Genomic DNA, 72,089 nt, shown 5'->3' on the forward strand with positions numbered 1-72,089 from the left:
GATTTCCATGACAGGTATCGTTAGAAAGGTAAGTTGATCAGTACAGAATTAAATAAGGTTTCTTCCAGTTATTCTGAAATGAAAGTTTGGCACCAACACAGTCGTCTTGACTTTGCATATACTTTTGCTTGTAGTCAGATCTTTCCAAATTTACATCTCCAGTTTCCCTTGCAATTCTCTTCTCTTTTTTTAAAATTCTGGTCAGGCATTAATCCATGGTTTCATCTTGATATGGATTAATGAACTATCCTTGTGATCAGTTTCTTGTTTTTGTCTGCCTATATTCTAGCTGCCACAATCACATTTTTCTACTATAATCTCCCTCTTTTTATCCATATGTCTCCTGTGAGCAAATCAAGCCAAGTTTCTTACAATATGAGAGATTTTCACTTCCCTCCTATATACTTATTTTTTTCATAGTCATCCTTCCACTTAGAAAGTCTGTTCTCTCACAAACTGAGGCTTGCTAAAGGGGAGGTGGGTGGGAGATGGGCTAAATGGGTGATGGGTATTAAAGAGAGCACCTTAGGGCGCCTGGGTGGCTCAGTGGGTTAAGCTTCTGTCTTCAGCTCAGGTCATGATCCCGGGATCCTGGGATCGAGCCCTGCATCGGGGTCTCTGTTCAGCAGGGAGCCTGCTTCCTCCTCTCTCTCTCTGCCTGCCTCTCTGCCTACTTGTGATCTGTCTGTCAAATAAATAAATAAAATCTTTAAAAAAAAAAAAAAGAGCACGTGTTAGATGAGCACTAGGCGCTGTATGTAAGTGATCAATCACTAAATTCCACTTCTGAAATGAATACACATTGTATGTTAAATAGCTTGAATTTAAATTAAAAAAAAAGAAAGAAAGAAAAACACTCTCAAGTTTACCTATGACAGTTCCTCTCAATCATCAAGGTGATCATAAATAACTTCCTTGAGTAGCTCATTTTGTCCTCCAGCCCAAAGTAATCTTTTTCTTCTATACATAGCCATAGCACCCTATAGCTCATTTATGCTATATTTTACCAATTACTGTATATTTGTGCTGTTTTACTTCTTTTTCAGGAGAGAAGTTCTTTCATTTCATTGTGTGAACATGTCATAACTTACTTCACATAGTACTTTGCATGCGGTGTTTATTAGCCATTACCTGGCAATAAACAAAGGGGGAATGGGAAACATCTTATGGAATTCTAAAAAAATAAGATAATATCACTCATTCAAATAAGCCTAATCTATGCTGGGAGGCCATATGTTTCAGGGAGCATATAAGCCTTGGAAAGTCACTTGAAAAGGAATGGCTCAAAGCAAAAGGCATAACAATTATTATTAAATGTTTATTAATCATTAACTATGTACCAAGTAATTCTAAAAACTTAAGATACATTAAATGATCTAATGATAATAAGAAAATGTTGTTATCAATATCACCTTGTTAAGTATGCCTAATTTTAGAGAGGATTAGTAACTTGCCTAAGCTCACACAACTAGCAAATAGCAAAGACAAGGACTGCTTTGATATAACTACTTTTTTAATGCTTCCAACAATAAAATCTTAAAATCTCATTTATTATTCAAGCGTGATGACTCTTTCCCTCTTTTTGTTTTCTCAGTCTCCTCAAAAATGACTGTCTTCCCTCATCTACCATTAACTCCATGATCATTTGTCCTAGGGAGAACTCATCAGTATTACCAATACCTTTGTTATTACAGGGACACCACCTCAGGGCTCTATCTGGACATTTTAGCAGGTGTATGCTCTGCTGTTGTCTTTATGCAGGTCTTGTTGCAAATTCATGCACTTTCTATTTTTGGATGTTTATTTTTCTACAGGGATCTTTGTGGTTTATAGGATCTGCTTAGAGATAATTGAAATCAGTAGGAAAAGCAGTAGTAGCACAAAGTCTAATTTGCTCATTGTTAGCTAAAAAATTTTCTGGGAATTTATAACAATCTGTATCTTCCTGTACCTCTGTTTAATGGAATTTATATGGGTTGAAAGTAACACATATTTTCAGGACATACTGACTGGTAACAGTTAAGAAAAATAAAGCAACCATTTAATTTTCATCAGTGTTGCATTTTCTATACCAAATCCATAGGTAAACTGAAAGACATTTTTAGTATTGCTAATTTTATCACTCTTTGTGCAAAGTGATCTTTATGTTATAAAGACTGTTATTTTATCACTCTATGTGCAAAGTGATGTTTATGTTATAAAGACTGTTCTTTAGCCATATCAGATACATATGGAGTACAGAGAATGAAAATTACTTATTTTGGAGTAAACACTGCCTTGCCTAGTCCATTATAACTCTAACACTTGAAAAAAGTTCAACGGGTTTCAAATGTTTGGCATTACATAGATTCTATAGCATTGCTGAATTAATTTTTTGTAGCTCGCTAACAACAGTGGATTCAATCTCATTTGAAATATAAGGTATAACTCTGGAAGAAGCAGCGGCATTATCAAAACATCCAGGATCTGAGAAGAATATTGCAAAGTTGTTCCTAGACCTTGCTTGACTCAGGTTTACATTCAAGTCCTCAGATTGTCGAAGCTGCCGCCATGAGGTCTATGTGAATGCAAAATAACTGAAAGTCATAAGCTCTCTCAGTGAGGAGGCCACCCCACGTGCCTTTAGAAAAGACATGGCTATTTTTCATTCCTCTTTAGAGGGGGGAATGTGTAGACAAGCTAAATCACTGACTTTGAAGGTGACTCATACTGAAGCATCCCTGATTATCAAAATATTTTAAAAGTAATGAGGATCCTTTTATAAGAGACTAGTTTAAATTGTCCCTACAATGAGAGTGAAAATAATTTATTCTTCTCTCTATGGGTTCATGCAGTTGTTTATTTATGCCACAAATGTTGAGTGAATACTTAACCATGTGCTAGCCACTATTCTAGAAACTGGAGATGTAGTGACAAGGCAGGAAGGGTAACTAATCCCATGAAATTTATTTCCTATCCACTTTATAATTAATGATTTCTAAGTAGTCTTATAATGTTTAAGGACCAGAAGATAGATATATTGGTTTATTTCCACAGTCATAAGGGAAAGGCATGTATCTGTTACAAATCAAAATAAATCAAAGAACATCAATTAAATAGTACAAATTGTAGTATCTTATTTGAGATTCAATTTAAAATGACATTTATCAGAGGAGAAAAGATTCCAGATGAGATATCGAAAAATGTTATTATCTGGAAATGTTATTTAATTCCGAAAAACAACTAGCATCATAAAATAGGTTGTTAGGAAAGATGGTTACCTGTAACACAAATACTTTATTACTGGCAACAGCCAAGAGAAACAATGAAAAGAGGAGAGTTATATGAGCCAAAATTTTGATTCTTTTTTCTAACTTAAAATCACCACTTATTTGACATTAGAATTTAATAGTTTTATCAGTGTTTTCATTAATGTTTCTCTTTGGAAAGAATAATGTATACCTTACTTTGTATTTATATAAATACGTATTTATAATTTCAGCAGAAATTTATAATTTCAATTTATAATTTGAAACGACTTTTTCTTAGCTGGTAAAATAAGCCGTATGATTAAAGGCATGGAGTAGATATCTGTGAAGATTTGAAGAATTCAGCATCAGACCTTTTGATCCAGTGTCAAGAAAACTTTATAATTATTTTCTCTGCTTAAAAGAAAATCAATATCAATATTGCAATATCAACATTTATCTCTTGCTTTTGGATCAACTACAGTGCCTTTTAAGCTGAAACTTTTGAGTAGCAAGATAAACAGTTTTAAGGGGAAATACGCTAAAATACCAAATGTTGCCAAGAAAAATTATGTTGTTCTTGTTCTTGTCATATTTAAAATTTACCGTTCCACCCACAAGTCTTTTTTGCCTCCTTCCTAACTGATAATGACTTTCTGATCTTTCATAGTTTTTATCATGGGTAATATATCTTTTACTCATACTTCAGCCAATTTGGCTATTACTCCTGCTATACTTGAGAGAATAGTCTATGATCAAGCTACTGTCTGATGAGAATTGTATTTAGGTTACATATTGTTTTACATATTTTGTATATAAAAATATGAAAGCTCTTTCAATAAGAAGGAAGAGTGAGGAAGGGTCTGTGACAAATATAAGATATTGAGAGGTTATTACTAAGTTGAGGGTCCCAGAAACTGCAAGCCTTTGCTCTATTTCACTGTCCTTAATGACAAATAGATTTTGATGAGTTTCAAACTAGATTTACTTAATAAAAATAGTACAGAAATGTGGCTCAGTAATTAATGAAAATTGCTGTGTAGCCATAAAACTATCGCAGTCCATTCATTCAGCAATATTGAACCTGTTAAGGCCATCTTTTATGTTAGACACTAAGAAAGCAAAGATAAATAAGACAGGGCCCTTAATTTCCACGGCACAAAGCCTAGCAAAGAGTACAAATAATTGAAATACTTTATAAAAATTGCTACTAATACAGTAGGTATACATGGGTATGAATTTTTCCCTTATGCTTCCCATGGAGAATATGGTATGTGATTTGGGTATTGATGACAAGTTCGAGTACCTGATGAGTGGAAAAAAAAAAGAAAAGATAAGTAATCTAGGCAGCAGAGTAACATTTATAGAGGCACTGAGGTAGAATATAGAGTCTTAAAGAGTTTTTTGAATAACTGAATTTGATTTTTGTATCGGTTGTATGGAGGGATTGATCTTGCTGGATAGATAGACAAATGGGTATATAAAATGTATGAAAGTATTGAAGGGCTTTGTATGCCATGCCAATTTATTTGGATTTTGAAAATAAAATGCCAACCTGATAAGATTAGAGCATCTGGAGAAAAATGGAGACATTTACCAACAAAATGCAATGTGAGTCTGTATTTGTAAGATGTAAACTTCTAAGTGATTTCCCATTCAATCTTCCAAACTTTGAATACAAATGTATTTATATGTTTGAAAAATAAAACTAACCAACATAGCCAAAATACTAAACTTAATTTTTTTAAAGTGAAATTAAATATACATATTTTTGATGTATGTTTTCTAGTTGTGGTTTTTAATATCAGAGATGCAACAATTTGGTAGTTTATCAATTGATCAATTGAGAGAAGTTGACATTTTTAGGGAAGTACAATTAAATAAAGGAGACCAAAACTTACTCCCTCCAAAGGAGAAAAAAGAATTACAAAAATAAGAAAAAGCAACAAAGCATTTACTAATACTGCTCAAGGTGTGAAGCCCAATCCAATCCAATACATTTTTAACCATTGTGTATAGATTGATTTTATTGTAGGTTCTGTGGTCCCCCTCACTTCAATATACTACACAAAATTCTATACAGAAAAATATTACAACTAACAATTTAATAGTATATATCATTAAATTACTAAAATATGTAACTCAATCATCGTATGGAAATTGGAGAAAATACAAGTATTCAAATAGAAAAAGAAAAAAGCTGGTTAATATATGCGTGTTAGGTGGTGTTTTTTGGCTTTCCCTCTACCCCAATAACATTCACTGTCAAAAAGAATGGAGTGATTTCTGCAATATATTAAGTTTTGAGCATGTAATAAATCAGAGACATTTTGCCTATACATTCTTCTAAAAAATAATTAACTTTGTTTCCAGCTAAACATTATTCCAGCTAACCATGGGGAACTTCAAAATCAATCTAGTAATGAGAAGCCACATTACAAAAACGTAGTAATGATTACTAGATTTATTAAAATATCAAAGGCTAAAACAGCTTTAAGGTAATATTAAATAACATGACTATTACAAAGTTTTAAATAGATAGTATGTAATAAAATAATGTTAAATACCATATACAGCTTAGTACAACTATTTCTAAGGCTGTATAATAAAGCTTTGGGAGTTTGAAATATTAGGGGAAGGTATGTGAAATGAAACTATTTCTAAAAGTGGTAAATGACAAATATACATTTGGTTATGATAATAGTAGAAAAAATAAAAACAATGTATGTATTTTTCAAGATTCCAAGTAAGACAAATAAGCCAAATAGCAAAGCATACAGAAAGATATGGAAAACCAGGAAAAACAATATATATGAAAATACCACTTTCCATTAGGATCTCTATAAAGTATCAAGGTCTCTTAAGAGATAATCACTCAAACTACTAAAACACACCAGAGAATTTTTTTTTTCTTTTTAACATGCTTGCAGGTCTCATGGTCAGAATAGCTTCCTCAATAGGTCTCTTGCCCTATTGCAATAGTATTTTCCATCAACCTTACAATAATTCCTTTAAATAAGTTCTCACCTTGTGTGCCTGGGTGGCTCAGGTGGTTAAGCGACTGCCTTCAGCTCCCAGAATCAAGTGCTGCATCAGGCTCCCAGCTCCATGGGGAGTCTGCTTCTCCCTCTGAACTTCTCCCCCCATGCTCTTTCACTCTCTCTCTCTCTCAAATAAATAAATAGAATCTTAAAAAAAAAGTTCTCGCCTTACTAAAACCAAAACAACAATGAGAATAAAAAATACAAACAAATGCTAGAAAGCTGAAAATATAGAACTTACATGAACTAAATTTCAGAAGGTGACTAGCTCTTCATAGGAGAGAGAGAAGAGACTCATGTGATTCTTATCCCAGGAGGAGCAGCAGAAAAAGGGGGAATTTACTATAAATGGGATAAGAACAAAACAAGCCAGTTTTTTATCAATAGTTTTCTTTTTGTTTAGAAAAAAAAAATTAGCTTAAAGAATGGGCACAAGAATAGTCTAAGTCCTTATAAAGAACTATGTTGAAGCCATTTTACTCCATACTTTAAAAATTAGCACAGGATGCTGCACAGAGATAAAAACAAAAGCCTAGGCCATAAATCTTCTAGAAGAAAACAGGTTAATATCTCTGCAATCTTAGGATATGTTTAGATGTGCTGGATACGATATAAAAAACAGTAACCATAAAAGGAAAAGCATAAATTTGTCTCCAAAGTTAAACTTTACTGTTGGTCAAAAGTAACCATGAAAATGAATAGACAACATATTGATTAGAAAAACTATTTCTAATACATGTATCTAACAAATTACGTTGATTAAAAAAAAAAAACTTAAGGAAGAATTTCCATAAATCAACAATATAAAGCTATTCAAAATTAAAAAGAACTACTCAAAAATAGATAAACTGAAGAGATAAGTAACATAATAAAAAGCTAAGTAAATGGCAAATAAGAATATGAAAAGGTGTTCCATGTTACTATTCTTCAAGAAAAAGCAATCAAAACCAGAGTAAACACCATCTCATACCCTCTAGAATGACCCAAATAAAAAGTCTGACACCAAACATCAGCAGGAATATAGAATAACTGGAGCTTTCATGCATTATTGATGGAAGTGTAAAATTATACAACCATTTTGGAGAAAAGTCTGGCAATTTTTTTTTAATTAGACATAAATCCAATTATTCCACTCCAAGGTAGTCACTCAAGAGAAAAGAAAACATATGTCAAAAAAAAAAAAAAGAAAAGAAAAGAAAAGAAAAAAAAAAGACGTCAATATGTTCACAGCAGCTTGATCCATGTATTAGTTTGCTAGGACTACATAAACAAAATACCACAGACTGAGTGACCTAAACAAAATTCAATTATTTTCTTCTAGTTCTGGATACCAAAAGTCCAAGATCAAGGTGTCAGCAGATTTGGTTTCTTCTGAGGCCTCTCTCCTTGGCTTGTGGATGGCTGAATGTCTTCTCGCAATGGCCCCATAACGGTGTTTCCTCAGTGCACATGCACCTGAGCCATTTCTGGTATGTCCATAGTTCTCATAAAATAGCAATCAGAATGGAGTAAGGCCCACTCAGGTGACCTCATTTTAACTTAATCATCTCTTCAAAGGCCTATCTTCAAGTACAGTTACATTCTGAAGTAGAAGTGATTAAGGCTTCATTTGGAGAGACAAAATTCAGCCCATAAAAATTCATAATAGCCCCATATTGGACACAACCAAATGCCTATCAACAGGAGAAAGGACAAATTTAGGTATATTTATGTAGCACAACACTATTCAGCTACTAAATGAAGCAATCTACTCATACATATAATAATCTGGATGCATTTCAAAAACATTATGCAGAATAAAACAGTATAGCAAAAAATGCATAGAATGTGGTTCCATACTTATGCCATAAGAACAGGACTTGATGTTACAAGTCAGAATGTGGTTGCTTTTGCAGGTTTGGAAATTTGACTGGAAAAGTGTATGGAATAATTTCTATCTCTGCTTTTGAGTTGTGGATATATGGATGCATACAATTTTCCTCAAAACTCATTGAAGCAGGAAATTAGGATATTTTATTTTGCTGTATGTAGAATTATATTCAATCAATTCCATAAAATGACGTGGCAGATTTTAGACCAAACATTCTTATGATAATAAACATCAGCATATCTAAACAAAAGTCACTCAGATTTAAAATACAGGTATTTGCATAACAGACATTTGTTTAAAAGTAATTGACTCAAAGTTCTCAAGTAAAAAGAACAATATCAAACACTAACTAATGCAAACAAGAGACAAAGGTGAAAGTTAGAAAGATTTATTATTTTGTTTCATTTGTTTATGTGTGTTTTTTCTAAAAACAACTATAATAGAGGTTTAAAAATGGGAAGAATACATGTTTTCTAAAAGGAGAAGTTAATGAATTTAAAAGATGAAAAATACAGTTAAGGAATAATGATAAGTGACAGATTAAAGACATTAACACAAGAAAATGGAAATATTCAAAGATAAAGAGAAAACTAATTAGGCTTTTGAGGTATAATTTCATATCAAGCAATATAAACATACTTGAAAATGAATGCAATGGAAAAGTTTTGGGAATATATAAATTATTAATTCAAGAAAAGTTATTAAAACCTTAACTAGATTAATCATCATTAAAAACAAAGAGAGGATGTTGAAAAAAAATGTTTTCCTCTAAAATGTCATAATCAACATGATTTCTCAAGTGAACTATTTCAAATTAATTGAACAAATAATCCTGGTACAATTTAATTCAGAAAGAAAATGAAAGATCCCAAATTCCCCTCACAAAGTCAGCATAATCATAAGAAAACTGTGTAGAGACAAATCGTACATACCTCCTCAGATTCTGAACTGCACTACTTCTACAGTGTTTCTGATACTTTTATTGGTTTAGAATACAAATTGAAGCCCAAGGTTTTCTGGCCAGAGGGCTCCACATTCTAAATCTATTCCCGTGACTGCCCTCCTCTTGCTTTTTCTATGAAAGACTACAATTTGGGAGAGGTAGGTTGTTATGGGATGAATTTTTGTCAATGAAAAATTAGGGGGACTTAATTTTTTAATTAATTAAAATGCTTTCACCATTTTTCCTTCTGTGGATTCTCTAGATGAAGTATCCTTTGTATGGTGTTATGGACTGAACTGTGTTCCACCAAATTCCTATGCTGAAGCCCTAAACCCCAGCATCTCCCTCAGAAAGAATGTGACTGTATTTGGAAATAGGGTGGACCCTCATCCAGTCTGACTGGTGTCCTTATAAGAGGTAATCTGGACAGACACAAAGACATTAGGGATGAGCATATATAGAGGAGAGATCATTTGAGGACACAGTAAAGAGGTGACTACCTTCAAGCCAAAGAAAGAGCCCATAGAAGAGACTAAATCTTCCAACATCTCAAATGACTATCCTCCGGAACTGAGAGAAAATGTTTCTGTTGTTTGAACCACCCAATCTGAGCTATTTTGTTATGGTAACCCTAGCAAACTAATGCACATGACCAAGCACACTTTCTGAGCTACCTGTCATATCTCTTCCTGGCTTGTCATAACAAGTGGCCAACAATAATCTGTGACATCATGTTACATCTTTTTTGCCTATTTATCTTTGCCTCTTCACTCCTACTGGATATCTAATTCCTGTATATACTTTTAATCCTTGTTTCAGACTGTGCTACGTTAAGCCAGCAAACTGGTAAAGGTCTGATTTTAAAAAAACAAAACAAAACAAAACGGGGCACCTGGGTGGCTCAGTGGATTAAGCCTCTGCCTTCGGCTCAGGACATGATCTCAGGGTTCTGGGATCGAACCCCGCATCGGGCTCTCTGCTCAGCAGGGAGCCTGCTTCCTCCTCTCTCTCTGCCTGCCTGTCTGCCTACTTATGATCTCTATCTGTCAAATAAATGAATAAAATCTTAAAAAAAAAAAACAAAAAACAAAACAAAACAAAAAAACAGAAAACATTATAGGAATACAAAAAATCAGAAATAAATACCAATAAACAGAATCCTTGGACATTAAAATAATACACAGAACAAAATATGATTGAACATTAAGTAATTTATATTAGCAATTGAATATTTAAATAAAATTATTTGAGGCCAGATATTTTGAATCCAAAATATCTTTGAGTCTAAATCAACCTGAAATCTATCATGAATACATTTATACACATATAAAAGCACACAAACAATTACATATAAGTAAAAGGTTTTTCTTTTTTTAATAGTAAAGTGCTTGACACATTCCTATTAAAATCGATGAGGCAAAAGAGGCAGAGAAGAAGAGGAGGAGGAAAAGAAAGATGAGATGTCATGCAATTGATATTTGTATTGCTCTGAAGGAATTCATTAATTAATTAGACAAAAAATTATAAATACTAGAAAGCAAAAGGCAAAGTTTTCACTATCTCCTAAGAATTTGATTTTTTCATTTGAAAAATTCAAATGACTCAACTAAAAAAAGCATGAAATATAAGATATTTTGATAAACTTGCAGGTAGCAATGGTAATTCAGATATATATAAATATAAAACAATTATTAAAACATTTATATATATAATAACAATTTAGAAAATACAAGAGAAGGAAATAAGCACAGGATCAGAGGAATAGCAAAAAAAACAAACATAAAATATCTAGAAATAAATGTGAAAATAACTCTACTGCACTTACGTGAGGAAAATATTAGAACTCTACCATGAAGTATATTAGAAGACTTAATTAATTAGAAAGATATTTCATAAATTTAGTCTCACTATTTCAAAGACATAATTTAAACAATTACAAAGCTATAGTAAAGAACACAATATCTAGGAAATGACTATCTTAACAATGATTTAGAAGTGGAATCCCAAAAACCAAAATGATATTTAATATATATTAAAGTATTTATTATAATCAGTGGAGAAAATACAAGGTATTAATAAACTACACTGGGAAAAATTAAATAGCTTCTTAAAAAAATTCTCCTTAGAATTAAATAAATTCAAATGAATAAAATATCTACATTATAATTTTTATGAGTGCTAAAATGAGGAAATTAAAGTCATGTAGAGAGAAAAGAATTTCAAGATATAACAAAATTCAGAATCATAAAAATATGATAAATTTTATTATATAAAAATTTAAACTTAATGTTCAGCACAATATGGTAAAAAATAAATTTAAAAGTGTATGAAAGGAGAGAAGGTCAGCACTCCCCTTGACAAGGACAGAAGAGGCCCTTAGGCCTGACAACATGCAATTAAGGCATTTCCATGTACATGGCATCTAACCAACATTTTAGCCCCTGCATGGGGCTCTGGACTTAGCTACCAGTCTGCTTGTCCTTCTCCCCCAACCCTGCTGACCTCACCCCACTCAAGAGCATGTTCTCTCTCTCCCAAGTAACTAAATAAATAAATAAATATATAAGATCTTAAAAAAAAAGGAATTAATAAAATAAGGAATTATTTACCACACTGATTTATTTAACTGATAGGGATTTAGCTGATAGGGAACTGCAATTGCTTCCCAGTCAAGAATAAAGCCTATGTCCCTTTGTGTCTGTCCCACCCACCCCTTAAATGACATTTAAGGGCTGATATTCCTTTTATACATAGAACATTTGACAGCACAATATAAAGCAAATGAATAAATGATACCACAGTTTTTTGATACCATATTTTTTCAAATGTCAAATACACATGTGGAAAATTGTTCTTTCTGTCTCACAGCACAGTCGTACTGATATGCCATTGTTAAAAGCTTAGCAGATGAGTAATGGATTGAGAGAAAGGGGGCAGCAGGGAAACAGCCTCCCTCCCAGTTTTTTGGCCATGACATTAGCCATGTGTGTATCCATGTGGATCTAGTGGACATTACAGAATGCACGTAGGCTTGAAATGTTTGCTGATATCTCAAGTAAAAGGTTTCTTGGCCAGCCGAGCATATCGCAGCAGTACTGATTTTATAGAAGCAACTGTGTTGGCAGGAACTAAAAGAAGTCAGGCTGAAGCTTGCTAACAGATTATAACACACATCAGTGAACTCTGCAGTAGGGCATAACACAGAGTATCCTGCCCCCTTGGAGAAAGCAAACCAAAATCAAAATCAAAAACAAAGCAAAACAAAGAAAACAAAACAGAACTTCACTCATGAGCCCCAAGAGGACTGCTACCTAGAAGCATCCATGATGAGTAAGTGTTAGCCAGAGGGCAGCAGCAACTGATAGGGAACAATTGCTTCCCAGTCAAGAATAAAGCCTATGTGCCTTTGTGTATGTCCCACCCACCCCTTAACCCAGAAAGAAAGAAAGAAAGAAAGAAAGAAAGAAAGAAAAGAAAAGAAAGAGCGAAGTGAAGAGGAAAGAAAGAGAAATAAGAAAGTGATCTGTAGAGCTTGTCTCCTTCCCTAGTGTAGATCCCCAGTCAAGGGTTAAGTCTGAGGCAGGGTAAGGGAAGAGATGTGTTAAGAGTTGATTTGGGGCTTCTTTAACAATCAGAAGTGACTAGAAAGCTATTGGGTTTGCCTAATCTATGCTAGAGGGATGGAAACTGAGTTGTCTTATATTTTCTTTACATCTTAATAACTCCACATTCATTTCATCTTCACATTCTTCTTATAATTCCAGAGTTAGGTTTTGAATTGTGGGACTCAGGTAGTTCAGTGGCATGTGACCTGCTTGAGTATGCCAATCACACTTGAGAATTCAGTAATTATGTGCAAACAGAAATTAAGGATAGTTAGTAGTGGTTCATCTAATGGCAGTCAACTACAGAGACAACCTTATACTCCTATTGAGACTCTTGTTTGATATTCAATCTTTTGTTTGCTTCTAATTATGAAGAAGTCTAAGTGATTCAGGTATAGTCTTACAATTATTTTGGTCATTATATTCTCTCAGTGACATGGTGTATTAAAAAAATGATTATTAGGTCAAGATGTGGTGAAAGAATGATTTGCATTCCACATAATTAAGTAAGCCATGTTTAGTGAGGAAGCAACCAATCCAGATGCCAAAGCACCTGGAACAACGTGCCCACTGATGGAGAAACTCAGGTGATTGGGGAAATTTTGTCTTACTCTTTAATAGCAGATAAATTATGTATAAACTACAGAGAAGTTTTCAAGACAAGAAAATGTTAATCAAGAGAAAAATAAGCTAATAAAGGTAATTATGTAATTATAATGGACACTGTTATTGCATATTTTCTGCTTTTTATCTTAGCTGATTTATAAAGCAATTGTATAAAATATCATATACAGTATTGTGATATATGTAATATACATATTATGATATATGTAATATATTTTTCAATAATAGCACAGAGCAATGGGTGGGAGCAAAGCCATAATGGGAAAAATAATAGATGGGAACACAATAATTATATAATATTGTGGAGTTTAATGATAGATATGTATAATAAAATTACACAAAATGGCACTAGTTTGGACAGAATTCAAAAATTAAACCCGTAATAATCGCTGATTATGAAGAGATACTTAATACTTGGAGACTCTTAGGCCATTAAATATCAAACACTCAGGATGCTCACGATATCTTTCTAGACTGAAGAAGCTATGACTCTGTAGTAACCATCATTCAAACTCAAACTTGCAGGGAGTGCTGAAGTAAGCAGGGTGTGGAGAGACGATAGCAGCAGAACAATACAATGTTTAGAATAGTTTTGGAATATACCTTGGTTCCAGCCAAACTGATCAAGAATTGTGTCTCCACAAAACATGCATTTGATGTTCTCACTGAGGGAGCTAGCCATTATAAAACATTTTATTAATTAATGTCAATTTATACTGAATAGCACCTAAATGCTTGATGTTTCTTGGCATAATCGTCATGAAAGTATGGAAAGAAGTTTCGATAAATCACTGGATAAATTGTATATACAGCCCATCTAGCCACTCATTATGGCTTTATAAGGATCAGAGGACTTTGTATCTCTTGCCAGGGAATAATTTTTCTTTTTAGACTAAAAACACTGAAGAAAAAGTTTCATTTCCTCATCTAATTGGCACAGAGAAACTCAGCATGATAGAGGTCATAGGATCCTGTTCCCCTGACCATCCATGTGCTAATACTTCTCAAACTAGGCTAGCATGGAAAATTAAAATTGAATTGACACCACAGGAAGGGGAAGACATTGGAGCTGAGGGATTGGATGAGGTTGTCCCAGGAAATACCAAAAGACCACATCTTAAGAAAACATACCAAGATCTTAGGTTCTTATATTTTTCTAAGCTTGATAATTCCATTTCCACTTTGATTATATGATCTAACTATTTCTTTTTTGCTGGAGTTTGGCAGAGTTGGTTTCTTCTGCTTTCTTTCAAAAAGCACTTTGATAACTAATTTCAGTACAAACATATTATGTATAATTGCTATGCTTTTTTCCCCCAATAGAATACAATAAGGAAAACAAATAAGCCTGTAGTGATAAGTATATAATATCTACCTTTCTGTAATTGTAATAATTTGCACTTCACCAAGGTCAGAATGTATGCGATAAATGTGTCTCCCGAAATTGTCTTTGTCTTTGATTTTTATGTTGGCTTTGAGTGGTAGTTCCCCATTTATTCTCTGCATGGGATTGTCAATGAGAAAGGAAAAAAAAAAAAAAAGGCTGAACCATTTAGACACAGAAGTGGCTATTTAATTAATCTTGAGTAGTCTCCTGAAAGAATGAAGACTTATAATTTAGTATTTTGAAAAACCAATAAATCCTACACTTATCTTAGTTTAAGTTAAACCCAAAATCTGATATAAACACATGTTAAGGAATGAAATTCATAGTGTTTGCAAAGTATACCATGATCTAATTTCTGAGGATAACTAATGAGTTACATAAGTATAAAATAATGTCCAGTCACAAAAGGAGTAACTTAAATTTTTCATAAGTATTTGGTCACTTATTTATGAAATAGCATATTCCAGGAAGGTATTAAAGAATTAGGAATTTTAACATTAGATGGTGAAAAACACATCTAATAATTTTATGCAATTCTGAATAAAACTGAAGAGAACTTTCATGAGTCTATTTTAATCCTGTCTTGGTGTTGCCTATTTGGGAAACATGTATCAAGCAGATTATTTTACTTTAAGATTCTTAATTTGTAAAATGCTGAGCTTAATGCTTGTCTTATTTCGCTTTTTTGTGGTTATATAATATGTGAAAGTGTTCTCTTTTTAAAAAGATTTTATTTATTTGAGAACAAGAGAGTGAGTGAGAGAGCACAAGCAGAGGGAGTGCCAGAAAGAGAGGGAGAAGCAGGCTCTCCACCGCCAAGGAGGGACCCCAATGCTGGGCTCCATCCCAGGACCTTGGGATCACAACATGAGCCAAAGGCAGATTCTTAGCCGACTAAGCCACCCAGGCCCCCCAAAAGTGTTTTTTAAAATGAAACAATCATGGAGAATCACCTTTGGAACAAGAACTGCCAAAAAAACAAAACAAAGCAAAAGAACTGTCTTTCTATAAATGCAAAGAGAACACTGATAAAATTAGTCCAAATCAACATCTAAAGGATTCCAGAAATTGACCAAAAACTTGTAAAAAAAGAAACATTTATTCATGAATAAATAAATAAATAGCTGGATCCCAGTAGAAACAAAAAGCTTTAGAGTGTTTTGACATAAACTATTTCCACCCTCATTTCTCTCACTCCATAACCTTATAACCAACAACCTAACACTAAATCAGTGTCTTAGAAGCCACTGAAGGGTTTAGAATGAGTTGGGATCTCCCCAAGTTCCATCCCAGGGAATTACTACTGTTGGATCCATCTGGACTCATCTGGTAAAAGCCTGATAATTCCACTTCAGGGCCTGTCTTTATGTGACTTCGGAGTTCTCTCTGCATAAAAGTTCTATCCCTAAGGCATTTGTCTAAAATAATCAGCAGCAATTGTTTCACAACAGTGACTGGAGTGGCAGTAATTGTTGGGGCTAACAGGAAGCTAATCAAAATACTTAAAGGAAAAAATGAGCATGAGGGGTCTTTGAAATGTTCCAACCTATTTGTGGAAATCTAGAAAGCTATGATATATTCACAGCTATATGTATTTCTAGAAGATCAGAGAAGGCCTTAATCTTTCACCTCTTACTGACCTTGAGGTTTCTGCACAAGCAAGTAGTGAAACTTAAGGCAAAAATGTGGACTGTCTGCTAAAGCACTGTGGACCTACCCCTAAAACAGAATCCTTCAGCAAAGGCTGGGAGACTTATTAGTTCAAGACAATTAATGCAGTATCTGTCCAATAATTAGCTGACTACTAGGCTAATTGAGTAGATTTCAGAGGCCATACATGAGAAAGAATGCAGAATTCAGAGAATTAAACCAGGAAATTGACTAATAAAAATTACAACAGAGTAACTGTATTACATTATTTAAAACCTAATTTTCAACAAAAACATGAAAATGCAAAGAAATAGAAAAATATGGCCTATACAGTTATTAAATAGTAAATAAATAAGATAGCAAACAATAAGTAAATAATAAAATAGTAAATAAGAAAATAATTCAAATAAATAAATAATAAAATAGTAAATGAATAAACAATAGTCATCAAGAACTGTTTCTAATGAAGCCCAGATATTGGACTTACTAGACAAAGGTTTTAAATTAGCAATTCTAAGTATGTTCAAGGGATTATAGAATACCATATCTAAGAATTAAAGAAAAATTATAAATATATCTTGCCAAATAGGGAGTATCAATAAAAAGATGGAAACTATCTTAAAAAATAGAAATTATGGAGTTAAAATAACTGAAATTAAAAAAAAATTAATGTGGTTCAATAGAAGATTTGAACTAGCAAAATTTTTAAAAAGTTGTTAATTTTAATGCCCAAAGCAATTACTAAGAAATTAATTCTTGAAACATTATGAAAAAGAACAGGAAAATTATCTAGCATATTTAAAAAAAATATCTAACTTAAAGACAGAAATCAAAGAATAGAAACAAAAAACTGATAGTTGAAACGGAAGAAATACATAATTCAATAATAGAAGTAATAGTGTTAATATTCTGCTTTCCATAATGCATAGAACAAGTGGGCAGAAGACCAATAAGAAAACAGAAGACTTAACAATAGTATAAAGCAATTTGTTAACATTTATAGTATACTCCTCTGAAGGAAATATATACATTTTTCCCCAATTACATATGAATATTCTCCAAAATAGACCATATACTAGGCCATAAAATAAGCCTTGATAAAGATAAAAGTACTGAAATCATATAAATTATTCTCAGACTAATATGAGATAAAGTTTAAAATCACTGATGGGGTGCCTGCATGACTCAAGTCAGTTGAGCAACTGACTCTTGATTTCAGCTTAGGTCCTGATCTCAGGGTTCAGAGATAGAGATAGAGCCTGCAACAGCGTGGCATTTGCTTATGAGCTTAAGATTTTCCTCTCCCTCTCCATCTGTCCCCCCTACCCCCCACTCACCCTTTCTCTTTCTTTCAAAATAAATAAATAAAATCTTTTAAAAAATCAATAACATACATTAACAGAAATGAGTAACAGTTTTTGAGAAATATACAAATACATGGAAATTAATAAAATAATCAATGAGTCAAACAAGAAATAAAAAACGAAATAGGAGAGTACTTCCTAGATGAATAAAAATGAACACACAAAACTCTCAACAAAATTGGTTTAGAGGGAACATCCCTCAACATAATAAAGGCTGCACATGAAAAACACACAGCTAATATCATGATCAGTGGTGAAAAACTGAGAGCTTTTCCTGTAAGATCAGGAATAAGACTAGGAAGCTCACTCTTGCCACTTTTATTCAGCATAATACCAGAAGTCCTAGCCACAGAAATCAGACCCCCCCAAAAAAGGAAAGGAAAGGAAAAGAAAGGAAAGGAAAGGAAGGAAGAGAAAGAAAGAAGAGGCAAATTATTTTTATGGAAGAAGTTAAATTGTCTCTATTTGTATATGATATGATACTATACATAGAAAACCCTAAGACTAAACCAAAAAACTGTTAGAAGCAAAAAATGAATTCAGTAAAACTGCAGGATATAAACACTAATACCAAGAAATCATAGCATTACTATACACTAATAACAAGGTAGCAGGAAGAGCAATTAAGAAAATAGTTCCATTTATTATTTTACCTAAACGAATAAAATACTTAGAAATAAACTTACCAGGGAAATAGAAGACCTGTACTCTGAAAACTATAAAACACTGATGAAAGAAATTAAAGACACAAATAAATAGGTATTCCATGCTCATGGATTAGAAAAATATTGTTAAAATATCCATACTACTTGGAGCAATCTACAGATTCAATGCAATCCCTATCAAAACACCAAAAGCATTTTTCACAGAACTAGAACAAATAATACTAAAGTTCGTAAGAAACCATGAGAGACCCTGAATAGCCAAAGCAATCTTGAGAAAAAAAGAACAAAGCTTGGGGTATCCCAATTCCAGATTTTCAAAGCTGTAGTAATCAAAATAATGTGGTACTGGCACAAAAATAGACACATAGATAAATAGAACAGAATAGAAAAGCCAGAAATAGACCCATAATTATATGATCAATTAATCTGTGACAAAAGAGGCAAGAATATACAATGGGGAAAAGACAAGTCTAACTGGACCACTTTCTAACACCATACACAAAAATAAACTCAAAATGGATTAAAGGCCTAAATGTAAGACATAAGATGATAAATATCCTAAAAGAGAAAACAGGCAGTGATTTCTTTGAAATTGGCCAAAGCAACATTTTTCTAGATATGGCTCCTAAGGGAGAGAAAACACAAGCAAAAATAAACTACTGCAACTGCATCAAAATAAAACACTTTTGCACAGTGAAGGAAACCATCAATAAAATGAAAATGCAGTCTACTGAATGGGAGAAGATATTTGCAAAGTTACATCTGGTAAGGAGTTAACATCCAAACTAGATAAAGAACTTATATAACTCAACACCAAAACAAACAAACAATTGATTAAAAAATAGGCAGAGGACCTGAGAAGATATTTTTCTAGAGAAGACATACAGATGACTGATAGACACATGAGAAGATGCTCAACATCACTATCAGAGAAATGCAGATCAAAACCACAATGAGACATCACCACATACAAGTCAGCATGGCTAGTATCAAAGAGACAGGAAATAACACGTGTTGTCAAGGACGTGGAGAAAAGGGAACCCTCATGCACTGTTGCTGGGAATGTAAATTGGTACAGCCAGTATGGAAAACATTGTGGAGGTTTCTCAAAAAATGAAAATAGAACTACCAAATGATCCAGTAATTCCACTACTGGGTATTTATCCAAAGACTGTGAAGACCTAATTCTAAAAGATGTCTGTACCCTTCTGTTTATTCAGGCATTATTTTCCACAGCTTTTTCTCCCTTAAATCTCAGAATATTTTGAAATTTATTTTCTGCATTTTTATAGATTAGACATATTAGTTAGGTTAAATATTTCTTTCAAGATCTTACAGTTCATAAATGGCATCACCAAGACAGGAACCCAAATCAATTAATTGTAAAGCAAATAGTCTTACCCACTAACCTATATTTTTTTTATTAAAGATTAAATAAATAATAAATTGTGAATGAGAAACATTTACTCAACCAATGGTATTTTTACAGCTGTCTTATAAATGTTCCAAGAGATTTATCATTTGAAGTAGGGTTTAATTGACCATACATTCCTATATCAAAGAAATGTTGAGGAAGTAAATTTTCAGGATTTACTGCCATGAGCACTCTTCAATTCATTCTTTGTATGCTAACTGAAGTCACGTATCTTGAGGTGTTGTCTTATTTTATTATGTGTCTGAGTATAATGGAGAGTATTTAGAGGACACAATAATAATCATTCAAATGATAAATAGGAAATCCTCAAGTACACATTCAGAAGAAAATAGCTAAACAAATAAATGCAATTACAAATGGGAAGATGGCATTTTTATAGTAAGTCAAGATTAGGTAGAGTTTATCTGGAATCTAAATTGTTTACAGTGGCTTTCCCCAAGTTAGTGATTAGAATCAGGTTTTGATGTTCTGTTCAAAAGCCTTTTACCTGAATTTTGGACAATCTTAGCTTTCATGTGGTCTATTTGATCTACTTCTTTGTTGCCCTTGGAATAATTTACCTGGGGTTATTTGTAAAGGCTCTCTTACTGATGATCATAAAATCTCCAGAATTTTAGAACTAAATCTTAGTAGCAATCTAAGTCCAACTTTATCATTTTACAGAAGAGGAATTTGCAGTCAAGATAGGTCAGGACCGACCCAAATATTTTTCCTTTAAAATATGAGAGACTTTCTTCAATTGGCTTCTTTAGGGAAAAGACTATCCAGCTTGATTATGAACCTATTTCAAATAATATGCTTGAATTGTTTAAACTAAATTTTACTATTATTTTCCCTAAGATTGTACTCATTAAATTTAATATTATTTTCTTCTTTTCAATGTGAGCTATTGAAATAGATCACATGTTCTCTTTATTCTCATTCCTAAGTGACAAATATGTATGCAAACCAGTTAACTGTCAGAACACAGGGTGCAGGGTTCCTTTTAGCCTCTCTCACTGTATCGGTCAGTAATGAAAGATTCCATCCCTCTAATCTTTAGAAATCTTTGAAATCTCCACATTAAAGAGTTTTTATTGTGTTGCTGTGCTGGAATAAGAATGGATATCCACTGCTGCCTTCTCCATCTGGCTAGTTATACACAAAGAGCATAATTTATCCCCAGAAATTTGAAGCAGTCTGAGATTCTCTGAAGGTCAGAGAAAGTACAAACAAGGCTACACCTACAATTTACAATGTATATTGTAAAAATTTCTCAATACACTATAACTTTGCTGTCATTATTTGTCCTAAATTTGACTCAGCACAGTTTCTAAGCAGGGCTGTCATTGTTCAATAGGAATTGCACATAAATAAGAGATCTGGCTTCTTCACCCATTTTGTGCATGCATAAGCTAAAATTATGTTATAACCTACATATGAAGGATTTGAAAAAGCTAAAATAACAATTTTTACCAGGATTCAGATAAAAAACCTCAACAGCATCCGTGAAAGCCAAGAAAGTATTATAGGCATTCCATAAACATTTGTTCAATTGAATTACAGAACTTTACTTAGTCTTACTTTGTTTCTTTTCTTTCCTTCCTTCTTTCTTTCTCTTTCTTTTCTCTCTTTCTCTCTCTCTAGCTTCCTTCTTTCCTTGCTTCCATCCTCCCTTCCTTCCTTTCTTTCTTTCTCTTTCTCTCTTTCTGTTCCTCTTATCTAAACCAGTGAGTTCTATTCTAGTATATAAGCTCATTCATAAGCATTCTATACTCTGTGGTTTCTAAGGTGCATAGATTTAGATAAAAACAGTTAATTGTCTCTTCCAGGTTGCTAGAAGCACATACTTACCAGGCTGATTTAGAAGCCATTAGAGCCAGAGTAGGAGGGTTCCCACAAACAGTGACTGGACTTTATTTTCAGGATGAAATCCAGAGTTACAGACAGAAACTACATGAATTAAAAGCACACCCTAGAAGAGGAAGAGCTCCTTAGGGAGCCATAGAAAAATAGTATTCTCCTCTTATTAGGAGTTAGCAGTCTTTAAAGAACAGGGTAATAATTATAGACATAAACAAAGAAATTGGATGTGGATTAAATGTGGTGAATATGGGCATTTTAAAAATAATTTACTAATTATATTTTTACTACTATAATGATTGTTATTAAACTTATATCAAGCACTGATCATTGAACTAAGTACAAATTTTCTTAAGCCAATAAAAATACCCTTGAATAAGAAGGAGGCCATAAAGTGAATTATTTGAATGACATTATTTACTTCATTTCTGTCACTTCCTTGTTTAAATTCCCTCATTTCAAAGCCGTAATTCCTGCTTTCCACTGTATTTCAACCTTCCTCCTTATAGTACTTATCTCTCAGATGTCCTACATCCTAGGGTGAACACACTGCCTGCCTACCATAATACACCCTGATTTTTATCAAGGCCTTGCTATGGCTTTGATAACCTGCAAGCAAAATGGGTATAGTTATTTCCATAATGTGTGCTTAGTCCTCCTTAGCTCAGACATTTTCATCCTAACAAAATGTAATATTAAAATAACCTATTGAAGTGCTATTAGGGAGAGGGACTGTAAACTATCACTTTTCCTTAATTTTTCTGAAATTGCAATGAAAAAACCGAATGAGCATGCTTTCAAATTTTAGATCAGCCAGGACTTTGGTTGTGGCAAGTGATTTAGTAAATCTGCATATGTCATTATTTGGAAGAAAGATTGATTTGAATTTTATTTTCTATTGAAACATCCATCATCTAATTACTTTGGAATCATACAAATATATTCATAATGGATTAACACTGTAGGTAAGTCTCTAGGACCACATACAGAAAGTTTAATTTTCTTCGGCTTTTGAGATGCTGAGTGTTTAAAAACATGGGTTTGTAATCTAATGCCAAATCTTGAACTCTACTATTTGCAGGTTATATAATCTTGGGCAAGCTATTCACATGAGAAAGGAGAATAGAGGTGGAGGGAGGCAAAAAACTACTAAAAAGGTCCTTATTGTGTAAAGGAGACACATTTGCTCAAAGTATAGCAGTATGATGTTAACATGTTGTTTTCTTTAAAGAAAAACAAACAACTTCAGCAAAAAATATTTAATTCTCTTTAATTTATTACTCAAATGGGTTTGTTTAAGACATATCAATAAGGTAAAATTAGCACAGAAAGATATAAATATCAGTTTACAGGAAATTCCCTTTTGTGGAATATCTCATTCCTTAAAAGAGTGAAATGTGACTTTACATCAATACTGTGATATGAAAATATTTGATGAGTTGGGATGTACTTATTACGTGTTAATGTGTAGTTCACTGCATCTGATACTTCATAACCACGTGTATTCTTGGTTGATGGAATAAAAGTTCTCTAAATTCTATGTGTTAGTAATTTCTAAGCTGATTTTAATTATATTTGAATTTATGGATAAAGCATTTCTTAACGGGTTTATGAAGGAGATAAGTTTATGCTTCTAAGCCAGATATTTATGGCTTTGCAAATAACCATGATAAAGATATCTTGCTAGAAATATATCCAGTTTAAAGGAAAGAAAAGAAAAACAAACCTATTCTTGACTCAACTAAATCTGATCTAATTCTACTACTAAAAATGTTATCAGCCCTATATATTGATACATTTTTTACCAGTAAAGAAAGTTACTGTGACTAATATTTGATTGAAAAGGATGTTGCAGCTGTTAGGGGAAAAAAAGGAAAGAGAAAGACACGAGATGCTTGTTCCTCAGGCTAATTTGCTGCCTCTAACCTTGTATTTGTTGACCCTCACCTTTTGTCCACATTTTCCTTTCACCACAAGTACGCTCTCATAAATTTCAGTTCCCAACCTTATTACATTTGAGATTGTAAAATGCCAGAAGCTATGGTGCTAAAAGTGCTGCCTCTCAAACAATTTTCTCCAATGATATTAACCTTGAATGCAAGAGATGTAAGTGATGGAGAGTTTACAACACCAAATAAGTTATAGTCTATTTAGTCTAAACCCTTCATTTAAAGGAAAATGACTAGATTTGGAGGTCAGCGGAACTCTATAATCACACTGACATTCTTGGCCCTTTGATGACTGTATTTAACTACCACAACAAAACCAACAAAATCACTGTGATTTTAGATGTATTCTCATTTAAGAAGTTGCTGTTAAAATTTAAGGAAAAAAGTTGACCCAGTTGGCTTACTAATATCAGATGACTCAATAAGGAGACATCCATGAACATGATGGTAATTCACATGAGGTAAGTATGGGAGATGTACACTTTTGGTCTGTATACATTGACTACATCAAGTGTGGTTCAATTAAATCCCATTGTTCTAATAATTATGAATAATGTCTAAAACCATGTGAAGTAAATATTTTGAGGTTTTAATGCTTTCGTGAAAGGTGTGATTTTTTTTTTAAGTAATCTCTACACCCAACATGGGGCTCCAACTCACAGCCTGAGATCAAGAGCTTCATGCTCCATAGTCTGAGCCAGCCAAGTGCTCCAATGGTGAATTTTAATATTATGGTGTTATAGCAAAAGTGTGAAAGTCAACCAGTTCTGTTATAAAATATTTTTGAAATCTAGTAATTTTTACAATCCATAAAATTCAGTTTGAAGATTATGAAATTTATAAATGTGTTTAGTGCTAAACTTTTGAATGTAATTGAATATCCCCTTGCTTAGACTCTTCCCATGAGGGTCAGTACCAAGACTCTCTCCCTACCTGTCAAAAGTGTTGGCTGCTAATGGCTAACAGCTAAACCTTAACTTGGGAACTGGCCTTGGTCAAAGGGACTGACTACCTTGCTCAGGGTTGTGTACCCTCACAAGAGAGGTTTGCATCCAGTTCCTGGCTGACTTGGGAGTACATATAATCGGGGCTTTTGTCACAATTCAGGATAACTGAATGTCATCCTAGCTTCAGAGTTTCCTATGGAATTGACAGAGATCTTTGTTCACTACATTGCCCTTCAATTTTTCTCTCTGCCTATCCTGTATGACTCATTCAAGTGTTGTGCTCTAAAGTACTTTTGAATAAACAAACATACCACTTTCCATCTCAGAGTGTTTTCCCAAGGAATCCATCCTAAGAAAGATGGTATTAAAAAGACAGACCAAGAAAGCAAGCTTTAAAATGTGATTTTGGAGCCAGATCACCTCTTAGGCAGCTGATAATTAGGACCTCATAGATAGTGTTAGTCCTTGGTATGCCATAACAGAATAATCATTAAATAAAACTTTAATGGGTATGCACTATCCCTGGCTGCTGCAATATTCCAGGGTTCTCAGAAGTTCTCAGAAAGTAGAGATTATGAAGACAGTAGCATTAAATAAGGTGTTGAATACAATAATTTGCAACAACAAAGGTAAAGACAATGAAGGACACTGGAATAAGATAAAACCGGAGGATGATTAATAAAAATTTTAGTGCAGAGTTGAAATATGTTCCTGAGGAACATATTTAGTTTATTTTCTCCATTAGCCACATTAGAAAAGCTACTTTTAGTATAAAGATTAGTCCCCAAACTTAAAGGATTGCAGTGGCCTAGAGTGTCATCTGTGACAAGGATGAGGGCCTTAACTGGAAAGAAGAAGGATCCTAAGAATTAGAATTGGTGACATTTTGGTTGGATTTCCCTAAAACATGGAAATCTCAGATCTTCCTGAACTCTAAGAGCCTGCAGAAGTGTCATGTTCCTCCCTCTCAACTAGTACTCCCATGCTGTTTGAAGGTGACACAGAGGCCTCTATCTTATGAAATAACATCAGCCCACCTCTCAGGATATACTCTCATCTCACCTCCTAGTCGCCAACTGATGTCAGGTTGCAACCTAACCCAGCTACATAGGTACTGGACCTGCTAGGGAAGGAAATGGACTATATCCTAAGGTTGATACAAAATCTAAGCACCATGTAAAGATAGGCAATGGGAGAGTACATTGGAACTGCGTTCTGAAGGTAAAAGATAATGGAAGGAGGGTAGCATATAAAGTTGGATTGGAATAGACATAGGCATACACTTTTAACTTAGCAAAAATCCCAGGAGATGGTGCTAGCACCGTAGTACCTTGGCTCAGTGGCTGCTGTATAGTTTCCTGAAATGCAGTAGGTGAAATCTTCCCAATTAGCACCACTCTAGTCAGTGCATGAGCGATTCAATTTAGTGTGGAAAATAAATAGTACAAGTCTGTAATACAGATTCATGGGCAGTGAGAAAGACTGTGGCAAGAAGGTCTAGGGATAATAGAGAAAGACTGTGGCAAGAAGGTCTAGGGAAGATGCATGTGGAAACATTTATGATTGCAGACAAGTTAAGAGCTTTTTACCACTCATTAATGCCTTCCTGTGAGCATCCACAGGGCTGTAAAACCAAGTATTCATAACGGTTTAGCCATTTGTTATCAACCAGCCTCAGTCTTGAGCTTTCCCAGAACTGAGATAATGAGAGCATGAACAAAGTGACTTTTGGAGCAATAGTGAAGAACATGCATTACTAGCAAGAAGCACCAGCATGGGTTGCCAATTCAATGATCATTGCATGGCCTGTATCTCCAAAATTTCAAATAAAATAGCCTAGAAACTTGTGGGTGAAAGTTGGAGCAGCCCTGTGTATTAGTTATTGTTATTACATATTGTTATGAAAATACTGTAAACCTAGTGGTTTAAAATAACACAAATATTTTAACATAGTTTTGTGGGTCAGAAATCTGAAATGGACCTTGCCAAGCTAAATTAAGTTGTTGACAAATTGTGTTCCTTTCTGAATGATCTGGACTCTCACTTTCCTTGCTTATTTAGGGAAGTAGCAGAAGAAGATCATGGGGCACAAAATCCTACCTACAACATTTTAGCTTACCATCATTTCCAATGACCCCTTTGTATGTCCTGCCCTTGGTCTCTGTGGATTTAGATATGCTGGTTTCCAGAGGGGCAGTGGGGGTGGGGGGAACACTATCACCAGAGGATGAAGCAAGTTTCCTATAATATTTTAGACTAATATATTAGTTACTTCAGACTCCCATAAAAAAGGACAAAGAAAAGGAGTCACCATCCTGGCAGGAGTAATTGGCCTTAATTATCATGATGTAGTAGACATGTTGATATATAGCAAAGTTATGGATGAATGTTTGGCACCTAGGTACTTATGGGGGGTATATTCTTCTACTTCATTCCTAGTACTTATAATACACAGATAAGTAAAGCAGCTATAAGCTGAGAATGTCATTGGGTTGTACCCTTGAGGGATAAGGGTCTGGGTCACACTACTCAGCAGATAAAAGAGAAGAGGCATGATAAGTATCAGCTGCAGTTGTGAGACCACTTGCAGTTGTGAGGCTATTGGTCATTTACCAGCATTCTTTTTATAGATTTCTCCACAAAATAAATCAACCAGAATTCTAGAGGAGCTATTTCCAATGAGGTGAACCTATCAAGTGGAGCAAGTGGATCTAAGCCATGCAATATGGTAGACTCTTAGTATGTGCTGTGGTACACTAACAAGATGAACTCACTCTTCTGCAACATTGGTGATATTATCTCATAAGAATTGCCCTCAGATAAAGGGAACCTGACTCACACAAAGTTATCCATGCTTCCTGGGGGCAGTCCATATCTAATGATGGTTCAACTGGAGTTACAAAAAGCTAGCCACTCTACCTCATTTGGGGACATCTCTTGGTACTTTTCCAGCTTCAGATCTCCTCATAGGATTGATCAAGGCTTTTATGGTGACTGAATCTGTCTTCAACTGTCCAATTCTATTTTTTCTTACAGTTGTTGTGTTCATGGCTACTACCCCAAAATATCTCAGAAATCCAGTGCGATTTCTGAGAAATCTCTGCTAAGATACTTTGTTTGCTCATTGAAATGCTTTCTTCGTAGACCTTCTTCAAATAGCAACTTTAAAAAAAATCGATTTTATTTGCTTTGAGATGGTACTTTCGAAAATGATCTAAGTGAGTTATTTTAACACTAATAAACTACATAAGCCACGTCAAGGAATCACAGTGAATACCAAAATATCATGCTTTTAAAAATAATGTTTCCATTGGCCATAGATTTTGGCAATGTCTACTTCATAGTGTTATTAAAGATTATTTTCCAGTGAATTCTCCTTTGAAATAGATAGGGTTATCTATAGCAGCAGAATCATTCCTAATAAACTCTCATGCTCAATCCATTTGTTAATATTATTACTAAATAAACAGAATAACCATTTAAAATTCAGTTCTGGAAATGAGCTCGGTAAAAATAATAACATTTAAGAAATGGGAAACTATAATATGACTGGAACCACACTGTGAAACTGGCAAAAGGATTCCCACTGGTTCTAAGTGCAATAATTAGTGAGAAAGTCAGATAATTTAATCAGATACAGTGATAGGCATTTGAGTATGAGTGCTTTACTAAAAGACATTTTTCTTAAGTTCATAGAATTTTCTTGATATGCCTGCATATTTCTCAAGTTTCTTATACAGACAGTGCTTTGATCATTTGAATCTGTGTGACCTAGGAACAATAATCTACTATTAGTTCTGCAATACTCTTAAATAAATAAGAGGACAAATTTTTTGAGAAGATAAAATATAACTTGGAAAATATTTATTTTAGTTCATGACACATGGGAATCAATGAATATTGGTTGCTGCAATTACCACTTTTTTTTTTTTAAAGTTTAAACCATTTCTTCAACAAATAGGTCAGTGTATAAATTCATGGTGTTTTTGTTTGTTTATTTGGTTGGTTGGTTTATCCTTTTAAAGATTTTACTTATTTATTTGACAGAGAGAGAAACAGGGAGAGAGGGAACACAAGCCAGGGAAGAGGGAGGGGAAAAGCTGGCTTCCCCCTGAACAGGGAGCCCAATGTGGGGCTTGATCCCAGGACCCTATGATCATGACCTCAGCCAAAGGTAGATGCTTAATGACTGAGTCACCCAGGTACCCCAACACATGGTATTTGGCCAATAAAAATAATATTTATTTTTGTATGATTCTTACTATGTGTCAGGCTTCTAATCATCTTTTCTGTACTATCTCATTTACCTTTGACAATAATCATACTGGGGAGCTCTCTATTATTGACATCATTATTTCCATGGCTTTATAGAGGACTAAATGACAACCCTCTGTGTTGTCACATTCCCAACATGCACACAATGAGTGAGTAGCAAAATTTAGGATTTGAATCTAAGCCATCTAATTTTAAAATTTCATGCTCTGGAGCTCTATCCATATTGTCTCCTACATTACTGGATTAGAGTTGCAGGTAAAGATTAGAGTCAGAGAGAACCATCTACTTGGAGAGCCGATTTAAGACCTAGACACTCAGATCAGATTTCTGCATTTTCTAGCCATTTAAAGGTGCTGTCTTGGAAACAGATTCTCCAGGCCCAGTCTAGTCATCAGATGACTAGCTGATCAGTAGACTCAGCTGAATGAAATCTCATGAGAAACACAGGACAGACTCATCCATGTGCACAGCTCCCAAAGTCCCAAGCCACAGAAACTGAGATAATAAATACTGTTAAAGTGATAAATTTGGAGATAATCTGTCATGCAGAAATAAGTAACAAACATAGAAGAGTTACTAATAATCTCTGAGCTATGAAAAAAAAAAATAGCCAGCTAAAATATTGGAAGAGGGATATTTTCCAAGAGCTCTGTGAGCAGCAGCAACAGCAGCAGCAGCAGTAGCAGAAACAGAAGCAGCAACAAAGACACATCTTTTCAACTCCTGCATCCTAATTACCTATATCCTTCTGATATTAAAGTTGGAGACACAAAAACTTTCAAGTTCCTATTTACCTTCTTGTCCTCCCATTTTATTCTCTCTCTATATTTCATTTAATATTTATTGATTTGGATAGGCAGATAATTAAAAGGACACAGATAAATTCATCTTAAAACCCTACATAACTTAAATAGAGAAAAATACCTTTTAGAACCACTTATTTAGAAAACTACCTTATCATAGACAATGATGTGTGGAATTTTCCACTGGTTTTCACTGAAAACCACTAGAAACCACTAGAGAGTATGCATTACTCAGGACCAACCACTTCAACAATATTAGAAAATAGTGGAAAAGTTCAGGTCCTACTTTGGATGTTGTGAACATTATTACTTTCATACACAGATGAAAATGTGTGAATTAAAAACATGTCTATGAAATTAGAAAATTTATCATGAATGAGAAAAAGTTTCATTTACTTTTTCAAGTTCTCCTTTGTGAACCAAAACACAGTTTAAATTATTAGGAAGAGTTGTAGGTATATTGATATAGTTTGCATTAAAATATCATTAACTTGCTTTTATGGTTATTAATTCTAAATAACTGTTTGATAGTATGCATTTATAGTACATTTTCAGTAAAATAAGATAAGCCATTTTTCCAATATGTAATGTGCAAGAAATGACCACTGGCTTTCTGTAAGATCAACCACAGTATATATGTATAGACCCATTTGGAGGTAGAGGTGGCAAAACAAAGGGCAAGAGAATAAGTGAGAAGCAAACTGTGTTCTAGTCCTTCTTCTATCAAAAATGAGACTTGCCGCAACTATTGACCCATCAGTTAATATTGTGCTTGTGTAATAATAAAGTGGTAATAAGAGTCAAGGAAATGATATACCTGTACTTAAATAAAAATTACAAAACCAAGCTCATGTTCACTTGTTACATTTTTAAGCAGTTAGATACAGGAAGTCAATTAACTTAAATATAAGAATTCAAATGCAATAAAAAATAAATGAAATTAAATTATAACAACTAATGGTGGAGACAGTCCAAGATGGTGGAGAAGGACCCCTTAGTTTCATCTGGCCCCAGGAATTCAGATACATAGCTATCAAAGCATTCTGAATACCTGTGAACTCAACAGGAGTTCCAAGAAAAGAATAGCTGCAGATCTACAAATAGAAGAGCTACAATTTTCTGCTAGGTAGGAGGTGTGAAGTGAATCTGAGGGGATATATGGGAAGATAAACCACAGAGGAAGGGGGCCTCCCATCAACCAGCATCAGAAAGTGATATAGCAGCAGAGCACAAAATCAGAACTTTGTTTTTTAAATTTTTTATTTCTTTTCAGTGTAACAGTATTCATTGTTTTTGCACTGCATCCAGTGCTCCACGCAATCCGTGCCCTCTCTAATACCCACCACCTGGTTCCCCCAACCTCCCAACCCCTGCCCCTTCAAAACCCTCAGATTGTTTTTCAGAGTCCATAGTCTCTCATGGTTCACCTCCCGTTCCAATTTCCCTCAACTCCCTTCTCCTCTCCATCTCCCTTTGTCCTCCATGCTATTTGTTATGCTCCACAAATAAGTGAAACCATATGATAATTGACTCTCTCTGCTTGACTTATTTCACTCAGCATAATCTCTTCCAGTCCCGCCCATGTTGCTACAAAAGTTGGGTATTCATCCTTTCTGATAGAGGCATAATACTCCATAGTGTGTATGGACCACATCTTCCTTATCCATTTGTCTGTTGAAGGGCATCTTGGTTCTTTCCACAGTTTGGCGACTGTGGCCATTGCTGCTATGAACATTGGGGTACAGATGGCCCTTCTTTTCACTACATCTGTATCTTTGGGGTAAATACCCAGTAGTGCAATGGCAGGGTCATAGGGAAGCTCTATTTTTAATTTCTTGAAGAATCTCCACACTGTTCTCCAAAGTGGCTGCACCAACTTGCATTCCCACCAACAGTGTAAGAGGGTCCCCCTTTCTCCACATCCTCTCCAACACATGTTGTTTCCTGTCTTGCTAATTTTGGCCATTCTAATTGGTGTAAGGTGGTATCTCAATGTGGTTTTAATTTGAATCTCCCTGATGGCTAGTGATGATGAACATTTTTCATGTGTCTGATAGCCATTTGTATGTCTTCATTGGAGAAGTGTTGTTCATATCTTCTGCCCATTTTTTGACATGATTATTTGTTTTGTGTGTGTTGAGTTTGAGGAGTTCTTTATAGATCCTGGATATCAACCTTTTGTCTGTACTGTCATTTGCAAATATCTTCTCCCATTCCGTGGGTTGCCTCTTTGTTTTGTTGACTGTTTCCTTTGCTGTGCAGAAGCTTTTGATCTTGATGAAGTCCCAAAAGTTCACTTTTGCTTTTGTTTCCTTTGCCTTTGGAGACATATCTTGAAAGAAGTTGCTGTGGCTGATATCAAAGAGGTTACTGCCTATGTTCTCTTCTAGGCACCAAGAACCATAAGATACCTGGGAATAAACCTAACCAAAGAGGTAAAGGAACTGTACTCGAGGAACTACAGAATACTCATGAAAGAAATTGAAGAAGACACAAAAAGATGGAAGACCATTCCATGCTCTTGGATTGGAAGAATAAACATTGTTAAAATGTCTATACTGCCTAGAGAAACCTATACTTTTAATGCCATTCTGATCAAAATACCACTGGTATTTTTCAAAGAGCTGGAGCAAATAATCCTAAAATTTGCATGGAATCAAAAGAGACCCCAAATCACCAAGGAAATGTTGAAAAACAAAAATAAAACTGGGGGCATCACGTTACCTGATTTCAAGCTTTACTACAAAGCTGTGATCACCAAGACAACATGGTACTGGCATAAAAACAGACACATAGACCAGTGGAACAGAGTAGAGAGCCCAGATATGGACCCTCAACTCTATGGACAAATAATCTTTGACAAAACAGGAAAAAATATGCAGTGGAAAAAAGACAGTCTCTTTAATAAATGGTGCTGGGAAAACTGGACAGCTATATGTAGAAGAATGAAACTCGACCATTCTCTTACACCATACACAAAGATAAACTCAAAATGGATAAAATCAGAACTTTTAAAGTTGAGTGAGGGACTTCCCTGCCTGAATGCAATCAAGTGGCAAAGTGGGGTGGAATCCTAGGTGGGACAGTGTCATCTCAGGATCTCCAGGGTCACAGGAAGACTGGGGGTGCCTGAGTGTGGCAGTGGAGTGGGGAATCTGGCTGCAATCAGTGAGCCCAGCAGTGGGTTCTTAGCTCAGGGTTGCCATAAAGCAAGAACCATGGCATGGTTGAGCAATTGCTCTCCAAGCAGGGTCCCAGCAAGTGATAGAACTGCCACAAGACTCCCTCTTCCTTCCCTGGAAGGAATGTCGCAGGTGCATACTGTAGGAGTTTGCAGGGTTTGAAGACTCAAAATGGGGTTGTGTGCCTGAGACAGAAATGCTTGGTCACAGGCTGGGTGAGCACAGAGTGGGGATGGAGACCGGGAAGACAGGAGTGATTGATTGCTTTTTCCTGAGGGAACACTGAAGAATGGGGTCAAGATTTCAGCTTTGGAGCTGGAGATTGGGAAGCCATCATTTTCATAATCATCCTCTAAAGCAGTGTGGGAAGCCTTCAGGGAACAAAGTCCACATAGAGTAATCCCGAGCAGCTTACTTTGACTGGCTCCCTGGCAAGGGCGTTGCAACTGGACTGGGGGCAAAGACACCTGAGGATCAGCACAGCATGCTCCTCCCTCAGAAAATCAGCAAGAATATCGGGCTGAGACCAAGTTTACCAATTGTAGAGAACTGCAAAACTCCAGCAATTGGGGAAAACAATATATAGAATTCATGGGTTTTCCCCCTATGATTCCTTAGTCTTTCAATTTTAATTTTTCCTCTCTTTCCCTTTTCAACCAATTTCTTATTTTATCAACTCTTTTTTTAATCTTTTTTTTAAATTTTCATTTTTACATTTACATCTTATCCTTTCATTGTATTTAATTTTATTTTTGTATATATATAGGTTCTTTCTTTATAATTTTGGGATGCAGTTTTTTCTAACAAAAAGGCCAAAATACACTCAGGATATAGTATATTGCTCTGTTCTGTTCACCTATTTGTTTATATTCCTTTTTTTAAAAAAATTATTTATTTATTTATTTTTCTTTCTGGTTTTGGGTCTCTTCTGATTTGTTTAGTGTATATTTCTCTGGGGTTGCTGTTGCCATTTTAGTATTTTGTTTTCTCATTCATCTATTCTTCTCTGGATAGAATGACAAGACAGAAAAACTCACCTCAAAAAAGAGATTAAAAAAGAGGCAATACTGACTGTAAGGCATCTATTCAGTATGGACAGAAGTAAGATGTCAGAATCAGAGTTCAGAATAATGATTATAAAGATACTACTGGGGTTTGGGGGGAAAAAAGCATATAAAGCACTAGAGAATCCCTTTGTGGAAAAATTAAAAAACAAAACAAAACAAAACTTAAAATCTAATCAAGTGGAAATTTAAAAAGGCTATTAATGAGATGTAATAAAAATGGAGGTTCTAACTGCTAAGATAAATGAGGCAAAAGAGGGAATTACTGATATAGAAGGCAAAATGATGGAGAATAAAGAAGCTGAAAGAAAGAGAGATAAACAACTTCTGGATGAGGGGAGAATTTGAGAGATAAGTGATACCATAGAGCTAAACAATATTAGAATAACTGGGATCCCAGATGAAGAAAAAAGAGACAGAGAGAAGGTATATTGTAGAAAATTATAACACAGAACTCCCCTAATCTGGGGAAGGAAATGGGCAACCAAATCCAGAAGGCAAAGAGAACTCCCTCAAAATCAATAAAAATAGTCCAACACCACAACATATCATAGTGAAACTGGCAAATATCAGAGACAAAGAGAAAATCCTAAAAGCAGCTTGAGACAAGAACTCCTTAATCTACAGGTAGGAACAATAGACTGTGCAGACCTATCCACAGAGACATGGCAGGCCAGAAAGGACTGACATGATATATTCAGAGTGCTTAATGAGAAAAATATGCAGCTAAGAATACTTTATCCAACAAGGCTGTCATTCAAAATAGGAGAGATGAAAAGCTTCCAGGACAAACAGAAACTAAAAGAATTTATGATCACTAAACCAGCCCTGCAAGAAATATGAAAGAAGATCCTTTAAGCAAAAATAAAGTCCAAAAGTAACACAGACCAGAAAGGAACAGAGACAATATACAAAAAACAGTAACTTTACAGGTAATACAATGGGACTGAATTCATATCTTTAAATAGTTACTCTGAATGTAAATGGGCTAAATGCCTCAATCAAAAGACACCGGGTATCAAATTGGATAAAAAAGCAAGACCCATCAATATGCTCTCTGCAAAAGGCTCATTTTATATCCAAAGACACCTCCAGATTGAAAGTGGGGGGGGGGCACTAATCATGCTAATGGAGGTCAAAAGAAAGCTGGAGTGACAATCCTTACATCAGACAGAGTAGATTTTAAACCAAAGACTGTAGTAAAGGATGAGGAAGGACACTATTTCATATTAAAGGGTCTATGTAACAAGAAGATCTAAAAATTATAAATATTTATCCCCCTAACATGGGAGCAGCCAACTTTATAAACCAATTAATAATGAAATTAAAGTAACACATTGATAATACTTCAATAATAGTAGGGGACTTCAATGTCCACTCACTGCAATGGACAGATCATCTAAGCAGACAAACATTAAGGAAACAAGGACTTTGAATGACATACGGGGCTAGATGAACTTCACAGGAATGTTCAGAGCATTCCATCCCAAAACAGCAGAATACACATTCTTCTTGAGTGCACATGGAATATTCCACAGAATAGATCACATACTGGGTCACAAATCAGGTCTCAACCAGAATAAAAAGACTGGGATCATTCCCTGTGTATATTCAGACCACAATGCTTTGAAACTGGAATTCAGTCACAAGAAGAAATTTGGAATAAAAATAAAGAGCATCCTACTAAAGAATGTGTCAACTAGGAAATTAAAGAAGAATTTTAAAAAATCATGGAAAAATGAAAATGAAAACACAACTGTTCAAAACCTTTGGGATGCAGTAAAGGCACTCCTAAAAGAGAGGTACATAGCAATACAAGCCTTTCTCAAGAAATAAGAAAAGTCTCAAATACACAACCTAACCTTATACCTAAAGGAGCTAGAAAAAGAACAGCAAAAAAAGAACCTTACACCTAAAGGAGCTGGAAAAAAAATTAAAATAAAAATAAAATAAAACAGCAACTCTCCTCCTAAACCCAGCAAGAGAAGAGAATTAGTAAAGATTGAGCAGGAATCAATGAAATAGAAACCAAAAGAACAGTAGATCAAGTCAACAAAGTAGGAGTTTGTTCTTTGAAAGAATTACTAAGACTGATAAACATCTGGCCAAACTTATCAAAAAGAAAGGAGAAAGGATCCAAATAAATAAAATCATGAATGATAGAGGAGAGATCACAACAAACATTGATGAAATGCAAACAATTATAAGAACATATCATGAGCAACTATATGCTAAGAAATTAGGCGATCTGGAAGAAATGGAGGCATTCCTAGAGATGTAAAAACTACCAAACTATCAAAGCATCTGCCTTTGCTTCAGGTCATGATCCCAAAGGCCTGGAATTGAGCCCCACATGGGGCTCTCTGGTCAGTGGGGAGCCTGTTTCACCCTCTCCCTCAGTACCTCCCCCTGCATGTTCTCTTTCTCTGTCAAATGAACAAAATATTTTAAAAAATAAATAAATAAACTACCAAAACTGAAACAGGAAGAAATAGAAAACCTGAAAAGACCCATAACCAGTAAGGAAATTGAAGTAGTAATCAAAAAATCCAAGAAACAAGAGTCCAGGGCTGGATGGCTTCCTAGGGGAATTCTACCAATCATTTAAAGAAGAATTAATACCTATTCTTCTGAAGCTGAAAATAAAAAGGAAAGGAAAACTTCCAAACTCTTTCTATGAGGCCAGCATTACCTAGATTCCAAAACCAGACAAAAACCCAACCAAAAAGGAGAATTACCAGCCAATATTCCTGAGGAACACGGATGCCAAAATTCTCACAAGATACTAGCCAATAGGATCCAACAGTACATTGCAAGGATTATTCACCACAACCAAATGGGATTTACTCCTGGGCTGTAAGAGTGGTTCAACATCCAAAAATCAATATGATACGCTACATTAATAAAAGAAAGGACAAGAACCATATGATCCTCTCAATAGATGCAGAAAAAGAATTTGACAAAGTACAGCATCTTTTCTTGATTAAAACTCTTCATAGTGTAGGTATAGAGAGAACATACCACAGTATCATAAAAGCCATCTAAAAAAGTCCATAGAAAATATTATTCTCAGTGGGGAAAAACTGAAAACATTTCCCCTAAGGTCAGGAACATGGCAGGAATGTCCACTCTTACCACAACTGTTCAACATAGTACTAGAATTCTTAACCTCAGCAACCAGACAACAATAATAAAACAACAACAGAAATAAAAGGCATCCAAATTGGTAAAGATGAACTCAAACTTTCACTTTTGGCGGATGACATGATACTCTATGTGGAAAACCCAAAAGATTCCACCCCAAAATTGCCTGAACTCATACAGGAATTGAGAAAAATGGCAGGATATAAAATCAATGCACATAAATCAGTTGCATTTCTATACACTAACAATGAGACAGAAGAAAGAGAAATTTAAAAGTTGATCCCATTTACGTTTGTACCCAAAACCATAAGATATCTAGAAATAGACCTAACCAAAGAGGTAAAGGATCTGTACTCAGAAAAATACAGAACACTCATGAAAGAAACTGAAGAGGATACACACAAATGGAAAACTGTTCTATGCTCATGGATTGGAAGAACAAAGACTGTTAAAATGTCTATGCTACCTAGAGCAATTTATATATTCATTGCAATCCCTATCAAAATACTTTTTTCACAGAGCTGGAACAAATAATATTAAAATTTGTATGGCATAAGAAAAGACTCCAGATAACCAAGGGAATGTTGAAAAAGAAACACCAAAGCTGGTGGTATCACAATCCTGGACTTCAAGCTCTATTACAAAGCTATAATCATCAAGACAGTATGGTACTGGCACAAAAGCAGACACATAGATCAATAGAACAGAACAGAGAACCCAGAAATGGGCCCTCAACTCCATTGTCAACTAATCTTCAACAAAGCAGGAAAGAATATACAATGGAAAAAATACAGTCTCTTCAATAAATGGTGTTGGGAAAATTGGACACCTACACACTGAAGAATGAAACTGGACCATTGCCTTACACCATACACAAAAAATAACCATACACAAAAAATAGACCCAAAATGGATGAAAAATCTAAATGTGAGACAGGAATCCATCAAAATCCTAGAGGAGAACACAGGCAGAAACCTTTATGATCTTGGCTGCAGCAACTTCTCACTAGACAAGTTTCTAAAGGCAAAGAAAACAAGGACAAAAATGAACTTATTGGGACTTCATTAAGATAAAAAGCTTTTGCACAGCAAAGGAAACAGTCAACAAAACCAAAAGACAGCTGACAGAATGGGAGAAGATATTTGCAAAAGTCTTATCAGATGAAGGGTTAGTATCCAAAATCTATAAAGAAATTATCAAACTCAGCAACCAAAGAACAAATAAGCCAATCAGGAAATAGACAGAAGACATGAACAGGCATTTCTCCAAAGAAAACATCCAAATAGCTAATAGACACATGAAAAAATGCTCAACATCACTCAGCATCAGGGAAATACAAATCAAAACCACAATGACATAGCACCTCACACCAGTCAGAATGGCTAAAATTAACCACTCAAGAAATGACAGATGTTGGAAAGGATGCAGAGAAAGGGAAACCTTCTTACACTGTTGGTGAGAATGTAAGCTGGTGCAGCCACTCTGGAAAACAGTGTGCAGGTTCATCAAAAAGTTGGAGATAGAGCTACCCTACAACCCAGCAATTGCACTACTGGGTATCTATCCCAAAGATACAAGTGTAGTGATCCGAAGAGGCACCTCACCTAATGTTGATAGCAGCAATATCCACAATAGCCAAACTATGGAAAGAGACTAGATGTCCATCGACAGATGAATGGGCAAAGAAGTTGTATTTCATATGTGTGTGTGTGTGTGTGTGTGTGTGTGTGTATACATATTCATATGTGTGTGTGTATACGTATATATAACACAAATATACAAATGCATATATATGTATATATGTAATATATATGTATATATTTATATTTGTATATACATGTATATATTTATACGTGTATATATGTACATACATATGCTTGTATATATTTATACATATATATACATGTATATGTTTGTATATACATATAAATATATACATATATATTTGTATATGTGTATATATTTGTGTACACACACACACACATACATACACACACACAAAATGCAATACTACTCAGCCAACAAATATTGAAATCTTGCCATTTGCAATGACATGGATGGAACTAGAGGGTATTATGCTAAGTGAAATAAGTCTATCAGAGAAAGACAATTATCATATGATCTCACTCATACATGGAATTTAAGAAACAATACAGAGGATCACAGAGGAAGAGAGGAAAAAAAATAAGATGAAATGAGAGAGGGAGACAAACTGACTCTTAATCCTAGGAAACAAGCTGAGTGTTGCTGGAGAAGAGGGGCTGGGGGATGGGGTAACTGGGTGATGGACATTAAGGAAGGCACAAAATGTAATAATGAGCACTGGGTATTATATAAAACTGACAAACCACTGACCTCTACCTCTAAAACCAATAGTACATTATATATTAATTAATTGAATTTAAATAAAAAGAACAAAATAAATCTGATGAATCAAGGGAAAAATAAAAAAAATAGGGAATCAATATATATCCTAAGTCACCTCATATTTGGTATTCAGACATGTCCTTGGACAAAAATTTTAATGGTTGCTCCATTAATATGACAGTGAGTATTAATAACAGAGGAACAAACGTGCTGAAACAGGAAGTCTCTCAACCTATGTTGCCAGTTATCTCAGGGTAATTTTTTTGCTGCCATGATGAAGTCTATTTTCCTTTATGAACTATGTTTTTTATGGTTTTAGGAAGCACTTATAGTAATAGTCAAGAATTAGTAAGAATTTGGAGACAGCTCTAGGTTTGATGATGCTTAAGTGAATAAATAACCATGGAAAAATAATTTTATCTCATCAGTCCTCAGTTTGATGGCTATGAATTGAGAATATCTGTTCTGACTCAGGAGTTGTTATATTTTAAAAGGCTTTGAGAAGTAAAAAACCAAAAAAGCCTAAATAAATATAAATTATCAAGATTACAGTTTTTATCTCACTATTGAAATCTAAAAAAATTCATAACAGGTGGATTAATGAAAATGTAAGTAACTTCAAAAAAAAAAAAACACTTAATGGTATAAAAAAGGGAAAAGAATAAAGCTCTCTCATCTGTTCAGCAAAAAACTACTTTGACAAAAATACATTGAGTACTACTAAGTGCCAGGTACTTTACTTAGTGTTAAATCTCCAAAAATAAATAACATATGTTCCATGCACTTATGCAACTCCTTGTCTAGTATGGAGGACAGCTGTGTAAATAAAACCTGTAAAACAAAGCAATTAAATATAAAAGAGAACTATCTTCTGGTGAAAAAATAGGAGGAATAAAAACCTTGATTTGAATAAGTCAGAGATTTCACAAAGGCATATTTAGGCTGTCCCTTCCAGAATCATTAAAAAAAATCATAGGTAAAGAAGATGAGACTGAATCAGATGAAATGAGAACATGTACAAAAACATGGATATGTAGAAAAGAATGAGTATTTGAGGGCTAAAATTTATGGAAAGTAGAAGTGGATGTTCCATGTTTGGTTCAATTACTAGCAATATTGTTATTTGAAATAGCTCCATCTGTGAAAGCTTGGTAAAGGCCTTTAGCAAACAGTTCATTTCTCTTGTTTTTCTTTGAAAAAGAAGTAATAATTATATAGGCCTGAGAGAAGGTAATTAAAGTGAAAAAATTAAAAATGAGAAAATATTAGGGTAGTAAGAGTCTTTCCTCTAGAAGCCAGAGGCCTGGAAACAAAGAAAAAAAAATAGATTAGTTTTAATTACACTTTGGATTTTGTCCTTAATAGATATCCTTCCCAATTTACACTGAATAAAACAACTGTTGTATTTGCTTGCTACTGTGTGTGTGTGAGAGAGAGAGAGACAGAGGGAAAGACATTGGGACAGAGGGTTAGAGCTCATACATAGGTAGATCAGTACTGATTTACAGAGATTGCATGCATCTGATAAATGAATGCTTGAATCTCCATTTTCTTATCCAATTTTTTAAAGAACTAATGAATTTATATGGAAGAGGTATCTCATAAGAATGTTCTATATTAAAAAGTCTTAATTACTTTCTATGTCATAATAAATTTAACATGAAAGCAAGCTGATTGCTGTTTTTTTTTTAATTATTAATTAGGATTCCTTCCTCCACTAAAGTGTAAGAATCTTCAAATAATCTAATGTTTACCCCATCCCCATCCAGTTGTGAATGTATTTATGCCTGTTCCATTTTAGATAAAGATTATTTGACCTTAAGCTAACCCATTTATTATCAGGACTGTTCCAGTTACCTCCTCACCACACTTCTGTGTTCTTTCCTGGCACCTTCAAGATCCTCATTCAAGATTCTCCCCATGTCCACAGAACCATTATTGGAACTCACGGTTTCTTTCTTCTGGTTTCATGATCAAATGTATTTATGTAAGAATCCCTTACTCACTTTCCATCTTTTAAATAACAATATAGAAAATGAAATATTCTCCACATTTTCAAAATTTTCTATGATTTATTTTCTCATTTTACAGTTGATCCTTACACAGTTTCGGGATTTTCATAGAACAGATATGAGTGCTGCTCATTTTGCAAATGAAAAAGTAGTGATTCAGAGATGCTAGATCACCCCCTTCACCAAGATAAAAAGTGGAATAGTTGAGATTCAACACATATTCCAAATGAAATGTGCTTCAAATCTTCCCTGCATCTGGAAGCAACTTAGGAAATTTTAAAGTTGCTAAACTTTATTTCTTATTTTATATTCAATTCTAATTGACCTGCATCTCTATTCAGTAATGTTAGCCTGCCCTTCCTAAAATTGATTTTCCTTTTACCTACTTATTTCCCTATTATTTCTATACCTTATGTTTAATCTCTCATTTTTACTATTGTCTGAGTAACAGTCATATTTATAATGAAAGTGTGAACAACAAGGAACACTCCTTCTAGAGTTACAAACAGTGGGTCATATCTTCTCAGAAAACAAAAGTGAAAGGTAACAGCAGCAAGATAAAATCAGCATATGTCTTCCAAGAACTAATTTTAGAGTTCATTCCATATTTACACTAATGAAAGAGACAGAAAACTGTTTAGCAGCAACTTTTGGAGACAGTTTTCACTGGACTGATGGATGACTCCACTAAAGAAAAAAGTCTAGAAGCATGTCCATTGGTTAACATTGCTAACCCAGGTAAGAAAGGAAAAAAATAAATTAATTAATTAATAATTAAATAAAATAAAAACATAATAATTACTAGAATAGCACCTATGTGGCTGCTGTTATTGAGATCATAGTCTAAAAACCCCATTTACTTTTAGGAGTAAGTCCATAATGATATTCCTAGGCTCAATGAGTTGGCTTATTGTAAGATTTCATGATACAAAAATCAGTATTTTGGATGAATTCTGTGCATTTCATGTTTATTGCTAACTTGAGATAATGACTTTTGATTTCCCTTTTTTTTGAAGGTACTGTTTTGTAATTAATTAGCTAATTAATTAATTTGGGGGTACTGGTGAGTTTCCATTTCTATTGTTTACTGATGGCATTATTTTTTAGGAAGTCTGTCATGTTTTATAATTTAAGACATTATTTGAAAGACTTTGTCCAGCTTTACTGAAATATAATTGACATATAACATTGTGTAAATTTAAAGTGTATATCATGATGATATATCCTGACGAATACTCTTCTCTATCACAAAATGATTCTCACAATAGGGTTAGTTAACACTTCCATCAAAACACTTCACATAATTAACAATTCTGTGTGTGTGTGTTAAGAATATTTAAGATCTACTCTGTTAGCATTTTTCAAGTATGTAATAAAATACTGTTAACTACACTCATCATGTTGTATGTTAGATCCCCTTCTTCATTTTAAGAAAGTGGAAATCCATATCCTTTAACAAACATCTCCTTATTCTCTGAACCTCCCACCAGCCCCAGGTTACCCATTCTTCTCTGTTTACATGAGCTCAGCTATTCTTAGATTCCACGTGTAAGTGATGTGTTTGTCCTTTCTGTCTGACTTATTTCACTTAGCACATTGCACTCAAGATCTGTCCGTATTGTTGCAAATGGCAGGATTTCTTTCTTTCTCTGGCTAAATAACATTCTTTTAGATATAATAGATATAAAAACAACCTAAATGTCCATCTACAGATAGATGGATAGAGATGTGTATATTTATCTATCTGTCACAAGTTGTTTCCATATATCAGCTATTGTGAATGATGGTGCAGTGATAAACATGAAAATGCAGGTATCTCTATGAGATACTGATTTCATCATTTCCAGATATATACACAGAAGTTGGCTACTTGCATCATATGGTAGTTCTATTCCTAATTTTTTGAGGAATCTCCAAACTTTTTTCCTCAGTGGTCATACCAATTTACAATCCCACCAATAATACACAACAGTTCACTTTACTCCACATCCTTGCCAATACTTATTTCTTATCTCTTTGATGATGTCATTCTAACATGTGTGAGGTGATACTTCATTATGGTTTTGATTCGCATTTCCCTGATCTTGATGTGAGTAATGTGGAATATCTTTTCATATACCTGTGGCCCATTTTTGTGTCTTCTTTGGGAAAATATCTACTCAGATCCCCTCCCATTTTTTATTCTTTTTTGCTACTAAATTATAGCAGTTCTTTATACATTTTGAACATTAACTCTGTATGGAGTAAATGGTTTGCAAATATATTTGCAACTCAAAAATATATCTTTGCATATACAGTCAACTAATATTTGACCAAGCAGCCAAAATTATTCAATGGAAAAAGCAAAGTCCCTTCAATAAATGGTGTTGGGAATTGTAGATAATCACATGCAGAAGAATGAAACTGGGCCCCAGTTTTTACTGCTCACAAAAATTAACTCAAAATGAATTAAAGACTTAAATGTAAGACCTGAAACCATAAACCTTCTAGGAGAAAAAAGGAGGACATCTCCTCATAAAATTGAAAAGCTTCTGTACAGCAGAAGAAACAATCAAAAAAATTAAAAGGCAGACAAAGGAATGGGAGAAAATATTTCGAGGATTTTTTTTAATGGATTTTATTTATTTATTTGAGAGAGAGAGAGAGAGAGTGAGATAGAGCACCAGTAGGGAGGGAGGGACAGAGGGAAAGGGAGAATCAGACTCCCCGCTGAGCACGAACCTGAGCTAAAGGCAAACAAGATGCTTAACCCACAGAGCCATCCAGGTGCCCCAAAGATTCTTACTTTAGGAATTCAAAACCAAATATCTATAAATATGGCGAATTCTTTCTGAAATGAGTATTTTTTCAATGATAGATTTTCATTTTACAATTTTACAAATGTCAACACAAAATTATTGGATTATTCTATATTTATATTGTTATCCCAAACTCTAACTTATTTCCAGATACTTAGGTTGAATATCAGATGTAGAAATACATGATCCTATTTGGAATTAGACTTCTTCAGTTCAAATTTTAGCACCTTAGTTATCTATTCAACTTCTCTAGGGCTCAGTTTCTACATCTTTTGTAAAATAAGGATATGAATATTGCCCACTTCATAAGGCGAGAATTAAATGATATTAATTAAAGTAAATTGCTAAAAACTGCCTGGTAGACAGCATGTAAGTAACAGATGTTGAGGATCAACTTCTATTACTAAAAATTATTTGTAGTTCAAAACAGATCTATATTTATATTTGTTTATACCAGTGTTGGCACATTTTTTTCTTAAAGGACCAGAGTACATATTTTAGGCTTTGGGTATAAAATGGTCTCTCTCTATCAACTACTTAACCCCGCTTGTGGCAGGAAAGCATTCATACATAACACATAAATAAGTGTGCATGGACGTGTTTCAATAAAACTTTATAGGCACAAACAGGCAGCAATCAGCAGGCTGTAGACTGCCATCCCTGGTTTCAATGTTGAGATATAAACGCAATTTGACTCATGATTTAATAGATATCGCTCACTGCATCCTTAAAATTGTTAATTTTTAAGTGAACATTTAAGACTCCCAAGAAGGTATTTCTTTGCCCACAATTCTTCATACAGTTTATCTTTGTCTTAAGTTCCATGTCAATGTTCATAGTTGTCTCAGCAAAGGATAAAGGTCAACAGAAGGTAAAAATTAATTTTTGTTAAAAAATTAAACAATGTCATAATGTCAAACAATGCAGTTTGTCCACTGTATATTCAGTGCATATTAAAAGCATTTATAACATCCTTTGGGATTACTAAACACATGAGAAATTAGCACAGAACAATAATAAAAATGTAAATTACCCTATTTCAGTGACTTACGTAATCCTCCCTTGGTGTGTAAATGGAACTTTTTTACTCAGGTCAAAAGAAAGTGAAATTATAAAATGAAAAAAGAATTGAAGGGAAGCAGGAAATTTATGTCTTCTTATGTAGGTAGATATCATGAAATTATACTGAAAACCTTGTTTAGATATAATAACTATATGCCCTTAACCAGGACAGATGCCTCATAATTTACTGAAATAAAAAACCATAACAAAATATCAAGTGGTGATTTGTCAAAACCCTTGAAGATTTGTTTGTTTTTGTTTTTTTTTCTTTTTTTACACTTGAGGATTTGTAATGGAAGGTCTGGAGGATCAACTTAACAGAGGATTTTGCTGACATGAAAGCTGATGATTCTTAATATAAAAATATGAATGTTTCAAATAAGAATAGCAAGATTGCACCAGCTGCTTGAAGATATGAATATATCTGTTATGAGTTTATTTGATAAAGATTATGTATTCTATGTGTTTGAACCAGTGGACTTTAATTTTACTTTCATTTCTATTGCACAATTTTCTACTTCTTATGTCTAATCTATATTATGCAATCTAGTAGTAATATCTCCATACATACCAAATAAATCTTAACTACTTGACATTCATCCTGGCTGCGTGCACATACAACCTCTCTCTTTCTTTGTCTCTCTCTCTCTCTCTCTCACACACACACACATAGAGGCATGGACTAAAATGGCTTTATATCACAAAGAAATGATCTCTCCAGGAATTATAGTATCACACAGAATAACCTGCCTAAAATAATTTCAATGGAGTGGCAAATGCTTCTTTTCCATAAGATGTAATGTTTTTTCTTCTTTTTCAAGTTGTCTTTATGAACAAGGCCTTCTACTGTTACTATTCATGAAATCAACCAGGTATAAGCACAGAGCACAAAAGAAAATCCAAAAGGCCCCTCAAAGTTTCTGAACAAGATACTTCCTCAAATTATTTTGAACATTAAACACTTATAGAAGAGCTGGAGATGTGTTCAATCTATTTATTATTCCTCCATGCTATATGGTGAGAAATTTCAGTTCAAATAACTTTGGGAATATTCCCTCTTGGATGAGATGATATTATGCCTCTTACAGTGCCTTGAATATTATCCAGATTATTAACATATTACACATGGCTTATCAACATTATATGAAATTGAAGTAAAGCTTTTGAGTGTACTACATAATTTAGTTGAAATTTGATGATATAATTTAAATTCACTGGGAAGTACTTTGCAAAAAGTCATCATTATGTCTCACTTCTCTAGCACAGCTATTACACGTGGTACAGACAACACATTCGTAGAACATCATGATTTTTTATTAAAAATGGGGCATACAATTCCATCATCAATGCATGTATTCAAAAATTGCAAATACCCTTATATTAGTGAATTCCCCTTCTCCCCTCTCCACACCATGCTTTAGTTTTAGTGTGGACCAAGTATATACATATAGTTCTACCACTATTCTACCTACAGTTATTGCTTTTCATTCATAAATATATATATATATATACATATATATATATATATATGTATATATATGTCATTCAAAGCACAGCTTATGGAGTCTGGTACAAACAGATTTTTAAAAGATTTTATTTATTTAATTGAGAGAAAGCATGAGGGGGGGAGGTCAGAGAGAGAAGCAGACCCCCTGCTGAGCAGGGAACCCTATGTGGGACTCCAGGATCATGACCTGAGATGAGGGCAGTTGCTCAACCAACTGAGCCACCCAGGCACCCTTTACAACTTGATTTTAGTAACAAATACGTACTTTAATAGCTGTATGTCCTTGAACAAGTAATTTTTAAAAAAATTTTTGAGTTTCAACATGTGGTACAAAGCAGATAATGATACTTACCAATATGATCTTTGTGAGGTTTAAATTAGCTTCGTTAAATGTACTCTCTGTAATATAAGTAAACAGTCAATAAATGCTTGGGATTACTTTTTATATTGACATCATCATGATTTACCACAAAAGCTCTATTCAGAATGGAGAATGAAGAATGGAGAAGCCTGTAGGAAGGATATTATTTTGAGGAGTTAGACCTGAAAGGATACAGAGCCACTATTATTAGCAGGTGCTTGAAGGTGGCCACAGACTATAAGAAACCTAGTGAGAGGGATGACATACAATTTTTCCTATAGTAGCAGTATGTAGTGGCTGCCTTGGTAAAATGAAAGTATCATCAAAATATCACCCGTGAGTCTAGTATCCCAGCATTTAAGTCATAGATTACCAATCTAATACCTGTTTGCCTAGATGGGCTACAACTGTCTTCTGCCTTTTTTCTTGTTGTAGTGTTCTGGCTCAAGATGGGTTACTGTGGCTTTGGTTATAGAAATTGTTTAAAGATAGGTTGGAAAAAAATAAAGATAGGTTCGAAATAAAATGTTTAAAAGAAAACTATTTTAAAGGGTTTAGATCTCAACTAAGTTAATGGGAATTCAGTACAGTATTTTAAACTGATGAATGACCAGAAAGGATACAACTTTAGAATGACTGCCTGGTAGAAATGTGGAAAAAGATAAACAGTGATGAAGGGACTGCATCAGCAATCTGAGTGAAAATTTTTGTTTGTATGGAATTGAAATAATAGTATATATTTAAAGATAAGAAACTAGATTTACCACAGAGGTACTCTGTTGAGAGCTCAGGCTTCAGGCAGCAGGTTAAGTTGGAGAGGAAAGGTGGCTTCAGATGTTAGACAGATTAGGATAAGGCAAAACATCTGACTGTAATAGAATGGGTAACAACAAATACAGAGCTCTAGCTAAAGACTAACTTGAATTTGTGTAGGAAATCAAGAGGGTACTTAGGCAAAGTGGTTCAAGATAGGGATGAAGTTAGGGTCCTCTGTGGAATTCAGGCACTAAAATAAGGCCATAAGGCCCAAGGCCATAAATCACATTTGTCATTGCGGTAAGTTTGGTTCAGTTAATATATTCTATGCTATTTAACAAAATGTATTGGGTGTCTATGTGTGTAGTCGAGTTAGGCACAGGTGTATAATATAAGAAATGGTATAGAGGTGCCTGGGTGGCTCAGTTGATTAAGCATTTAACTTGTGATTTCAGCTCAGGTCATGATCTCATGGTCCTGGGACTGAGCCCAGTGCTCAGTGGGGAGTGTCCTTGAGACTCCCTCTCTCCTCTTTCTCCTTCCCTTTCCCTGCTTGCACTCTCTCTCTCTCAAATAAATAAATTAATTAAAAAGAAAAGAAATGGTACAAATATTCCCAAATCTGGAGGCATGGTTAAGTCTTTGGAACATATGGTAAGAGTTGAAATCCTTGCAAGGTTCTAGTGACAGGATAACTTTCCTAACTTCAATGTTATACTTGAATTAATTTTATTAAGAAAAGATTAAAAATGAAAAAAATATATTTCTATATATCAATATAAATAACTAACATAGTTATTTTGAATAATACTCATATCAAACCAACTTTTTTTAATGCATAAGATCCTTTTCCCCAATCTTTTTCAGAATTAAGTAGTACTCAAGAGTCTGACTTCATTTTTGATGCTTAACCACTAACAGCTTTCAAACCTCATCTCCTGCTTATCCTCTTCCCCTACAATCTAATTAAGTGGATAAGAAAGCCTGTGTGCACAACTTCCTAGAACTTCTGCAGAAGGAAATTCAAACCATGAAAACTCTGGCCCCAGACTGAAGAGTAAAATGAAACTAGACATAGATGTCACACTGTATACAAAATGAGCCATAGCCTAAATGTAAAATGTAAAATTATAAAGCAACTACAAGAAAATACAGGAGAAAAATCTATTGAAGTTGAAGTTGAAATGAAGTGGAAGCAGTTTTAGATACAACATCAAAAGCATAACTCATGAAAGAAAAATAGATGGGAGACTTTATTAAAATTAAAAATAATTGCTCTGCAAAATGCACTGTTAATATAATGAGAGAAAAGCCACAGGTCGGAATAGATCTTTGCAGAAAAACATATCTAATATAAGACTTGTATCAGAAACATACAAAGACCTCTTAAAATTCAATCATAAAAGTAACAAACCCAGCTAAGAACAGGGGAAAAAATCTTATAGACATTTCACCTAAGAAGATATATAGATAGAAAATAGGCATATGAAAAGAGTCTCTATGATTGTATTTTTTTTCCAAAATGAGATAAGTTATAATCCTATTAGAATGGCTTAAGCCCCCCCAAAAGTTGCTCTTACTAGCTGATGGAGACAATATGGATCAAGAACTCTTATTTGCTGTTGGTGGGAACATAAAATCATGTAGCCACCTTGGAAGACAGTTTGGCAGTTTGTTTCAAAGCAAAGATAGATAGCTTACAACATGATCAAGAAAACATGCTCCTAAGTATTTTTCCAAAGGATCTGAAAACTTATTTTCCCAAATAAACAATAGATGAATATTTATAACACCTTATTCATAATAACCAAAAAGTAGAAGCCCTCAAGTAGGTGAAAGGATAAACAGATTGTGGTATATCTCTAAAATAGAATACTATTCAGTGATAAAAAAGAAGAGTGTTATTAAGCCATGTAAAAACATGAATGAATCTTAGCTGCAAACTAAATGAAAGAAGCCAATCTGAAAAAGGTTTCATACTACTGTGAGATACCATTTGTATAAAATTCCTGAAAAAGCAAAACTATAACATCAATAAACAAGTCAGTGGTTGTCTGTGTTTCAGGATGGGAGAAGGTTAATTATAATGGTGGACACATACCACTATGCATTTGTCAAAATTCATACAATTTGATAACATAAGTGTGTGTTAGTTTAAATAAAAGATTTAGGGATTAAAGGATCCTTTAATGCAAAATGTGACAGAATAATCTAAGTCTATTATAAATGTATGAAACAAACTTAATGAAGTAAATGGATGGAAAAGGAACTGACATGAGGATATACATACAGATCAGTGGAATATAATTTAGAATCAGAAATAAGCCCTATATTTATGGTCAATTTATTTTCAACAAGTGTTCAAAAATAACTCAATGAGTTATTTTTATAGTATCTTCAAGTAATGGTTCTGGGACAATTGGATATGAACTTGAAAAAGAATCACATCATAAACAAAAATTAATAGAAATATGTTGAGAAGCTAACATAAGAACTAAAACATAAATTTTGTTAAGGAAAATATAGGACTAAATCTTCATGACTGGTATTAAACAAAACTTTCTTAGATATTATAACAAAAATATAAGCAACAAGAGAAAAAAGATAAATTTGAATTCAACAAAAAAGATAAATTTGAAGTCATTGTACCTAAAAGAACATCATCAGGAAGTGAAAGTACAACACACAAAGAGAAAATATTTGTAAATCTTCTATCAGATAAGTAGTTGTATCTAGAATTAATAAAAACTATTAAAAATCAAAAATAAAAAGGCCAATGAACAAACAACCTGATAGCTATTTCTCCAGAGAAGATGCATGAGTGGCTGAAAACACATTTCTTTATGTCAATCTCATTAGTCATTAAAGAAACATAATTCAACACAATTCAACACAACAAACGAGATACCCAATAGAATGGGTATAATCAAAATGGCAGATGATAACAAATGTTGACAAGGGTGTGCATTAACTAGAACTCTAGTACATTTCTGGTAGGAATGTAAAATGGTGTAGCAACTTTGGAAATAATCTGGTAGTTCTTCAAAAGGTTAAATGTGGATATGCTTATGATTCAGTGAATATATTCCTTTGTATGTATCTAGGAGTAATTAAAATATTTGTCTACACAAAATCTAAATATAAATATTCATATCAGCATCAGCCATAATAGCCAAAAAAGTAGTAACAGCCTAAAAATCCACAAACTGATGAATAGATACATAAAATGCAGTATTTGTAGACTATTATTAAGCAATAAAAAGTAATAACGTACTTATATTCGCTACAGTCTCGATTAAATCTGAAAAGAACCCACAAAGTAAAAGAAGCCAGTTAACCAAATAAAATACACTTTATTGTTCCATTTATATGAAATGTCCAGAACTGACAAATGTATAGAGAAAGAAAATAGATTCATGATTTTCTATAACTGGGTTAGGGAGGATTAGTCAGAAATGGAGAGTGACTGCTAGTGGTCCCAGAGTTTTTCTCTGGAGTATTGGAATTGTTCTAAAATTTGACTAGTGATCATTGAACAGGTCTGTGAATATACTAAAATATCCACTAACCTGTATGCTTTAACTGTGTGAATTGTATAGTATGTGAATTATATCTCAAAAAACTGGTAAAAATAATCTATAATAACCTATATACTACTGTATTGCTCTTAGTGTGGATACTAAACATCTGAACAAACTAGATTTTAATGATTTAGATAATTCTCCATTTTTCTTTAGAAAGCATTACTTATTATAGTGATGTTAGTCTGTTGAAGTATTCTTTATATTTATATTTTCCCAATAAAATATTTTTCCTTGAGACCCATATTTATTGATGAGCTACAAAGGTAATGACAACTAAAACTTCATCTAGAAAAAATTTAAGGAGGAAACACAGTTTGAATAACCATTTCTCTCCATGAATTTATGTTCAAAAATACAAAAACATCAGCTTTAAGGACAGAAACGGGTTCTGAAGCTCCATAGAAGGAAAGGGAATATATTATGAAACATACCTGACTAAAACAGAACATAATGCTGGCTCTATTACGCCTAGCTCGATTTCAATGATAATAATAGTGATAATTAATTACATGTGCAGTGTTCAGTGCTCTCCTTCCTGACAAGAGAGCAGCAACACTGTACTACCTTACAGAGAGCAATAAAGGCCAAGAGAGCTAGCTGCTCCTTTAGCGGACCACCTCTCCAGTGCGTCAATGCTAGTCTGTGCTCCTTGTAACAAACACAACCAGAACAGGGCAGGGCTTCAGCAAGAACAAATGTACACATAAACTACAGAATACATTCAAATACATTTTTAAAAATAGACACAATCTCATATTCCTGATAATTATCTCTTTTCTAAGGAGGTTGTGTTGTTATTTATGTGTGTATTTTCACCTTCAATTCTGAGTGATTTTATAAACTAGGAATGGCATTGTTGCGTATCTCAGGCTACTGAAAGATCAGCATGTTTAATAGATGAAATAAAACTGAAATAATTTTATACTAGAATACTTGGAATTAAGTTCCTTAGGCCTGTACCATTTTGAATAGCAAAATGATTATAGTATGACTTAAAACATAGTAAGAAATGAAATTTGCAAATTGTAGCTTAGAAGTTTTTAATAGTTGTTATTATTATCAAAGGCTTTTTTCTTTCTGTTACTGACATAATGTAGTTCTAAATGTGAGTACAATAGGTTAAAGCCAATAATTCTGGTTTTGTATCCTTGTTCTATCATTTACCTTTTTAACCTAGGATATAGTATCTCTGGGTTTTGGTTATTAATTTGGATATCATTTTAATATCTAATTTATAAGGTTATCCTGAGGATCAAGAAAAACATTACAAGTTTGAAATACTGTGATTTTCCATAAACTAGAAAATACTATTTTGATTGGCATGTAAAACCAAGGTTGGGAAGCAAGATATTAATGACAAATTGACTAAATTAGAAGTAAGTATTCTTCAAAGATTATATTGATAAGAACATTACTGTAGCCCTGTTAGATGCTAATTACGACATTCACTTTAGAATTTGGCAAGGGCCAGTATGCTAATAAGTAAATATCAAGTTGTTTATTTTTGGCACCTGTGTTTCTCTCTTATTACTTTCTATTCCTGAGACAGTGCAACTGAAGGAAATCATTCAAGGATGTCAGCTGTACTCTTACGGCTCACCTAAGCCAGATGTTATTCTGGCCCATCTGTTCATGCGTTCTCTGACACAATATGAAAAACAACTGGGGACTGTGAGGTGACACAGTAATTAACCTTGTAAATGACATCAGTATCACAAATGAAACCAACACTTGGTTTTGTGACTTTTGTCAATTAGCAGCAATTAATCTTGTTGCTTTGCATAATCTCCCTTTAATATTTTATAATTTGTTTAATGGTGGATGCAGTAAAATCACTGTACTTTGCCCCCTTTTGTTGATATTTGATTTTTCTTTGTGTTATAATGAGCTTTGCAAATACCATTATTTAAGTTTGGAACAATTATTTTTACTCCTATATGAATTGTTGATTTGCTTAAAAAGATAAAACGGCCACTCAGTATCCATTAAATAATAGTTAAAAATAGTTAGCTTTTTGATAACAATACATTGAATCCTTCATAAAAACCTAATGAAAAAAACTCTTTGGAAAGAGCCTGGAACAATACTTAAGGGAAGAGATTTTAGGTTAACGAAGTGAAAAAAATTATAACTAAATGAAGACCCAAACTGATAGATTTAAGAACAGATTAAACACAGAAGAAGAGAAAATTAATGAATAAGAATTAGTAGATTTGAATATGAATTAGAGAAATTGTGTATGTTTGAAAATTCGTAAACTAAAAATAGATAAAAGATTAAAAGAAGCATTTCAATTAAACAACAATAAGGAGAAAAGGAAAAACAAAATATTAAAAAAATAATGGGGAATTTTCTGATCAGGAGATCTATTTTAAGAGAAATGTTGTAAGTTGTTCTTCACAATGAATGAGATATATCTCAGATACAGAAAGCAAAGAATTTTCTTTTAAAAATTAAGAAATACATGTAAAATGCATAAACATCAAAATGAATATAAAGCAATATTGATGGTTTTAAGGATAAAAATATTCATTGTTCAAAGTAAAAATAAAGACAATATAGTATATAGTAAAATGTAGGATAACAAGAGAACAGGATATGAGAGGAAGAAATGTAAAACACTATTAGAAGACAATTACACTGTTCACAACAATATATGGTTTGCACGTATAATGATATAACCTTAAGATGAACATTTTAATTCCTAGAACAACCACTAGCAATGAAGAAAAAAAAAGGAATAGCCTCAAAAGGGGAAAAGCAGGAGATAAAATGGATTACTAACACTATAAAATTGACAAAAATGAAATTAGGGAAAAATGTGTAGAGGCACAAAATAGTTATATCAAATGACAACTTTAAACCCAAACATATCAATAAATGTAATAAAAATAAATTGAATGAAAACTCCACTTAAAAGCTAGATAATCACAGTTGTGTAGAAAAGCAAGCCTGTATTTATGCTCTTTATCAGAAATAAACCTTAAATAACAGTGTGAAAATAAGGATGTATCTGCAAGAACTAAATACAAAATAGAGTGGTTAGATCAATATTAGAAACAGTAGATTTCATCACAAAGAATTTTGAAGAGATAAAGGGAAATATTTTATAATTGTAAATATTTTAAAAAATATATAATAATACTATATGTATGAGCACCTAAAAACAGTATTTAAATATACAAATTAAAACTGACTGAACTAAAGAGAATAGGTAAACCCACAATAAAAATAGATTTTAATATTTCTCTTTCAACAATTGATAAGTGAATAAAAGCATCAGGAAAAAATGTCAAGTATTTGACTATATCAAACAACTTTCTATTGGTAATTATACTTTTTAGAATATTTTACCCAATAATTATAGAAACAAATTATTTCCAAGTACATGTGGAACCTTCCCCAAAATAGAGCAGATGCTGAACCATATAATTAGTAGCACTAAACATCAAATAATTAAATTCTTACAAAGCACATGCTCTGACCACAATGGTATTAAATTAGAAAACAATAAAAGCAAGAATCCAGAAAATTATAAATATTTTGAAATTAAACAAGACAAATTTAAATAAACCACAGCTGAAAGAAAAAAAAATTAAAGGGATTATAAAATATTTTAAGGTAAATTATAATTAAAATACTAAAATGTATAATGTAACAAAAACTGTGGTTAGATGTAATTTTATCTTTTAATGCATATTAGAAAACAAGATCTGAGATACATAATCCAAACTTTCAATTTAAGAATCTGAAAAATAAAGCACAAACTAAACCCAAGAAGAAAAGATTTAATAATGATTAGCTTAGAAATCAATAAATGAAGACAGAAAGCAATAGATAAAATCAATTAAATCAAAAGTGGATTGAAAATTTACAATCCCTTACCTACACTGACTTAAGATAGAAAAAACAGATCAACAATCGGACAACCTATTGATACGGACAATGATGGTAAAATTCTTAAAAAATGTTGATTGAGGGGCGCCTGGGTGGCTCAGTGGGTTAAAGCCTCTGCCTTCGGCTCAGGTCATGATCCTGGGGACCTGGGATTGAGCCCTGCATCGGGCTCTCTGCTCATCAGGGAGCCTGCTTCCTCCTCTCTCTCTCTGCCTGCCTCTCTGCCTACTTGTGATCTCTCTCTCTGTCAGATAAATAAATAAAATCTTTAAAAAAAAATGTTGATTGAAAGAAGTCAGATATAAAAGAATATTATAGTACCAACTATACCAACTATATATAATAGTTTTACTTTTTAAAAAGTAAAACTATTATTTTAAGAATATATACTCAGGGAATTAATTTATAAAGAAATTCAAGTGAGAATAGTTGTTATCATTGTGGGAAGAAATAAATAGTGACTAAGTTTGGAATAAGGTTCTCATTGAGGGAATTGATAATGTTCCATTATTCTTTTGGGTTATGGTCACATAGATAGTTACTTTTTGAAAAATCACTGAGCCATACTTTAAAAAAAATATTTCTTATCTATATGTACAGATTTCACAATAATAAAACAATGATTTTAAAAGAAAGTCAACAGTTTTTATTGAACAAATACAAGTGGTCTTCCAAAATAAATACTTCTAAATAGACTCTACAGTTGGAAAACTAATAACTGCTGTGTACATATTGACTCCAAATCATTAATCTCTTCTTATATAGCCACATTTAAAATAACACCTTCAGTTCGAATGTGAACAAACATAAGATATTTGATCAAAGTTAAGATGTGTGTTTTTGTGCATGTATTGGGAACCCAGTCTTGGTTCAATATTCTTTTCTAAACTAATGACTCTAAACAATTTGACCATTTAGAGAACAATTTAATGAATGGATTTGAACCTATTATTAGTATTAATTGGTATTAACTGTAGTGGGGCCTTCATGTATGTACATTGGTATGTGTATATGAGTAAAGTATTTGTCAAAAACCCAACAAAGTCTAGAGAGCCAAAGATTGCTTTTTATTGAAAGTGCAGAGTTACAGGAGGATAATTTAAAACAAATGAATCAAAAAAGTAACCATTTACATTATGGATAAATATGACCAATATTGCTGGAGATGCCTGAACGTTAGCTGAGTACATAACTATCAGATGATAGAAAGCAAGCCAAATTGAGAGAATAAATCTACCGAATCGTATACATCCTAGTGTTTAACAGCTTTCACATATTGTCATGCATCATTCTTGGTGTTGTATGTTCACTATTTCCTGAACTTAAGATTTCCTAAGAGAATTTGAAATCTTCCTTTATTTTTTTTACAGATTTTATTTATTTATTTGACAGAGAGAGAAGAGATCACAAGTAGGCAGAGAGGGAGGCAGAGGGAGAAGGGGAAGCAGGCTCCCCACTGAGCAGAGAGCCTGATGTGGGGCTCAATCCTAGAATCCTGAGATCATTACCTGAGCTGAAGGACGAGGCTTAATCCACTGAGCCACCCAGGAACCCCGTGTTATCTTCCTTTAGATACAAGTTAACAAAGACTCATAGGGGAAAGGCATCTCACTGTCTATCCCATCTTTCTTTATTATCACTTTCCACAGTAATTATATGTGTGTGTGTGTGTGTGTGTGTGTGTGTGTGTATGCCACTTTCACCCTTTTGATTGATGGATATTTTGTACTATAAAATGCAAATCCATGGCAATCTCCAAGGCCCCAAACATGCTCTCACTTTCTTCTTCCATAATTATCTTGAATAAGGAAAAGCATTTACATTTCTCCCCTTCTTGAGTATCCAGTGGAACAATTTATACCTGCACATCTATACTAGAACAGTCTGAGGTTATTATTATTTTTTTCTAATGGTGACTTGATAACACATCACTTGTATACTTAAAACTAACAGAGATTTGTGGGTGTCTGTTTTTATTCTAACACCTTCTACTTTAAGGACTGAATTGCCATTTAGGTAAATCACTCTTAGTCTTCAACAAGACAAAAGAAAAGAGTATCTGTTCAAAATGCTCACAGCCTCCCTGTGGTTTATAAAGATGCTCTGCAGAATTTAACACCTGCAATGGAGGAAAATGTAAGTTAATTCACAATGAGCCTCTTTCTTATGAAAGAAGAACTTCAACAAGAATAGTCTGTTGTTTTCTTCTTCTTTAAAAAAAATTTTTTTGATAAATTTAGGAAATATACATCCAGCTATACAACATGGAGTTTGCCACAAGTCTTATGTTACAGTCATTTGAAAAATGCAATGACAATTATGACAGAATTTTCTATCCAATTCCTTATTCCTTCATCTTAGTAAAGACTGAGTCTTTCTTAAGGGTATTACAAGGGTAGCTTATTTAAACTGGATTATACATTTACTTAGAATGGAATATAACTTATCTATTTAAACTGGATTATACATTTACTTAGAATGGAATATAACTTATCTAGTCTCCAATGATGGTGATAGCCTTCTTAGGCTCTGTCTCTCCTAAAAGTAGCTCTTAGCTATCTTTCATAGCTCTTAGCTGGGAGAGAGGCAATCTTGGAAAGGTTTCATACATTGCTCTCTTAGTCATGGTCATTTGTATCAAAAAAAGGAAATTGGACCCAAAGGCACCCAACCATGGGCTCCAGTAAACAATTGAGGAACAGGGTTATATGAGAGCTTTGCCCCACAATTCTGATTCCTATCTTGGTGAATTTGAATAAGAGATGAACTACATACCATCAGAAAGAGAAATAAAGGCACTCAGAAACAAGGGAGGATGGAATTGACAGATGAATCACATTAATGGTCACAAGCTCCAGTTGGAAGAAAAAGATAAAAGCACCTACTCTACTACTCTACTACTGAAATTTTGGTTAAATCATCAATTACTGTTAAGCTACCAGAGCATTTGGTTTGTCCAAAAGATATACTAAAACTTCATGAATTCTCTTCCCATAAGTGGATTATGCACAGTGAGATGAAGAAAATACCAAAGGCAAAATTATGAAGAATTTGTAACTAGAGACTTGAGGATTGCACAACTTTTTTTTTTTTTTTTTTTTAAGTAGGCAGAGAGGCAGGCAGAGAGAGAGAGAGGGAGAAGCAGGCTTCCTGCTGAGCAGAGAGCCCAATGTGGGGCTTGATCCCAGAATCCTGGGATCATACAACTTTTGATTTGATAGCCAAGGAAGCCTCTTTGAAGAGGTGATTTTTAAGGTTTCATTGATGGATGGGAAACACTGAGATATATGCTAGGGGAAGGAAGTAAATATTAAGGTTCTAGGATTTGAAAGGGCTTGGAATATGCAAGGGGCAATAAAAGAGAGCAGTATGTCTGCAGAGTGGTGATCAAAGGAGTCAGTAGTATCAAAGTTGAAATGGTGAGCAGAGTTAGATAATACTGATCTCAGAAATCCATGCTAATAGGTTTATATTTTATCTTAAGAACAATGAGAAACCACTGAAAGATTTTAAGGGGGAAAAATGTGGCAAAAACATGCCTAGTTACTAGTTATATGCTTAAAGACTTTTTTCATATTTACATAGCTTCATTTCTATACATAAATTGACTATTTATAAACAAAACATACATAAAATAATAGTATGGTTCTGGCACTGTATTCTAATTTATTAGGGTATTGGTAAAACTTTTTGTTAGAAGAAGCTAGGAAATTGCTCTGTTTTGGTTCTGAGAAAACTGTCCACTGCAAAAAAAACCCAGTTCTTAACTTCATTGATCTATGCCCTATCCAAGTGTTGCCATGGACCACAGTATTTCCCTGGTCTTTTTCTAGGATTCTACTTGTAACAAATGTCATTGTATCTGTACATTTTCAAATTTCAGTTTTTAAGTTTTTATCATTGTATTTCTAATGCTCTATTTATATTTTCATTTAACTTCTTGTAAAATTGTGAAATTGTGAAAATCTAGATATGTGATTATGGTCTAACTCAACTGCTCAGTGCTTCTAACCTCTTCCAAATTCTGATGTTAGAAGCTTTAGAACTAAAATAAATTCAGAAATATACCATGAAAAAATAAATAAAAAGAAATATACCATGAACTTCAGTCAAAATCTCCAGGAATTTTTTTAGGAATATGGAAAAAGCATTCTTAAAGGTTATCTAGACAAACAAATAAAGCAAAACTTGAAAAAAGTTAGCAAGAAGATAATATTATTCTAATGGAATTGAAAGAGTAATATATGCCCCAAATATAGTTGAATACCTGTCAGATTCATAGAAGGAGAGAAATATTCTATTGGCACACACAGCAAAAGAATTCACAGAAAAAGAATAAAACAAAATTTAACATTCATCCCACAAATATTTATCAACAATTAAATGTTGTTCTGAATGCCTGGAATGCATCAATAAATAACCCAAACAATGATCATTGCTCTTATGGAAACTACATCATGGTACAGACGAAAAGAGACAGTTAAATATTTTCTTTTTTATTGACACCTTCTGGATGAAATCATCTCTGCTCCCTATGCCATAAATTGATCTAGGAGGACTGGGGAAGGAAGTTCTGGGTAAACATCCAGCTCTATGTGCTTTTATCTCCCAGGGCTGGCAGCCTCTCACCCCTTGGAGCTTTCTCTGCCCTTCTGACCCTAGCTCACCCTTTTTTTATTGCCCAATTTACTAATTATTTGAGGGTCCCTGTACCACACCTAGGCTCCTGGCTCTCCTTTCCCTGGGTCCCTGTGTTCCTTGCCTCTGTCCCACCCTGGAAAATAAGCTCTATCTCAGCAACACTTTATAACAAAATCAGTACAAATAAAAACCCCTCAGTGAAAAAATACATATATATATTATATATATTTACATAATTATGTGAATTATATTGTATTTTTGATGATGATAAGTGCTATAAAGAAAAAGAAAGAGAATGGTAAGAGTGTCAGATGTATTAAAGTACAGACTAGTAACAATAGCTAGACTTCATTGAAAAAAGAGCTTTGAGTTAGGAATTGACAAAATATATACTAAACACAAAATGTGTAAAATCAAAAGACAGCTGGGACTCTAGAAAAAATTATCACAAATAAAAAAATATTTGGTTAATACCATAATATATAATTTAAGTAGACAAGACTTTTTGCAATATTTCATAATGTGTATTAAAATGATGTTTTAACCTTAAAGCCTGACAAAATGGACATTCAATACTGTGACATATTTTCTTATTGAATTTAAGGTAATGCACATCACCACACCTTTTCTGGAAAACAAGTAGCCAGTAAATGCCAACATATATTTAAAATGTCAACACTCTTTTACCAGCAATTTCTCTAATAGGAGTTTATCCTAGAAAGTAAACAGAGAGGTTGTCAAAGATTTATGTATGTAGAGTTTCTGCTGCAGTGTTAAGGTAATAAAAGGGGAAACCTGAAAAAAAATATGAATATCTAAAAGCAAATGAATAATAAAATACCTCTTGGGACATCCTTTTATTCTAGTCTTCTCTGCAATTAATCATTACTACATGGATTCAATACCACCACCACCTTTTGCCAGTGCCAGCATTTCTCCCAGATTTTCTCTTTGGATGTATTATGAAACAAACTCTCTGACCAGTACATTCTCAACAGGGAGTAAGATGTTTACAAAATTAAATCCAACATACATCCTTGCCTAAAATACTGTAAGGGCTTTGTGTTGTTTTTAGAATAAAGAACAAATCATTAATATATCCAATAGTATCCTTAATATAGACTATAATTCCCTGAAGGACTGGGCCCTGACCTAGTACTCAAACTTCATTCACACCAGGTTTCCTCCTCCTATTCTGAGTTCTGGTCAACCCTACTTTATTTCAACTTCTTTAAAGTACCATGCATACCCTTGTCCCATAGTCTTTGTATATGCTGCTCATTCTGGCATACAGCAGGCACTCAAATGCTTGATGGTTGAGTGATTAAAAGAATGAATAAAAAAATAGTGCAGTTTATAGAGAAAAAAAATACAGAGAATATACTCCCACATTGTAAACCATATTCTCTGGGATAAGATAACTGATTCCTTTAAAGAGTATATTTAAAATGAAAAGTAAATATTGTGGGAAATTATAATGAAATTGTGAAACAATATGATACTCAATAGACACCATTTATCAGGTATTTTTTGAACAAAAAAATAGGGTTGACGTATGAGACAAGGATTACTTATATAGATGTTAGAGTCCTCTGCTCAGATGAGATTAAACTGTCAGCAGTTTGACTCAAGATGTCTTTTTTATGTACTGATTATGTTGAAAGCATTTTATTTGGTGAGAAAATAAAGCTGAATAAGGCATATTTCCTAATATATTTTAGTCTTAATAAGGAGGTTATATCATAAAAAAGAATATTAGAATACAGAAAATGAATGCAGCACATGAACATGGAAATAAGGTTTCTGAAAGTAGAAACTGTTATAAAAATAGGACCAGAAATATGTATTTACTTTCCCAATTTAGGTACATTCAATTTACAGAAATCCTGCTGAATATAAGTAGTTACTTATAATTACTTATCATATATATATATATATAATGTATATATAGGTTGTGAATATATAGCTAGCTTTTGTTTTGAAAAGTCAACATGAAGTGATGGTGATTTGATTGTAGAATTTTTTTCCTCATGTGTCTAGTCATTGGGGGAATTTATTAAGTGTAGATGACAAGAGTAAAATGAGAGCTAAGAAGTACCAAAGATATTCTCTGTGCTTGATGTCAGAAAACTCACTGATCTTTCTCCCCCAAATGAATATGTTGACACATTTCAGCAGAGGTGCTGGAAGCCCAGGACTACAAATGATGAAAACAGTGAAAGTTCTTTCTTTAAGATTGATCTTTCCTTTAAGGCACAATCAATCTATCACATAGTTGACACCATTTTTGTATTTTTGTGTCATTATCTGAAGCAATGATCTTATGAAAAACACATGAATCACTAGCCTAGTCAGGGAATGTGAACAGATTCACTGAAACTAGCTGAGTGACCTTGCACAGACCACTTAGCTTCTCTGTGCCTCAGTTAGTCAGCTGTGAAAAGATGTTTCTATAAATGTCTTTGCAATTCATTCTGGCTTTACAAATCAATCTGGAATAGTGCTTTTTTATTTTTTAAGCAACATATAAAATGATTGAGTATGAAAATATTATCCTAAAAATTGATAAAGCCAAGTAGATATCCTGCATAAGAAACTGGTTCCTCAAAAAGCTAAGAAAAAGGATAACAAAACCTAAGAGAAGAGTAAGAGCTATTATTGTTAAAATAGTAAGTAAAAAAAAAACCTGAAGAAATATATATTCACTCACAAATAAAACCTGGAATTGTTCCCATTTAACACCATTTGTAAATCCCAAACTTTGAGCAAGTTAAATTTCACTTCAACATATTAACACTATAGAAAAGAAATTAAACATTAAAAAAAAGGAGGACCTGGATGAATGCTTCCTTAGACTAAGTCATTTATTTGTTTAAATATTTTATTTATTTATTTTAGAGAGAGAGGCAGAGGGGGAGGGAAAGGGAGAGAAACCCAAGCAGATTTTTTGCTGATCACAATCCTAAGACCATGACCTGAGCCAAAACAGAGTCCAATGCTTAACTGACTGAGCCATCCAGGTGTCCCTAGACTAAGTCATTTAAATAATTCTTTACAATATTCAGATTTAAAAAGTTATTTCTTTATAGTTTATAAAATATTCTACATATATTGCTATTCTTCCACATATCTCTGTTTTACAGAAGATGAAAGTGAGACTCATAGAAGCCAAATGAAAATCAAATGTCTTGTCTACTATTACTAGCTAATAAGTGGAAAAAAAAGAAATTGAGTTCATATTTTTTAATTACAAATCTAAATATTCTCTTGATTAAAGATTTTTAGAGTTTGTATTTCCTAGAAGGAAAGAAGTTTTGTTATTTCATTAATGTAGTCAAGGATGCTTGTTTTGAAACAAATACATCTCACTGATGTAGTAAGTCAAATAAAGAACTGTTAGCAACCACAGAAAGCTATCATAAATTAATCCCATGGCCCATTAAGAGGAGCAGGGCAGACACTTAATTATAGGCAGTGACCTCAGCATTTGCTTTACCACAAATGCACAGACTGGTATCCTGTGAGCCTCTGCCCTTCTTTCCACAAAATATAGCCAGTACTACTACATGATATTTGGCCAGATTATAACATAATGTAATGTGCAACACTCTATGATTTTATCAGCTGTATCTGGAAACAAGATTCAGTGGATGTGGTTGGTAGGCCTTCTACATAAGTGAATGAAGAGAGAGAAATCATAAACAGTGTTATGTAGCCTTCACAAAAGTAGGCCTCCTGTGCCATGTAGGCCAGCCTCCACCTTGATGAAGTCAAGAATGTTTAGTTTTGTAAGATACTGACAAAATGTATGATCCCACCTAAAGTGGCTGCCTAGACCTGAAACACTGTTAAAGTAGCTCTCCCTGGGGCGCCTGGGTGGCTCAGTGGGTTAAAGCCTCTGCCTTCGGCTCAGGTCATGATCCCAGGGTCCTGGGATCGAGACCCACATCGGGCTCTCTGCTCAGCAGGGAGCCTGCTTCCTCCTCCTTCTCTCTTTGCCTGCCTCTCTCTGCCTACTTGTGATCTCTATCTGTCAAATAAAATAAATAAAATCTTTAAAAAAAAAAAAAAGTAGCTCTCCCTATATTTCAATCTAGTCAACACAAGAAAAGACAAAACTTCCAGAATTGCCACTGGTCTCTGAACAGGTTATATACAGTTCTGAGAACAGTGACAGTGACAATTTAATCGACCTGGTTATTAGGTATGATTACGAGAGGACATTGCACCAGTAACTTGCTAAACAATCATATGCTATCACTGTATCCTGTATTTTAGGTGCCTCCACATACTGTGTGGTCAAAGGGGATTTGGTAACCAACTAGACTTTTCAAGTGTGCCACATTAATAGGAAACTGTGATATATTAAATATAAGACTACTTCAAAAATTATTAGACTATATATACTTCAATATGAAATATTATTATTTCTTCCTTCTCAGAACTCAAACACTATTATGAATGCAAAAATGGTAGGGCCATGTTGGAAGACAGTTTTGTAATATCTTACAAAACTAAACATACTCACAAAACTAAATATACAATCCAGCAATGGCACTTGTTGGTATTTAGCCAAAGGAGTTTAAAACCTATGTTCATATAAAAATCTAAACTCAGATGTTTCTAGCAGGTTTAGTCATAATTTTCAGAAATTGGCAACAATGAAGATGTCCTTCAGTAAGTGAATGGATAAATTATGTGTGACCCAGACAATGAAATATTATTCAGCACTTAAAATAAATGAGCTACCAAGCCATGAAAAGACATGGAAGAACCTCAAGTGCACATGAATAAATGAAAGAAGCCAATGTGAAAAGACTATGTACTACAACAGTCCAACCATCTGACATTCTGGGAAGGACAAAACCATAGAGACAATAAAAAGATCAGTGGTTGCCACGGGTAGGGGGAATGGGACAGGAATAATAAAGCACGTAAGGTTATTAGGGCAGTAAAAATGTATGATTTTGTAATGATCAATATATGTTACTATGTATTTGTCCAAACTCATAGAGTATATAACACCAAGAGTGAACCCAACATAAACTATAAACTTTGGGTAATTATGATGTGTCAATATAGGTTTCATTCTGGGTTAAAAAAAAAAAAAGTTCCATTTTGATGAGCAACGTTGAAAATGGGGGAAGCTATGCATGTGTCAGGCAGGAGATAATGTGGAAACCTCTATACCTTCCTCTCAATTTTATTATAAACCTAAAATTGCTCTAAAAAATAAGGTCTTTCAAAAAAATACTTATTAAGTGATTGAAAACACTGCAGCAACATGTGATTTGGATATATTCTAAAATTTCACCTTTTAAATGATGGAAGGTATACAAACAATTCTAAGTAGTATAAGACATTGAAATTAATTATAATAACCAATATATTAAGTATTCAATACATGGCAGTCTCTGTGAACACTTTAAACCAATTATCTCACTTGATACTCATGGGAATTCTATAAAGAAGAGGCTAGTACTATCTCAGTTCCATACTGGATCTCAGAAAACTTAATGCAACTTAGTCACAAAGGCAGAGCATGCTAATGTGCTCTGGTGAGGATTCAGTATAGTTTCCAGAGCCCTAACCACTAATAATACTAATTTTTACAGAAGTCAACTATAAGCTTTCTGAAAAAAAATTTTTTTTTAAAAATTATCAAGTTCTACATTGTAATCAAGCAAACATTTTCTTCCTTTCTCCTTACTTGCCAGTCACTGCCACGGGAGTATAGTCTCCTCAAAGTTGGCAGAAATACCTGTTGTTTAACAAAGAATAGGAAGGAGTCAGATGCTGAGAATTCAGAAATACAGACTTTGGCTGACTGATGTAAATCCTCAAAGTCATTTTCATGTCCTGAGCATCCTTTTCTTCATTTACTATAGGATTTTCCTCCTTGCTTTCTTATCCAAATATACCACTTGCTATCTAGATATAAAAATTTCCTCCTTTTCTAGTTCACTGTAGAATAGCCATAAATATATAGATTTTCTAGTCTGTCTTTTAACCACCAAGACTTTGGAAATTTTCTTAGAGCTTAGTAACAACAGGGGAAAGTGAAATAATTGTGTTTTAAAGGTGAAAAGATTCTCCTGCAAGGAGACTAGCAGTGATGTATGCCTCTAGCATTTACTGGAGTGAAGAGACCTCTCTTCGTATGATCATGTTTATTTTGAGTGTTTCTCAAGTGTATGAATTTCAAATTTCTGAGCTAGACTTCTCACTTCCTTCTGCTTGAAAACTTTCTATTAACATTACCTTCAGGGCAGGTCTGCTAGCAAAGAATTTTCTTAGGTTTTTTTTGTTTGTTTGTTTGTTTTTTTCCTGTCTGAGAAAATATTTCTCCTTCACTTTTAAATAATTTTGCTGGACACAGAATTCTGGGATGATGGTTTTGTTCTTTCAATACTTCCCTCTGTTTTTGTTTGCTTGCATTGTGAAGAGAAGATCAGTGTAATTACTATTCTTGCTTTTCTATAAGTAAGGTTTTCCCCTCCCTCAACTTTGTCTAGTTTCTTTTAATATTGCTCTTTTTCATTGATTTTCTGAAGTTTACTTTTACATGCTTAGTTGCAGTTTGATATTTACCTGCTCTAGTGTTGTCTGACTTGCTGCATTTGTGGATTGTGTCTAGCATGAATTTTGGAATATTCTCTGCAATTACTACTTCAAATACTTCTGTTCTCTTATGTTCCTTATCCTTCTGGTATTTGGGTTATGCATGTTACATTTTGAAATTGTCCCATGGTGTTGGATATTCTGAGGTTTTATTTTTCTCCCTCACTTTTTTCCTTTTCTTCCCCCCTCTTTTTAGCACTTCAGTTGTGGAGTTTCCATTGACATATCTTCAAGTTCACTGATTTTTCTTTTCAGCTGTATTCACTCTATGGATGAGCCCATCAAAAATAGCTTTTATTTTTGTTACAATGCTTTTATTTCTAGCACTTTCTTGGTTTTTTTTTCTTTTTAGTTTCAATCTCTGTTTACATTACCCATCTGTTCTTACACACATTGTCTTCTCCCCCACCCCACTAGAACCTTTAACCATCAGAAGTATTTCTCCTGTGTATAGCTTTTGAAGTCCTAAACCCCTTTGACTACAATTTTTCTCCCCTGATGAGACATGAAAGCTGGAAGGCCTGAAGTAAAGAGGGTTACCTTCCACAAGCTGCATAAAACTGCCAAAATTCTTTCCCATAGAATGTAAGTCTCTCTTATATGAGCACCTGATGGGGTTCCTGGAGATAAATCTCACAAAAATATGGGGCTTACAAAAATTATACCCCTAGAATTTTTTCACACTCATGATAGTCCATAGTCAGCCTCTACCAATTTATCAAAATGTCAATTAGGTATTCCTAACAGTTATGTCTGTAGCAGCTTTTATTCCATCTAAGCACATCTTAGTTTTATTTCTCTGAATGTCTCTGTCCCTTCCAATTTTTGGTGATGATTTTCTCTGTGTCTTCAGCTTCCTGACAGGTCAAAAAAAAAAAAAAGAAGAAGAAAAAAGCTGTAGATCTTTCAGTTTTTCCAGCTTTTTCTTGTAGTAAGAACATGAGTGACCACTACCTATCTACATTTACCTATTTACCTATTTACATGTTACAGCTGAAATAAGAAGTCTCTGCTAATATTTTTAATAACTTTTAACACCGTAAAGACTAAGCATTGTAACTACGTTTCTAATAAACCACCTTCTGTAGCACCATAGTCCTACAATAGACAATACATTTTCACTAGACAATATATATCATAAATTATTGCCTCATGGGTTAGATTTAATGTCCTATTGCTTGCTGCTCCTGGTAATATCTAAAGTACTGGCCCAGCACTTTCTTTATAAACTTAGACCAAGAGGTAGAGTTAACAGAAAATATCATACATCATCTATTTTGCCATGTAGATACAACTAATACAGAATACAAGAAACTCTAGATAGTCCCATTTTGCAAATGTATCAATACTTCTGATATAAGCATGCATGCATAAATACATATATATAACATGTATCCAGGTATATATAAATATATTATATACTTATATATTTTGATACACAAATATGATACACCTACATATATATAGTTATTATTTTTCTTGTATGTTAATGAAAGATCCTGAGGTGCATTCACCTTGTGATCTACCTCCTGAATTTTCTGGACAGTTTATTCAAATTTTGATTCTTGGAAAACCCATAGGGAATCTATTTTGAGTCCACTTTTGTTCAATAGTCTTGTCTTACCTTGTAGACCATGGCTCAAGTTATAAGTCTCTGCAAAATGCTATGAAGTTTTCCCTTCTCACTTTCCATTATTTATTTATTTATTTTTATTTATTCTACTTACCAGCCTAGACACATTATTTAGGAAGGCTATACAGGGTTTGCAATATGCCAGTAATAATAAATAAAACAAGTTGTATTTATATTTATAGTCATTTAACCAGTATTTAAAAACATATTAAGATTTACTTCTGTTTGGATAGGAACACATGCCGAGAAAACTTTTTTATAAATATATGACCTATATATGTATACTTTTTGTAACTCAATGCTTCATATTTTATATAATACTATATAACATATGCAACACTATAATATATAAATAAGTATATAAGTTAAATAAACTATACACATTAATGTGTCATGTTATTAAAAATTGATGTATTTTTATATAAATATGCATAATTTGTATTATGTGTGAATGCAGTTAATAATAATATACTTTATAATATTATATTTGAAATATAAAATTTAATATATAAATAGACATGTATAATTAGTAGAATATATATGGTGGATTTAGAGTATATTACATACATTAAACATATTTTCCCATTTCCACTAGATAGGACTTATCGTTATTTTTTTGAACATTTCTTTAAGACTTCTAAGAAATTCCTGCTTTTCCCTAATTCTCTTTTCTCCATGTGGAACTTTATAAAAAGATCTGATGTTTTAAAGATAATCATTAAAGTCATTTTATGACATTTATAGTAAATTTTAATTTGACAAGAATGAACAAACCTATTTAAGCCCACTGTTTTTTTTTTTTTTTATTTGACAGACAGAGAGATCACAAGTAGGCAGAGAGGCAGGAAGAGAGAGAGAGAGGAGGAAGCAGGCTCCCTGCTGAGCAGAGAGCCCGATGCGGGGCTAGATCCCAGGACTCTGGGATCATGACCTGAGCCGAAGGCAGAGGCTTTAACCCACTGAGCCACCCAGGCGCCCCTTAAGCCCACTATTTTAAAAATGTGGTATTTTTCAACTATTATTGATCCACTTAATTCCATTTTCAATCTCTAAAGTGACAAATGTACTTATATAAGACACACCTGGACATTTAGCTAGTGCCACTTTCAGAAACACTGCTTCAAAGTTTAATTCTACCAGAATAAAAGTAGCTTTCTCAAAAATCACCACTAAAGAATACCAAGGATTTTATCTTTTGAGTTTTTAAATTATGGTCCAATTTAACTTTCATAAATGCCTGATTTCAGGCCTCAGGTTCTGAATTCATTTCTTTTCCCTGGGAAATGAAACACCATTGAACTGTCACTCGAACAGAAAACCTGATCTTTTGCTTCCTTCTTATTGAAGGCAGAAGAGATTAAATAAGATCACATTTGATCATGTTTTCCTTTGGATGTCATTTAATTTTCCCCCTTCAGTCATCTCTGTGAAACCCTTAAAGTATTATTGTTTATTTCTCATTCTTACTTTTAATAGAAATTCTAAATCATTAACTTGATTTTTTAGAGTGATTTTTGAGATCTTTTGCTAAATTTCAATGAGATGAGAGACAGCAAACCTACAAGAGCAAAAAGTTGCATTCACTAATTTTAAATAATTGAAGAAAGTTTAATCAGAATAAGTTGCACACAAGTCCAAGTCACAGCTTTTCTTTTAAAATATATGGTTTAATTCATATTAACTGCAGTTGGTAACAAGTGATTTATTAACAAATCTCTAAGTAAAGTTTCCATTCAGCCTGCTTTAATCAATGAGTATTTAAAAACAAAAAGAGACTGATAAAATGATTTTAACCATTATTGGAAGTGAATTTGCTTTCCTATTTCTTAGGCAGCCTAATCACTCTTCTTCATAAGTTATCAGCTTTTTGTTTTTGTTTAAAGAAACACAGTAGTAGATTAAAGATGCCAGTTCTTGGCTACTCTTCCCATTGAGAACTTCTTTCTGCAGAAAATGAGCCTGCATGTAAGGAATCCAGCTACACTGAAATGATAAGTTTGTTGCTGTAACAACTACCTAAAAATATGGAAATGGCTTTGGAGTGGGGAGTGGGAGTAAGCTGGGAGAATTTTGAGAGGCATAATAGAAGGCTTAGATTGCCCTGAACAGACTGTAAAAAAGAAATATGTTGACTAAAGTGTTGCTAGAGAGAGCTCAGAAAAAAAGTGAAGAAAATGCTACTGAAAATAATAGGAAAGAGGATCCTTGTTATAAAGATTCAGAAGGCTAGGCAAATTGTGTCCTAGAGTTCTATGAAAAGCAGACCTTGTAAACAATGAATATGATTTTCAAAATGTTGAAGATACTGCTTAGAGTAAAATGAGGGAGATAACAAATTGGGGGGACATCTGCTAAACAAAAATGACCCAGAACTTATGATTTGGAAAATCCTCAGACTATCCAGATGACAAAAGTCACTAAAATCAAGAGATTTCTTTGGAAAGCATAACAGAGAAAGCTGAGGATATGGTGGTACAATGTCCTGAAACATAAGAAAGATCAATAGATCAGAGTATCCAGTTACACAAAATCAAATCAGTCAAATCAGAGGCTCTCCAGACATTTTAAGGATATTGCCCATCACTCATCTTAGCAGAAGCCAAAAAAAAAAAAAAAAAAAAAAAAAGTAGGGAAGGGATTATTGAAGAAAGATCTGTGAAGAGCTTTGCTCCAACCGAGTGGTGCCCTGATGAATCCACACAAAACCCACCAGTTTCTTAAGAATTTTGTATCAGCAGAAAATCTGCCAACTCAGATTGAAAGGAAAGGGACAAGACGAATATGAGAAGAAGGCTGCTTAGCTCCCAAATCCCTACTGATGGAAAGCAGCATAAAAAGAAAGACGTAGCTGCAAACGTACCCAGTTGTATGAAAAGAGAAGCATACCTCCTGGGAGTATAGAACCAAGAGCCCAGAGGAATGAACACAGAACACAGACAAGAGGGTGGAAGGAAGAAGGACAGGAAGATTCTTCCCAGCCCTGGAGACTTGATGGAGTTTTCCTGGCTGAATTTCAGATGGGCTCTGAACCAGTGCTTCCTTTTTCCTTACATTCACTCAGTTTTGAACTCAAATGTCTAGTTATCTGATGCTTGTCTCACCATTGTATGTTGGGAGTGTTGTGAGTAGATCATGTGTTTCCCTGGCTTTACAGGCCTACAGTTGGTGAAAAGTTGTGGTGGGGCATCTCATCTGCACCCAATATCTATTACTGAGATGATACGCTTTGGCCCTTGGTAGCTGATGAAATGTAGATGAGATTTGGGAATTCTGAGTTGGTGGTGTTAGGATGAAATTTTAGAATTTGAGTTAATGCTATAATGAGTCTTTTTAGGACTTGGGGAGAAGTGAATATATATCTTGCATTTGATAGGGATGTGGATCATGGGGTCCAGGGATAGGCAGAATTTTGGCACCATAACCTTCAGCCCAAGTGTCACCCTCATGAATATTTTTGTAATTGTAATACATGGTCAATGGGACTGCAGATGTAATTAAGATTTGTATTAGTTTCCTAGGGCTACTGTGACAAATTATAATAAACTTAGTAACTTAAAACAATAAAAAAATAGTCTCTCAGACTTCTGGAAGCTAGAAGTCTGAAGTCAAAGTTTTGGCAGGAATTGCAGCCTCTAAAGGCTCTAGAGAAGAAAACTTTCTTGTTTCTTCCTAATTTCTAGTGGTTGCTGGCAATCCTTGGTATTCTTTGGCTTGCAGCTATATGCATCCAATTTCTGTCTTGGTTATTACACAACCTTCTCCTTTTTGTGTCTGTCTGCGGCTGCATCTCTTCCACTCTTCTCCACCAGTCACTTTGGAATTAGAGCCCACCT

The sequence above is a fragment of the Enhydra lutris genome, unplaced genomic scaffold (genome assembly GCF_002288905.1).
Source record: "Enhydra lutris kenyoni isolate GAN:26980312 unplaced genomic scaffold, ASM228890v2 scaffoldscaffold8, whole genome shotgun sequence".
Classification (NCBI taxonomy): domain Eukaryota; kingdom Metazoa; phylum Chordata; class Mammalia; order Carnivora; family Mustelidae; genus Enhydra; species Enhydra lutris.